Source organism: Protopterus annectens, chromosome 2.part0, assembly GCF_019279795.1.
Source record: "Protopterus annectens isolate FY-2018-M chromosome 2.part0, PAN1.0, whole genome shotgun sequence".
NCBI lineage: Eukaryota > Metazoa > Chordata > Ceratodontiformes > Protopteridae > Protopterus > Protopterus annectens.
This window is the reverse complement of record NC_056728.1, coordinates 1,607,594,220-1,607,666,308: the sequence shown is the minus strand read 5'-3', so window position 1 is coordinate 1,607,666,308 and position 72,089 is coordinate 1,607,594,220.

Below are 72,089 nucleotides of genomic sequence, written 5' to 3'. Positions count from 1 at the left end.
AGCTCAAGACAAATGCATGGCTGTTTCTGAAGGTCAGGAACAGTTGAGAGCTTTGTGTTGCTGATGTTCTACCATGAAAAACATAAGTATTCCCTTTGATTGTTTCTGCACCAGACTCAAAGTCTGGAATACAACTCTTGTCTTTCTTTCATCTCCTGGTTCAGGTGTCGTAGCTGCATGTATATTTCAATTTTTACCTCATAGTGTGATTTCTCCTTTGCATTCTTTTGTCATTTAATCTGGAAGTTCTAGTCATCTGTCTTTGTGACAAAGATGATCACAAGTAGCTTTTGCTACTTGCTCACTTATGAGCATGCCTCCTCTATGCTAATTTTATGGGCATCATCAGCATTAGCAGTATAGAACAAATTTCTTCCTGTAAAAAAAATTCACTTTTACTTGCTCTTTCTTTATAGCTGTCTTTTAGGGCAAAATGCAATAGAGTAGTAGTGACATTTTTTGCCTTTATACTAGTTAGCTGTAAAACATATTTTGTTTTGTAACATTTTTGTGTATCTGGAAATAGATTTCATATAACTGGTAATTAACCAGTGTTGTCATGAATCACTGTCATAATATGCAGCATGTATGTGTCTTTGTCACAGTCTAAATCCTTTCACGTGTCCTTCCTTTACTTTTGTGGCTGTGTGATTAAATCCACTGTTATGTTTCATTGAAGTAACATGTCTCATTGTTTTGCTATATGCCTAATGTGTGTATATCATTCCCTTTTGTTATTTCATATTACCTGTTTCAAAGTGCAGATTTGAAGTAGTTTACTTCATTTGGTCTTCAGCCTGTGGGTTACCGATCTGTATCGGATCCGAGCCGGTAACTTTTACTAGCATCTGCTCCGAGTGCCAAACTGCTCCCCTTAACCATAATACAACTCCACTGCCTTCCGTCCCCAGATCTCATTTGCCACAAATAGCTTTGTATTGTGTCTCTTGAGCTCTAAGTTAGTCAGTGGGTTAAAACTATTTGTGAGTATCTCTTTTTCTGTATTTTTTTGTTAGTTAGTGTTAGTATAGGTTCCCTTTCTCCTCCCCTTGCTTGGTGCATCGAGTGTTAGTGTTTTAGGATAGTTAGAGTAGTTTGTACTGTTGTGTAGATTGTAGCTTCCCCTCCCCCCTCAGTGTTTTCTCTGTATGAGTGTGGTGAGTGGGTGTGAGTGTACCAGTTTAGAAAGAAACTTTTACCTTTTTGTTCTCAAGTTCTTTCTACTCAGGCTGTATGGCTGAAAAGCTTGTTTTCAAGCGTTGCACAGAGTGTGGCCATAAGTTATCCCCAGCGGATGGCCACACTCTGTGTGTTTTGTGCTTGGGCATTGCCCTCCTGAGTGTGGACTGCAGTGTATGTGCGGGCTTCAACCCCCACGCCTTTAAAGATAGGAAGACCAAGTTGGCCCTCAAAGGCCTTCTTCCCCCTTCAGACTCTTGTTTCCTCATCTCCGGCTCCGGCCACAGCGGCTGCTGTGGCTGCCTCTCCCTCCTCTCTTCCTCTGGCTTCTCCTCCCTCCCAGGCTGGGACTCGACCTCCTGTACCAAAGCCTGTGGTAGTGGAACAGAAAAGAGGTAGAGAGAGTCAAAGGCGAGGGAAAAGAGAAAGAGGTCTCCGGACCTCACTTCACCTACTAAGACGCCACGGATCCGTGACTCCCCTCAGCTCCGATCTCTGACATTCTCCCTGGAGAGGGAGGAGACACACCCAGCCTCTCGGGCCTCAGTGCTTCCAACCCACCAGGTCGGAGTCCGTGATCTCTTCACCGTTCACTTGATCTTTTCCTGACATGGATCTGGATAAAATGATGAGGTGATTTATCCGTACACAGATAGGGGTCTTGCCAGCCCCCCTTTTTCCAACCTATATCTCCTTCTCTGATCCAACCTTCAGGTTCGGAGTATTCGAATCCGAGATTGGCTTTAGTCAGGAGGTCGGCGCCGACTGTACCTGCTTCCTCGACGCCAACAGCTGCCTGGAGCGTTTCGGATCCGACCAGTTCGGATCTGAGCTGCTCTCGGAGCCGGAGCATGGGTGTCTGATCCGAGGGAGTGGAACCTTTTTCTTTGGCTCCGAATTTTGTCGGGCCAGGTTTCCTCCCTTGGAGTTCCGTTCACCTCGGGCCTGGCTCCGATTCCCTCGTCGGATCCAGGGAGACCGGCCTCCTTATTGGTTTCTCAGGAGGTTTGCTCTCCTTCGGTGTTTGACATGGTAGAAAGAGTTCTCTCTGCTGGATTGAGATACCTGACTGCCCCCTCGGACTCCTCCCAGACCCCCTCGGCTCTGTCTACGGTCCCCATCATTTTACCAGAGGGACAGCCCGTGCTCGAAGAGACCCAGACGGTTCCCCCCGAGGAACAAGTGGCTTGAGAACTCCCCCCAGAGAGTTCAACTGGAGAGGTACCTCGCAAGCATACGTGTAAGAGGAGGCACTTGAACTCCCCCTAGTCCCTCACCGAGGACACAGACTTAGATGATGGAGAAGGTTCACCTAGGTCATCTCCCAAGGATGTCTCCTTTGGAGACATCATGGAAATCCTACACCAACAGGGAGGTTGGTCTGCCCCCAAACCTTCTTCTGATGAGTCAGTGTTCCTGGAGGCTTTCGGCACGAGCCCATCTACTTCCTGGGTGTCCCCTCCTGCAGATCCTTTGGTGGCTCTGGTCACCTTGTGGGCATGGAAGCAACCGGACACCATGGAACCTATCCCAGAAAGACCGGATAAGATCCTAAGCCCCCCCCCATAGGCAGGCCAGCATGGAACAAGGGCTCCCTCATAGATGCCATGGTGGTAGCAGCAGCCACTAAGAAGGAACTTGCTCAGGAGAGTTCCTCAGTCCATCCTCCTGACTGAGAGTCATGGATGATGAACCGCCTAGGGAAGTGGGTTTATGCTTCAGCTACCTTTTCGATTAGGGTGCTGAACTACCTGGCCCATGTCACCAGACTCCCAACACAACCTGGTAAAGGAGCTGGAGGGGTCTCCCGCTAAGTCCATGTCGCAGGAAGACAAGGCTTTGTTCTCTGCGAGGATGGCCACTTTAAAAGCAGTATCTAACACATTTATGCGACTCTTTTCACATGCTACGGAAGGAGTGGCTAGGGCGGCTGGGTCTAGCATGTCCATGAGGTGCAACGCCTGGCTCAAGTTATGTCAATTTTCTGAACCCTTCAAGGTATCCTTTGCCAATGCCCCTTATGACAGCTGTACACTCTTTGATGAGACTGTCAGAGAGACATTAGTCCAGAGTGAGAAGGATGGGAAGACATTGTCTGCCATCAGGATGCACTTCTCTAACCCTCAAAGGTCCTTTTCTCAGAGCCAGAGAGGGCAAAATAGGATGTGGTTCTGGAAGTCACAGTATTCCCGGAATACTCAGGGCTCTTCTTCCCCCAGAGGCAGAGGGGGACAGAATGGACGCTAGCACAGAGGCAGAGGGGATCCAAGGAATTTTGGGTCTCAAGAACCTTTCTCGGACATACGCGGCCAGCAACCCCTCAGGGTTGCCCGACTGCTCTATTCTGAAGGCAGTTGGGGGATGATTGTCCTTGCACCTAGTGGCATAGGAGTCCATAACAACGGACTGCTGGGTGCTTCAAATCATATCCAGAGGATACTCTGTCCCCTTCATGGGTTCCCCCAAATCTCCCAGACACCTTCCGGACGTACCACCCATGCAAAGGGAGGCAGCAGCACAGGAAATTTCCAAGATGCTTACTATCACATAAAAATGCACAGAAGCTCCAGGAGGTTCCTCCTCTTCTGGCTAGATGTCAATCATTACCAATTTCGAGCCCTACCCTTTGGTCTCACCACAGCCCCCAGGGTGTTTACCAAAGTGATGGCGGTGGTAGCGGCTCACCTGAGGCTTCAGGGGATTCCGGTCTATCCGTACTTGGACGATTGGCTCCTCACTGCTCCCACCAGGTGTCTACTCTCCCAAACCAGGGATTATTTCCTGAATCTTGCCCTGGGTTTGGGGATCACAATCAACGCATCCAAATCTCTACTAGATCCTGTACAGGTGATAGACTACATTGGTGCCAGGATAGATACTCTTCAGTGCAAAATCTTCCTGACCTTGGAGAGAGTTCAAAACCTGGGGATGCATGTCTCCCTGATCTACCATTCTCCTCTCCCAACAGCAGAATTGATGTTGAGGGCCTTAGGCTCAATGGCAGCAACCATAGCTCTTCTTCCGTGCGCCCAGTTACAAATGAGAATTCTACATATGACTCTAGCTGTACAATGGCCCCTGTTGAAACTGCCATTGGCATACCTATTCAAGAGCACAAAAAAAGTACAGCACCAGGGAGATAGGTAAAATGTAAGATTTAATGTGACAAAACAGCAAACCGGTTTCGGCAAAACTTACAGCCTTCTTCAGTGCATTAACTGACATTAATTCTCTACACATTTAAATAGTACAAAATTAGACCAGAGTCAAAGCTGATTGGTACATGCCAGAATTAGCTTAATTAATTAAGGGCGGGCTTAAACAGAGACCCCAGCCTGACAATTCAACCAGATTCTTTATTATTTAATATATAGAGTGCCATCCTATTTTATTAGATTTGTGTCCTTGGATTTTTTCAATAATTGTAAATTGAAATTTAGCAGTGGTATGGGTCATTGTATGTTTATACAGAGCATTTGATATTCTTTTGTTTCTTTTGTCACTAAGATGTTCACTAATCCTATGTTTTAATGGCTAAGATGTTTGACCTACATAAAAAGCAGAGCAAAAACAGGTGGCCAAATAAATGACCCAGTCACTGCTGTAGTTGCCAAAGCATCAGATTTCAAAAATATGTGGAGTATTACTGCTAGTAAATTCCTTTGTTTTGCAAATGTGTACAAGAACTGCAACGGCCATCAGGGTTACTACCCACTAGCTTATCCCCAAATAAAGTTACTTGTGTGGCCATGAGAGTGTGGGAATGGGCAATCTCCACCGGACGCTTTCTCATCGCAACACACATTCCAGGATGGTCCAACATCCTAGCGGTCAGCTCATAAAAACCAGGACACTTGTCGAATTAGGGCAATGTAACACAGTCCACAATCCAGGAATATATAAAAACACTGATTTATTCGGTATTCACCACAACAAAATGTTAAGCGCTTTCATCATGTCAAGCATGACTTCCTCAGAACAGTTTAAAATGCTGACTTCCTCTGTTTAAATACCCACTCCCACCAATCAATTTGCAATCAATTAAGTGTAATTAGTACATTATGACAAGGGTACATGAATTCAAATACATAAATACACCATAAAAACTCATTTTAACTACTAAATTTTCTTTAATTGGTTGGCTTGCAAACTACATTCTTGCCATTTACTAAAAGATGGCATTTGTGGCAAAATCTCTGTTGCTTTCCCAGGTTAACACTGTTTTTACTTGTTGCAGGGAAGGGAAAGGGAAGTGGCGGAATGAAAACAGCAAAGCTTTATGCATGGGTGGCACTTCAGTCACTGCCAGAAGAAATGGTCATCAGTCCATGCCTGCTTGATTTTCTAGAGAAAGCCCTTGAAACTATACCTTTAACTCCAATTGAACGGAACTACACCGGTAAGTTATATATGTTATAAGTATCACAATTTTTTGTAAGGATCATTTTTATCAAAGGATAATTTCTTAAAAATGTCAATGTCTGCGGAGGCAAACAGTCCTCAGCCAAAGTCCTTAGTATTTGAATATCCTTTAGCAACTGAAATTGCACTCTTGATTTTTAGTGAGCAGCCTAGATATAAAAGGGAACGATCTGCCAGCTCTATTAGCACAGAGGGATGAAGCTCTGACTACAACCCAAGTGATCCAAGTTGGAGTAGTGGTATGTGTACCTATTTAAGATGGCATGGGGGAGGAGAGGAATGATGTGGCTAAGGTACCTGTCCTGTCTTTGTGGGGGAAGAACTGAAACATGTACCTGGCACACCTACCATGGTAGAATCTCTGGTGGATGTTAGAAGTCACACAATGGTGTACAAGGAGAGCAAGGCCATTTGCATATATATGTATGGTGGCTTGTATGTTTGTTGTGATCGCTCATTGCACACCAAGCCCTCAGATGTCTCTGGTATACATAATGGTTTATGGTCTACAGCAGAAAAGCCCAGATGATTGAGTTCAGTTCTCTCTCATACAGGTTGTTGAGGGGATATCTATGCCTGGCAAACAAGGCATTGTCAGACCCCACTCTTATGGACTTCCTGCATATCCACAAAACAAACTGCACCAGAATTACCCATTCTAAAGACTTAAATCTTGCCTTTGATATAAATAGGACTTGCTGGAGAGAAAGGTTATGTATCCCAGAGACTACCCACTCTCTGGAACAGGCTCCCCATCCATGTGAAACCGAGTTCCTCTCTAACCCAATTCAAGTTCAACTTGGACAGCTGGATAGGGAGCAGGAAATTCCTCCCTGGTTTCGCACATATGTCTTTAATGGATGCAGCCAATCAGTAAATGGTTTATCTTCCAGGCCCCTGCTTATAAATGTTTCGTCTCTGAAGCCTCTGCTAACACTTATCAAGTGTACCAGAACTTGTCAGTGATTTGGGATGCATGGCTAGGCTTAAAAAGGCCCTTGTGGTCATTAGCCTAGTAAACACCTATGAACGTATTTAATGACTGCTTCTTTTTTGTTGGCCCTCTCTTTCCATTGAAGGAAAATATGATGGTCAGCAGGTGATGGGGGGGTGAAGAAAGACCCCCCCCTCACCAAATTACACACACAAAAAAAAAAACTGCTGCTCATTTAGTACTTTGTTTTACTTCAGGTTAACAATCATTCTGCTAGTTTCACAGAGTTGTTGCGCAACTTAAGTTTTATTATTCTTGGAAGTCTTGATAAAAAACACTGAATTCCCTTTTCCTGCTGTAAGTAGAGTTTATATAATTGGGTTTTGGATAAATGACATCCCTTGAGAACATTGACTGAAATGCTTTTGTAACCATCTAATCCCTTTTAATGATGCTCTTCTTCAATGCCTTGTTGCCTGTGGGCAGAGCATACTATTTAGTGTTGTACTTGGTGTTTTTCCTTTAGTAAAAAGACTTAACGAGGAGGGTTAAGTATCTAGTATCAATTACTAAATGACAGTTGCAGTAGATTTTTTTGTATTTTCTTCATGTCTGTCATTTATTTGTATATAAAACTATAAAGAAATAAGATTCAAAAAGAAAAGAGGTCTCAAGAAAAAAAAAGTTTAAAAAAATTAGGATTGTGGAACAATTTAAACATGGGCCTACTGATGCTAATTGTGTCTCCGAGTTCATTCCATTCCTCATGAATAAGTCAGCTGAAGTTCTCATATTGCTGCATTTGCTAGCCACATTAAGGGGAATATAAAATATCAGAGAGAGTTTTGATCCCCTGCTGTCTCTGGTGAAAAGAAAAAATCTTGAAAGATGCTGAAAAAAATTTAAGAAGTTGAAAAAAAATGACAAGAGAGTCTCATTCCCAGAAAGTGTGTTCCCATATGTCTGGGTCGATTCTTGGCATTTATTTATTTATTCATTTGCTCCAGCAACTTTGCCTGCAAGGCATTCCTGTCTCTTTTGCAACAAAATACTTTTTAGTGAATCTGGACATATGCTGATCACCTACTAGTTAAGCCCTGCAAGCAGTTTCTGGGATTCTTGTGGACATTGCTCATTTTAATGTTTTCTTTTTGCCTTTTAGCTTCTTGCAGATTTTTTTTTACAAAATGTATAACCCCATTATTTGCATTCCTGGGACTCTGTAGAGTTCAGATTTTTTCCTTAACTTGTTGGCTAAAAATTCAAGCTTGGTCTCTAAATGCATTGGTTATGTAACAATGATGACCATCCTTGATGGGTCCTATGGTTGGTGGCAGGGTTTATCTTCTGCACCAGTCAACATCTTTTTCCTGGAAGTTTCCACACTTGGGGGTAAACATTCACTTATGATGATGCACACAGTCGGTATGCATGTAAACTGAATAATCACAGTCATCCCCCACACCTGCCTGTTATGCAGTTTGGAACTTGATCCTTGCTGCAATCATCAAAGAGGTCCTGCGTTTATAGCATGTGATTTTTTTCCAGCTGCATTTCCATATTTGAGGAGAATAATGGCAGTAGTAGGCTTCTTACTGGTTGGTTAGTCTCTGTTGATGCTTGGTGCATGCATCTGTTTCACCTGAGGTATTGTTGGTGAACTGGTCGGGGCCTGTGCTACTTCAAAGAGGATGTGTCAAGAGCAGGGATCATTGTAAGGTAGCAGATGTATGCTTCTGCTGTGGTCCTTTGTCTTTACAGCAAGAAATTGGGGATTAGAAGATGTGCACCTTTCATTAACTTCTTGACATATGCACAGCCTTTTCTCCAGCCTAATTAGCCTTGGCCATTTCTCCAGTTAGTCCCATTATGAAGAGTGGCTGCTAGAGTCATACGGTGGTGAATCAGGGGTACGTGGGTCAATGCTTCTGCCACAGTCTAGCTGGACTGGTCAACCCTGTTATAGACAAAGACACAGAATGAGCATTTGTAGGGTTGTTCAGTACCTTTGGTAGAATGTAAAGCTTCAGATGAAGAACTTCACCAGTAAGATCATTGATAATGAAAAGGATGATCAAACTACGTGAGTTTTCAAGATGCTTGGAATTTAATAGTTTATGCATCCAAGCTGCAGTGGTTGCACCACAGACAGAGAGAGAGGACACACACACACCTACACACACAATCAGTTCCCAATCTAAACTGCCACCAAAAGACATACTCTTCATCACTGAGGCAGATGTTGCTGAAAAGCTTGAGGAAAAACTGTCAAAGCATGAGACAAAACATTGAAAGTTTCCCAGAAAACAAATGCTACTTTAAAAGTCTCAAACAAAGAAAGTAACTGCAGACTTAGTATCACCCCCTTTGTTTATATGGGGGGATAAAGCATAATTTATTTATTTATTGACATTTTATCACTGAGACAGTCTGACTGGGAAGTCTGACTGGGAAGAAGCTCATTTTCAGCAGAGGCCTGGTGAGAAAAGGTCCAAATTATTTAAAAAAAAACATTTTAAGAACAATTTTACAGTCTTCAAAAATAAAACAAGTACATCTTCAGTTTAAATAATTATAACAAATTAGACAATATAAAAACATTGGTTTATTGGTTTAAACATTGGTTAATTGATACAAGGTATATGACAATCGTTTAATATTTAGAGAAATTTTAGAAAGTTTACGTAAGTTAGTCTAATAAAATAGGAATTACAGTATTAAGTGAGGGAAAAACAGGCTTATGGTATATTTAGAAAGAAAGTCAGAGAAGAGAGTTAGCAGTAAGGAAGTAAGTGAAGAAGGGAGAGTAAGGAGGTATAAGGAAAGAAAAGGTACTTGTTCACATTTAGGGACATTGTTCTTGCTCATAACCATGATGGCCTTAAGCTGAATGCCAAAAAATGCATTATCATCCCCTTTGGAAAAAACTCAGTTATCACAAATTACCATGTTGATGGGAACCCATTGAACACTGAAGGGGCCATAAGAGATCTGGACACCCAGGTGACAGCCACCTCACCTCGACCACCACATTGCCACTGTGGTCAGAAAGTCCTTCTACGTGGCACATCTTATAATCAAAGGTTTCACATCCAGGAAGGAAGAAAGAGGTCATCATCCCTCTCTACTCATCCCTCATTAGACCAGTCATCAAATACAACTCCCTGTTTGCCAAGCTCCTTTAATAAAAGCTTTGCACAACTTGTTGGAACTGATTGTGTGTGTAGGTGTGTGTGTATGTCCTCTCTCTCTGTCTGTGGTGCAACCACTGCAGCTTGGATGCATAAACTATTAAATTCCAAGCATCTTGAAAACTCACGTAGTTTGATCATCCTTTTCATTATCAATGATCTTACTGGTGAAGTTCTTCATCTGAAGCTTTACATTCTACCAAAGGTACTGAACAACCCTACAAATGCTCATTCTGTGTCTTTGTCTGTAACAGGGTTGACCAGTCCAGCTAGACTGGGAGGGACTGTGGCAGAAGCATTGACCCACGTACCCCTGATTCACCACCGTATGACTCTAGCAGCCACTCTTCATAATGGGACTAACTGGAGAAATGGCCAAGGCTAATTAGGCTGGAGAAAAGGCTGTGCATATGTCAAGAAGTTAATGAAAGGTGCACATCTTCTAACATTGAAAGTTTCCCAGAAAACAAATGCTACTTTAAAAGTCTCAAACAAAGAAAGTAACTGCAGACTTAGTATCACCCCCTTTGTTTATATGGGGGGATAAAGCATAATTTATTTATTTATTGACATTTTATCACTGAGACAGTCTGACTGGGAAGAAGCTCATTTTCAGCAGAGGCCTGGTGAGAAAAGGTCCAAATTATTTAAAAAAAAACATTTTAAGAACAATTTTACAGTCTTCAAAAATAAAACAAGTACATCTTCAGTTTAAATAATTATAACAAATTAGACAATATAAAAACATTGGTTTATTGGTTTAAACATTGGTTAATTGATACAAGGTATATGACAATCGTTTAATATTTAGAAAATTTTAGAAAGTTTATGCAAGTTAGTCTAATAAAATAGGAATTACAGTATTAAGTGAGGGAAAAACAGGCTTATGGTATATTTAGAAAGAAAGTCAGAGAAGAGAGTTAGCAGTAAGGAAGTAAGTGAAAAAGGGAGAGTAAGGAGGTATAAGGAAAGAAAAGGTACTTGTTCACATTTAGGGACATTGTTCTTGCTCATAACCATGATGGCCTTAAGCTGAATGCCAAAAAATGCATTGTCATCCCCTTTGGAAAAAACTCAGTTATCACAAATTACCATGTTGATGGGAACCCATTGAACACTGAAGGGGCCATAAGAGATCTGGACACCCAGGTCGACAGCCACCTCACCTTCGACCACCACATTGCCACTGTGGTCAGAAAGTCCTTCTACGTGGCACATCTTATAATCAAAGGTTTCGCATCCAGGAAGGAAGAAAGAGGTCATCATCCCTCTCTACTCATCCCTCATTAGACCAGTCATCGAATACAACTCCCTGTTTGGCATGTACCTGACCGGACACCTACAATAGCTGGATAGGCCACAAACGTACCTCACAAAAAGGACTCAAGAAACTTCAGCTGTTCTCAGTCTCTTATAGTCTACTTAGATGTGATCTCTGCTTGACTTACAAAGCCATGTCCTACCCAGCCCTACTTGAAATGCTAAGCCTAAAGAAATCCCAATCCCCCGCGCCACACGCTCCAGAGATCACAACCGTATTACCACAATTAACAGAACATGATGGAGGGACAGGTTCATCTCCCAAAGACTGCCCATACTCTGGAATAAGCTTCCCATTCTTGTCAGCAGAGCACCTCGCTGGCCCTCTTCAAGAGAAATCTTTACGAGTGGATGGGTAACTGAAAGTTCACTGCGGGGATCATTCCAGTTGCCCTACTGGATAGGGGCACTGTGAACTAACATCGGGTGGCATGGTGATTGGGCATTTTTTTTTGGGCTAAGCTTGTAAAGGCTCCAGGGCCATTAGCCTAGTACACACCAATGAACCTATGATAAACTGAGACAGATTTTGTAGCTAGCAAGTGTTTCAGAGTGGTTTTGAAAAGTGGGAGGAAGGGTATAGACTTGATATATACAGGTAAGGAATTCCAGGCCTTAGCAACCTTGTACGAATACAGACAATACCAAGCAGACTTGTTAGGTTTGTAGACAGGAGTTTTTGGTCACTGGATCACAGTGACAACTAAAAAAATAGTTGTGTAGAATATTTTTTAGTGCTGGACAGGCAGATGGATGCTGGATAATTTTATAGGTGGTAAGAAGTTGTGTATATGTTAGTTGATGTGGCATTTCTAACCAGTAAAGGCTTTTTAGTGCTGTACAGTGGTGGGTTCTGAAAGGGGAACGTGCTGCAAATTTAGCAACTTTGTTAGAGCATTGTTCAAGTTTTAGTTTTTGTGACGCCTTTCGTAAGGATGGGAGCATCATAGAGAAGAGTGAAGAGCAGGTGAGTAGTTGCATCAGTGAACACGTTGTTGGCTCTGTAAAGTATCCATAGTTTTTCATGAGTTTTTCTCATGCAATTTTGTAAATGCAGGTCGAATGTAAGCTTTTCATTCAGTATCACCTCTAAAATTTTGCTATGAGAAGTGACTTCAGTGGTTCTATTATCAAGAGAGAGGACTTTTCATGAGAGAGGGATTTGGGGAAAAAAGTAGTAGCTTGGTCTTTTTTGAGTTGAGCATGAGTTGTGAGCTATGAAGCCATGTTTCAGTGGCTATTAAAGTTTCCTGAGTAATTTTTGGAGGTGTACTGTGTTGTCAGATGTGCAAATGAGAGTGGAATCATATGCATATTGTATTAGGGTGGCTGACCTGTTGTGTGGAAGTACAGAGGGTGTTGGTGAAAATGTTAGAGGAGGAGACCAAGGGTAGAGCCTTGTGGTACACTGATGGTGACTGAGGGGTAAGGAGAGAGAGTGTAGAGTGCTATTTTACGGACTGATACCTATTGGACAGGTAACTTTTGAACCACAGAAGGGTGAGCCAAGAGAGAGACCCAGTGAGGATATTCAAAGTAGAAGTGTGCTGTGACAAACTGTGTTGAAGGCTTTAGATAAGTCTAGAAATAAGAAAGAGACTAGCTTACCATTATCTCTAGCTTTATTGACAGTATCTGTTTAGGTTAGAAGGGCAGTGCTAGTAGTGTAGGAAGGACAGAAGCCATGTTGTGTAGGGGATAGGAGTTCTTCCTGCACGAGATAATCTAGCAATTGTTTTTAATACATTTTTCAAGTATTTTGATGAGGGGAGATGAGATTGCCATAGATCAAAAGATATGAAAGTCTGTTGAATTTTCCTCCTTTGTCCAGAGGGATAATGTGTGACTTTTTGCAGAGAGAGGGAACTGAAAATTCCCAAACTGACCTGTTTATAAGGATTGAGACAGGATTGGCAATGCTGTTGTCTGCTATTTTAAGATACTCACTTGGAAGGTCATCAGCTGAAGAATATGTTTTAAGTTTGTTTGAGTACTTTTATATAGGATGTGGGCACATGATTAAAGGTGTAAGTGGATGTGGTGATATGTGGCTGTTGGGCAGTGTTGGTATTGGATGTGGGATTAGATATTGAGGAATCCTTGCTTAGAGATGCTATACTATCTATAAAATAAGAGTTGAACTGTATTGCAATATTTTGAGGAAAGCAATAAGAAACTCTTCTGAACTGAATTTTGGTGTTGGTTTGCTGTAAGGGAAAATGTGGTAGGTACTGGGAAATATTAAACCAATACCACCACCTTTTTCTCATTATATGGTCATTATGGATGGTATTATAGCCATGAGGTATAACTTTGGAGTCATTTAACCTGGGTTTAAGACAAGTTTCAGTTACAGCATTAGGTTGGGTAATCTAGGCTTGTAATTCAGCAGTTTTATTTTTTATACTTCTGACATTTATTTCATCAAAAATTAGATCACCAGGGTTGGGGATTAGCTGTTGTTGGGTTACAGAAGTGTGTGGGAGAGAATTATCATTGTGTTCATTGTGGTAGGTGGGGCCAGCATTAGGATGTATATCTCCTCCTAGAAGGTTTTTAGTATTTTAGGGAATTATGGGTACTTGTGTTTTTTGGAGAGGATTCTTGTACTTAATTTTGTTTTGCATTCAGTTGAAATGCAAATTATCAGTCCATATTTGCAATAAAGGTGGGGAACGATATTAAACAAGTTTGGTGCAATGTGTGGAGAGAGTAAAGAGGAAGTATGCATAGGTGGATGGAACAGAGCTGGAAAAATGTTGCGGTATCTTATTAAGTCATGGTAGGTTGAAAGATGGCACAGTAGGCAGAGAACAATAGAGGATAAGCTGAAGAGTGGCATAAGTAATTACAGGGGTCTGTATTTTAAAAATGTCAGATGGTGCTAAAGTAGCAGTGAAGAAGGAGCCAAGAAGTTGCAGGACAGTAGGAGATTCAGTGATGGTGGATTCGGAAAGCTGGAAGATTTATAGGTAAGGCAAGAAGTATTGTCTATAAAAGGAGCAGTAGGTTGCCCTGGTATATCTTTTCTGGAATGTAAGGAATACAGGGGTTTTAAAAGCTAGAGTGTAATGTATTCAAAATAAGAACTTTTAACATTTTGCATAGACATTCAGTTGTCATTGTCATGATCTTTTTCAAGTGTCTGTTGAAGTTCAAGAGAAGAAGCCTCCTTCTTGGCAAGGCAGTCCTTTAGCTAGTTTTTTAAGTAGCTGACTAAAGGATACCGTGTTTTTTCTGAGTCTGAATGAATACTTTTATTTTACTGATTTCCAGGAGAAGTAGTGTTTCCCCGGTATGTGCAGAGTTTTTTCCTCAACCAAAGAATAGTTGTCTGTGACACGTGTAAAGGTTGGCGCACCAAAGATCACAAGTTGTGAGTTCAGTGTAGAGAGACTCATTCCTTTTCAGATAGTCTCAACAATGCATAATTTCTGATTATGCACAGGCAGTGCTGTTGATGCACACACACCCACACACACCACTTGTGCGTACAGACTTTCAGTCTAAACTGCTACAAAAGCACATATTAATTGCCACTGGGCAGACAGTACTGAAAAACTGTCATAAAGTAAGGTGTAACGCAGATGCTGCAATAAAATTCTCCAGTAAAGCATGCTGCTGTAAAATTCCAAAACACAGTTAAGTAACTGCAAACTTAACAATCGGATGCTGCCATTTGGCCTAGTATACATCTCTCTTTTCTAGTGAGCCTTCTTTAGTACACTCATTTTTCACTCTTGTGAGCCTTGAATTGACTTGTGTGGTGGTAGAATGTCAGGAACTGGAACACCTTTGGGGTGACTCTTTTTCTGAGATGGACAAAACATTGGAGCCCCTCAGTTTTTCTTGCTTCTTTTTAGAAGAAGCCTTGTTTAATGAGAAATTTGGCACTAAAGAACTTGTTTATACCAGGCCCTAGCTGGACCTATGGCATGTCTTTATCAAGTTTTTCCCCCAAAGGCAGCCTTTATAGTTATTGTAATGTAAACTGAAGCTTGAAGCCGCCTTCGTTCAAAAGCTGGTGACCCTCACCCATCCACTCACTCCTCGAGGGCTGATACCCTATATCATTCTGCAGCAGATTGGAATGAGAACTTATAATAACCTAATGCTGACCTCTGTCTGGTCTTGGTAGGTATTCATCATTCACCTAAAAGCACAGCCAATGTTTGCCTAGGTGGCAGATAAGGTTGGTCAGGAGAGGAATTGGGCAGACAAGAAGTTGCATTCCTGTGGCATTCTGGAGTTTAGGCTAATCATCTATGCTTCTCAGTTTCTAAGTTCCAGCCGCATCCTTGTGGAAGTGGTTTTGGCTACTTTGGAGACCTGTCCTGAGTTTTAAATTCAGGGGTGATCTTACCTTCACCTTATAAATTGCCAAGCTGGTGCATCCCCACCTATGCAGGTACTTATTGTCTGCAGTGAATTCCATGAAAAAGGACAGTGTTCATGCTGTGATCAGCTGGGCTGTGTTCACCTCTCCACCCTAGGAGATGACCTTGACAGCCTTTTGAGGGATTCTCCATTTTACAGAAGTAGATGGTTTTGGCACAGGCTGTAATCCCTGCGGAGTGAATTTCTTGGTATCAATAAGCAGAGCTCATCCTTGTTGGGGGGAGGGGGGTCCATTGCCTCACTGGCTGACTTCTGTCGGTTTTAGAAGGAAGGGGGTCTAGTTACAAGCTTAAGACTGCCTCACTTTTCCCTGGCTGCAAACCTTAAGTGCCTTATCCCTTTCCTCTGAGTAGCCATGTTCTCCATAACCACTGGACAGGGATGGAATGTGGCATCCTGTTACTGTTCTGGTAGATTCAGATATGAATAGTGGGAGAGGGTAGAAGCAGCACCTTCTTGGATGATTCCCGGTTCTGCTCCACCTTGTCTGAAATTCATTGTGATCTATTGAAGAGCAGGCCGAGACTTTTCTCCTAATGGAGGCTTTTTCTGTCTGCTGGGAGTAAGCAAATTTTGCTTCTCCCTCCTTTTGATCAGCAGTCACTGCTCCCAATCCCCAGGAACTGGAGGCCTTCTCCTTCCCTTGAGAGATGCTGGAGTCCCCTGGGATGCATGCCTTCCCTTCCCTTATTGAGAGTAGGGGCACTTCCATTCCTTAGCCCCAGAGCTGTCCAGGTGCTTGATGATAGTAGTTGCCTAAAGAGATTTGAACCCCTCTGGGTATTGTCCATGGGGTTCTGGCATTAAGTACTCTGCAGAGGATTCCCTGGGAGAGAGTCTGTATGGACCTCCTGAGTTCTGCATTGGCAGTCCTTTTTGGAGACCTTTGGCTACAGAGCATACTTGATGCCCTGCCTAATGCACCTTCTAAAACAGGTTTAGTGAGGCCTTTTGATCTTGGAGACAGTAACCCTTCCACAACTTTTGGGGTTCTTTATTGTTATCATCTATACAAATTATTTGCATCTATTTACATCTACACTTGTGTTTACCGGGGGGGGGGGGTGACAGTTTTCTCCCATTTGACTGATCTTTCCCATCACATTATTGTTTTGATTTAGGGCTTCTTTCTTACTGACACCCATCATGTCAGGACACTATTCTTTCTTCTGTTAGCCACTTGTTGGCTTCTCTAGACCGGGGTGCAAAGCAGATGGGATCTTGATATTTGCAACAGGAGTTACTAGGCCTCTCTTGTCATGTTATTTTTAGTCTGCATCTCCACTGTTTCTGTGACTCATTTGTAGATCAAGTATCTTTTTCCATAGCTTGTCTTGGAGATAAGGTAGTACCATAGAGACGATAGTACCATAGAGACGATCCTTGTGAGTAGCCACCCTGCAGTGTGTTTGCTTGGGATTCTGTCCTAGAGGTAGAGAATGATGGACCAATATGAAAACATGATGATGTGTATTTAGAACTAAATCCATCTTCCTCTGTCACCCCTTCTAAACCTGACTTTGGAATGTGAGATTGATTTCTTGTTTCTGAAATTTTTAGTTTCTCATCCATTTGGCTCCGTCTTCCATGGGCTAACAGAGACATGCAGAGGAATGTTCTTCTGCAGAAGATTATGGATAAAAGGGAGAAGAGTTCAGTGGCCTGGAATAGTTTCAGATGCCGAGTTGCTTGAATACTGCCAGCCTTAAATCCTAGAGGTAGAAGAAGAAGATGGAGCTAGTCCCACACATTTGTCATTATATGAAGTACACATCTTTGATTTAACCAATAGCAGTTGCACATTTCATTCTCCATTTCAGATTGGTCTGACACATCATAGCCAGCAGTCATTCAGGTAGTCTTGCAAAGGTTTAACAAGCTGGTGCACCCAATTATGTTCACCATATACATTCATTTACTGTAAACAGGCAAATTACCATGCATATCAAACTAACAGTGCTAGTAAATTTCACTGAATGTGGCTGAAATAAAAATGTAATGTATTAGCAGTAATGGCCAGATATCTGCAACAAAATACTATGGAATGAATTATCACTTTTTATTCAGAAAATTTGTAGTCATTAGTCAGAATATGATTAAAATATTAGCATTCATAGTGTAAAAAATGAAGTACCCTTATTTTAATTTATTGATATTTGATTATTGTCATTCAAAACTCCCAAAAGTTATCGCTACTTTGAATTTTAAGTACTTTCTTTCAACGTGCTTTATAGTACATCAGAAAAATCATTTTTACAGTCATACATATTCGTACAGATAGGAGTGCAAGTAATAAATTGACTCAATAAATTGTATTCTTTTTTTTTTTTTTAGTGGGGAGAGACCGTAATATTATGTCACATTTCTGGTGCATGCTGTTGAATCCTTTCTCCTTCAAGACCTAATAGTGCAAGCCCAATCCAGTGAACTGGCTCAACAAGTGCAGAAAAAAGCAATATGAGGGGAGTTTGCCTTTGCATTCTTGCATAATATAATTAGTTCTGAGGTCACATGGTCTCAGGGTAGTTTACATGTTCTGCACTTCCCAGCCCCATTCACTAGGTCAGATTTGCTTTGTCCGGTCTTGATGAAATAGGTCCTGTTGAATCAAGTAAGTGCATGTTTCTTGCTAATGAGTTTCAAAAGCAAATAACATCAGTGAACAGCAAAGTTACCTTTGCACTGTTGGGCAGTATTAACAGGTTGGGGGGGGGGCACATCTGCCTTAATTTAACTTGAGTTGTGGAGGCCACAGAGGAGTAAGTGGAATCAGCATAGCCAGATATCCATAGCAAGATTGTAGCTGTATGCTAACCTCCCTGCCCACAGATTAAAACCTAAACAGTGGTACCAAAATCAGATTTCAATGCAGGTTTAAAGGTGAGAATGCCAGCAGGATTAACAGAACTGAGGAGTCCATCAGGATTAACAAAGATGGACAGATGACCTGAAATTGGGACTCCAACCATGTACACAGGATCAGGGGTTGTCCCAGCAGAGTGATTCAGGGGGCCCACAACAACAGCAAAAGAGAAGAGACAAGGTACTAGAAGAAACTCCGAAGGCTACCTCAGAATTATTTATATTGTGTTTGTTGGTATGTTTAGACCCCTATGACTGTATCCTGTTTTTGGGGAACATGTGAGGCAGTATTTGTCTAGGTATTAGTAGAGTCAGTGCAGCTTTCAGAACAATTAATGGAACTAAGGATTCAGCAGTACTGTTAAACAAGTAAGGCTCACCAATGTCATTTTTTTTGTCCTGCGCCTGTAAAACTTCAGGGCCTCTCCTACCCATTATGCTCATGTCCATTCTTTCCCCTATGTACTAAGGCAAGAGTCTGTCACTGGTTGCGGAAGCAGTTATTTAGGCATCCCAGCATCTCTCATGGATTTTCATTTCCTGACCGTAACCCATCCTCTGTTGGCTGATGTTTACATTCATGGATGTGAGGGCCTGCTATGCCTTCCCTTCTGCTCTTGCACATTTCTGCACTTGCACATTGAGCACTACCTTGTGAACAAGGCTTGGAATTCTACATGCTTTGTGGCATATACATCTGTTTCTAGTAGGTGCTGGCATTGCATTGGACAAGACTGCCTCAAGCCTGTGTCATCTGCTAACTTCCTCCTCCTTTCTCTGGCTTGTCCCGTGAGTCACTAGTTGATGTCCTCCTGTTCCTATGTTGCAGTATTCTTTACATGAGGGTTTCCTTGCCACATAAGCGATCTTGACGTCTGCCCAGTATACAAAAGCCTCTTACCACTGCTGAGTACATAGGAAGTGGGTCATTTGGGATACACTCAGGTCTTTCTCCCTCAGAACCATGGAGATGGCTTCACCATCATCATTAACAGACTCAGATGTGCATAGAAGGTTTAGGGAAAGATAACGTCTTTCCAATAGATTAATTGACTCATTGGGCCAGTTTGAATTAACAGAACTGACTCACAGGAAATGTATTGATATGTTGAAGGTTGAAACCTTGCTTTCTGACTGAGTTTAACTTGTATAATAATGTGAATTTGTTTCTGAATACAGCCATAGATTTGTTTGAATGGTCTGAATGAATTAATTAAGTCGGGCTCTGCCAATAGCTAAGCAGTCAGTGGAATCACAGCATATTTACTGAAATCTTGAAGCACTTACTCATCCACATAATCATATTTGCTGTTTGTAGAGACAGTTCTGAATGTATTTTTCAAGATAACTAGGGATGTGTTTGAGATTTAAAAGAACAGAAGTAAGAGTATTATTTTGGAATTCATCAATGCGTTACAGTCCTTTTAGACGCCATTGCTCTCATCTGTCTCTGTTTGCTGTGCAGACCTGCTACCAAACTCTTGTTGCTTTGATAAACTTAATGAAATATTTTATTAAAGTAAATTACTATGGCTTCAGTTCCCCCCCCCCCCACCCTGAGCACGAGATTTCAGTGATCAAAAGGTTCTGTTTATAATCAGCTACAAATGTAAACCCAGTATTAGTGGGACTTTTTTGATTAGTTGGATTCAGAGCTTTAGTAAGGTCATCTGGTACCTGGGCAGTTCCCCAGACTGGTACCCCCAACCCAAAGAAGGTCTCACTGAGGAAAAAAGAATTTCTTTTCACTCTGCTCTGAACTGTATCTTTAGCAAGCATGTCACTAACACACAGAGCCAGTGAGCACAAATACAGCATTGGCATTCATTTAAAAAGTCACAATATTACCCGCAGTTTCTTAAATGAATGCTGGTTCTTCATTTGCACCTGATCATCAACAGATTGAGTCTCTTAGCAACTTGCATCTGGGGTAGTTGTCCCCTTTCATCTCTATATACTGGCAGTTCTGATTCCATAGTTCATGTATGTAGAGGTGCACATTCTTGATTCTTGTAGCATTTTGAGTGTGAGGTCTGTTGTGATTTCTTAGCTGCTTTGGACCTCCTTTATTATCTACCAGTGTAGACATCTGTTTTTTTAATTAACAATTTGCTCATAAGTAACATCTGACCAGCAGCATATGGACTTGTATTTTTAAAGTTAATAAGTGAAATGCATTTTCCATTAACAGCTATCAGCTCCCAAGATGATGATATTGGGCAGTTTGACCTGCAGGACCCCTTGGAAGAATCTACTACTTCACTAGTGTCATCTTCAACATCTGCATACTCTTCCTTTCCAGTGGATGTGGTAGTTTATGTGCGTGTTCAGGTAAGTGTGACAATTCAGTGCAATTTTGTAGCTTAGCAAACTGAGAGTAGCTTGTCTTAATTACTGCACATTTTCAAACGCAGGTCAAGCCCGTACATAGCTGAATGTTGTTTGACTTTCGGCTTTTCATGGTAAGGGGTCGCCACAGCGGAACTCCGGTCCGCTAATGATTGGCAGTAGATTTTTACGAAACGCCGAGGTGCCAGCTCGATGCTCAACCTTCAACGAAGGCACGCCCATTTACGCATGCATGTCTTTCAAACGCTACCCAACCGCGGGGAGGACATGCCGACTCCACACAGAAGGCACTCCCAAGCCCAGCCGAGAATCAAACGGGAGAACCTCTTGCTGTGAGGTAACAACGCTACCGCCGTACCACCGCGGCAGATGTGAAATACTAATAACTTGTCATGTTGTTGCAGATGTATTCCAGTTACCATTAACCCCCCCAATGGTTAACAGTATTGAAGAAACTAAAACAGCTGTATATCTTTAGTTGTCCTAATTAGTGTTTACAGTGAAAAGAAGTCTTTGTGACATATTAATTTAGTGTTCAGACATCTATTTTACATCTCGATAGCTGCTGCTTGATTGTCAAAGAAATATGCAGTACAGTATGGGCTGCCTGAGCACTTTTAGTATATCAACAGTGTCCCTGTCACAAGTGTTAATGTCAGCATATCCACCTCTGTGCCAGAAGGCTGTAGGTCCTAGTCCTATATGGGGACTAAAGTCATACCTAAAAAATAATGGTAGTGTGTGCCATCCTGTAGATGGGACATTGAACCAAAATGTCAACTATGATCCTTGATTATTTTTTGTTAAGTGTTGAAGTGGAAGAAAAGATCCAAAGACATTAGCTGTCTTGGCCAACAAGCCTTCCCCAGAAAAATGGTGCATGCATTTTCCAGGCTGTGGTATGGATGAAGTTGTACATTCTAGCTACTGTCATACATCAGGTCACTTCCCTACTAATCTTAGCCAAATGTTTGTAAAGGGCTTTGAGAAAAAAAGGTGTTGCATAAAAAATAATTTTTGTTCTACTCTGAACGTCTGTGGGCTGTTCTGTTATATACAGTAGAAAACTAATATATTGCATTGCTTATTGAGTCAACCTGCTGGGTTTCGTGATTGCAGCAGTTATGTGTAGTGCCTTTTTATCAGCTTTATATATGAGCCATAAGGTGGACTCTCTCATTGCTTACTTCATAGACATTTCACCCTCTTCTAATAATCTGAGGTATCTTGACTGGGACTGACCGCATGAATGTGATGTTTTTTGCTCCAACACAAAGTAAACAGGCAGGTTTTGTTCACTCCTTATACAGGGGATCTGTTTTGGACTTCCTCCTGGTGTACCATAAAGGTGCAGCAGCTCTATCTCAGTAAAGGAGCTGTCCTTTTCATGTTTATTATGGTGAAACTTCTTTGAATTTATTTTCTTCTTTGCGGCCACACACTGTTTTGTCTTAATTAATTCAAGTTCTGTTTTGTCTGTTAAGGAATAGCTCTTGCAAATATAAATCATTGTGCATTTATGTATGGCATTCACTATCAGAAATAATGAAAGTTTCTACCACATCCATAATGTTGACACTTTTCTTTATAGCTTTAAATGTTTTAAAATTCCTTTGTGTTAAGCAATTGGTTGTAGGCTGCACTGGCATGCTACGGAAATGGACATTTACATTTTTTCTATGAAGTAACAAAATTATTCTGAGTCAGTCCAGACCTGCTCATCAAGGAGTTTTGAAGTGTTTTAAACGTGGTTCCAAATAACAGTATGTATTCTTTAAAAAAAAAAAAAAAGACTATCGAGCTGGTGCTAGACGGAATGTTGGGATAACTGAGGGCATGCTCCTGGAAGAGTCTGCCAGAACCTAAAAAAAGAAAGATTGAACACTGGGGGAGTATTAGAGCAATTTAAAGAACACACTTCAAAACTCCTTGATGAGCAGGTCTAGACTGACCTCTCCCTCAAAACAAAAAAGGGGAACTCTATGGATTTTCACATGTATGGTGGTAGTTGTTGACTTTTACCTAGGCAGGTCGCATGCCCACAATCCCAAAAAAAAACGATCCATGTTAAGACTAACAGTTTACCAAACTATTAAATGTGAAGTTGTCCTATCTCTTCTTCATTCCATACTGATGAGTTCGGAACCGATCCTCGATTACGACTCGGCCGCTCACTAGAGCTCGAGGTCTCAAACTAGCTCATAGCTCCATCCCTATGTCATGATGAAACAGTGCCTACCCCTTATTTGCCGCCGAAACAGATCGGTCATGACTAGCTGTGGCTAAGTACAAAATTTCTTTATTTTTCTTTATAATTCTTAGAAAAAGTTAGAAAACTAGCTGTTATTGTTTATTGCTTACTTATAGGTATATCGCTATTTCAGACGTTCATTTAGTTACTTAGATTAGCACTAATTTAGTTTGTGTGTGTGCGTTTTTTGAGGCGTATTATTCAGGCCTCCATAGATAGACACTTCTGTTACTGGAAAGAAGATCATTTCTAGTATTTGCCTTCCTCAACTTGTTAAATTACTTTTTTTTCAATAGTTCGTGCAAATTTGTTCTGATTAAGAATCTACCTTGTGCTTTTTTTCAGGCAGTTGTATTTAGGCCTTTACAATCCCTATCCCTTTATAACTCATGTGCAGTGTTTTTACATATATATTTTGTATTGTTATCACTTCAACAGAGACATTTGAAAATTGTGGTGAGTGCTTATTCTATATATATATATATATATATATATATATATATATATGTATATATATATATATATATATATATATATATATATATATATATATATATTAGTATTTAGTGTATTGAGAGTACTTATTTCAGTCTTTACCTTCAACAAAGAGCTTGTTTAAGTTAGAAAGCTCTTTGTTTCTTTCTTGAATCCCGTTTAAATTATAGGGTGCCTTTGTGTGTGTGTGTGTGTGTGTGTGTGTGTGTGTGTGTGTGTGTGTATTTGTGTGTGTGATTAGAGTTGTTCATTATATCAAAGCAACAGAAAGAAGTGAAACCATCTGGTTTGAAAAAATGTCCAAAATGTTTACAGAAAATGTCCCTCACTGATGGACATATTGAGTATGTTTACTGTCTAGGGGCCGTCCATGTACAGGAGACCTGCTCCATTTGGCATTCGTTTAGTGCCAGAGTGTTACAGGAGGGTAAAAAACTCATCTTAAAAGTGTTACTTAAATCCCCTTTTGAAGAAGCCTTGGACAAGACTCAAAGTTCTCCAAAATCTCAAGAAAAAAACTTCAAAAAGACCATCTCCTTCTACTTCAACTGGATCGTCAGAGTCATCCGCTAAGCAACCCAGGATGTCTCCAACATCTTTGAAAAAAACTGAACAAGTCAGACCTACTGCCTCGGTTCCATGTGTGTCGGAACCGACGGCTTTGACAGTCCAGAGCCACTCACCAGTATTGCAGCTGGTCTCCCCAACTCTTAGGTCTCCATTGTTGCAATCTGTGGCATCCGCTCCTTCGTCCAGATCCTCCAGGAGCTTATCGGATTTTGACATGGATCGTGAGGTGCAGAGACTACTCAAGACACTATTGCTAGCTAAATTATCAGATCTGACTCTGGGAAGCTCGGAACCAACGGTAGCCGTCCCTTTACCTTCCATTCCTCCTCTAACTCCATCTCAAGTTTCAGAGCCAGAACACTTGGAGCCGACATTGATGGAGCCAATGGAACAGAGACCTACTGCAGACTTTTCAATTCCTATCACTCTGACTACCTTGGAGCCATTCAAGGTATCTAGGGGCCGACACTCACTAGTCTGGTCCGGGGGGGTTAGTCTGGTCGAGACCTTTTTGGCTCCAACCTTGCCTCTCAGTGCCTCGGCTCAGGTGAACTTGGCTTTGGAGCCAACCCCTATGGTTCCGGGGGGGGGGGGTCCTCCGATTCTTCGGAACCGAGGACTTCCATGGGAGAATGGCTTTCACAGCTATGAGGAGAGCCCTGTCCCCACAGACATCATCATTGTTGGACGCAAGTATTTCATCCCCGAGAGCACCGGTATCTGTCTTCACACACACTATCCCCCACTCAGGGTAGAGATCCTAAGCCTCAGGATGCCCCATCGGGCGAGACCCTGTCTTCCGAAACCTCTCCTTAATGTCCCACTGAAGAAGTCCCTTGGAAGAAGTTATGCAAGTGGAAGCATGTAGACTCCCCTGATGAGTCATTCACATCGGACATGGACCTCAAGGAAGTCAGAAGGGTCCCCAAGTTCACCCTCTGAGGATGTCTCATTTGCGGACATCCTGGAAATTCTTAAGAGAGGTGGCTGGAAGTCTATTTCTCCTTCTGATGAGTCTGTCTACCTGAAGGCTTTTGGGTCTCGATCTTCAACCACCTGGGTGTCTCTGTCTTTCGACGAACTGATGGACTTAGTTTGTCAAAAGGCGTGGGAGTCTCCAGATACAGTGGAGCCTGTCCCTTGGAGGCCTAACAAATTTATCACCTCCCCAGATGACAAAGCCTTTTTAACCAAAGGAATCCTTGTAGATGCTATGGTGGTGGCGGCAGCGGCCATGAAGAAGGAGCTATCTGAGACTTCCACATCTGTCCATCCCCCGAATAAGGCGTCGCGGGCAATGGACAGGTACGGAAAGCGCATGTTTTCTTCAGTGGCTTTCACTCTTGGGTCCCTGAATTACCTTATGCATTTTACAGGACTTCAGAAAGATCTCCTAAAAGTGCTTGGAGATACTCTATAGTGTACAGTAGCTGTGGGGGTAGCAGATAAGGAATCTTCACAGCTGGCCACCCTTAATTCAGTGGTTAACCCATCCATGAGGCTCGCCTTTTATGTAGCAGATGGAGTGAGCAGATCAGCAAGTTCCAGAATTGCCCTTAGGAGGCACTCCTGGATGCGCTTGTGCAATTTTGCGGAACCTTTCAAGTCATTCTTTGTCAATATCCCGTTTGATGTCTCGTCCTTGTTCGGGCCTAAAGTCAAGGAAACGCTTTCCTGGAGTGAACAAGAAGGAAAGACTCTCTCTGCCATCGGAGTCCATTTTTCCACACTTTCTAGACCCTATCCCAAGGGTCAAAAGGGAAGGAAAATGTGGTTCTGAAAATCCCAGAGAACTTTTCAGGACACACACGGTGAACCTTCCTCCAGGGGCAAAGGAGGAGGTAATAATGGAAGACGCTCCCCACGCAGCAGAGGAGATCTGCAAAACCAGGGTGACCGAGAATCTTTCTTCGGTAAACCCTTTCAGCACTCCTGAAAGAAGGCCCACCTGTCTGGCTCTGGAGACGATCGTGGGTCGCTTATCTCTGTACCCACAAGCCTGGCTAGACATAATGAAAGACAAGTGGGCACGAAGACTCATATCCAAAGGTTACTCGATCCCTTTTTCTATGCCACCTCCAAGGATCAAGAAAATCTTGGATGTTCCACCTCCAGTCACAGGGAGCAAGCAGCTTCAGAAATTCAAAAGTTGCTGAAAAAAGAGTCATCCAGTCAGTCCCCACAGATCAAATAGGATCTGGAACTTACTCAAGGTTCTTTTTAGTTCCAAAGAAAATAGGGGAATAGAAACCCATTCTAGATCTCAGCAGACTGAACAAGTCAATAAAGAAGACACAGTTCCAGATGGTCACGTTGCAGTCAATACTTCCCTTTCTAGGGGAAAACTATTGGATGTGCTCTGTAGATCTCCAGGATGCGTACTACCTCATAAAGAGGGACAGGGCATCCAGGCATTATCTACGCTTTCGGCTGAGTGACAGTCATTTCCATTTTCGAGCTCTGCCCTTTGGTCTCACTACAGCTCCCAGAGTGTTCAAATGCATGGCAGTAGTTACGGCTCACCTGAGACGCCTGGGATTCTGAGTGCTTCTGTACCTAGACGACTGACTCCTAACCACTGCCACTGAGCATCTACTTGTCCAAGCAAGAGACACTACCCTACAACTATGTGCCCAGTTAGGGATTTCAGTAAATTATGAAAAGTCTGCCTTATTGCCATCCCAACATATCATCTTTATAGGCATAGAATTAAATACAAAAACCATGGTGGCCAAGCTTCCAACAGACAGGATTCAAACTCTTTGCCTTCAAGTCCAGGACCTTCTATTCAAGACCAAGGTACCAGCAAGGATGCTCCTGAAAGTTCTGGGCACGATGGCAGCAGCAATAATTGTCATTCCCTTAGCAAGATTACACATGAGAATCCTACAGTGGATGCTTTTCTCACAGTGGTCCATGCAGGAGCTGCCTTTGTCCCATCCAATAATTCTGACAGAGACTTGCAAGAAAGACCTACGCTGGTGGCTGCACTCCGACCAGGTGAGGTTGGGTCAACTCATTTTTCCCCCTACTCCGATAGCCACAGTGACCACGGATGCTTCCCAGATTGGGGGGGGGGCATTATCAGGGAATAACAGCTCAAGGCACGTGGCAAGACCACGGGGCTCATTTGTACATAAATGTTCTAGAGACTAAAGTACATTGATGGCGTTGCAAGCATTCGAAGACTCTCTTCTGATAGGTACAATTGCAATACAAACAGACAATTTGTCAGTAGTGTAGTACATAAACAAACAAGGAGGAACCAGATCCGACACATTTTAATTTCTTCTCATAAGATGTTTGCTAGAAAACTTTATCATAGCAAATGGAAAAGATTCTCCATCTGGGCTTTACAGAACTCCATTGATCCCTATTCAGCACCCTTGACATTCCTATTTGAATTTTTGGCTAAACTTTTTAATGAGGGAGCAGCTGCAGCAACTATTCCGCATGCAAATGGCAGCAATCTCAGATTTTCATATTGGCAATGAAGGAATGAACATCATGTCTCAAACTTTCAAAAACCTTCCTGAGAGGCACTAAGTTGTTAAGACCATCCATACGACCATCCTTTCCACCATGGAATCTTAATTTTGTTCTATTACGCATAACTCGCCCACCGATTGAACCAGCATAATCTTGTAGCTTGAAATTTTTATTCTGGAAGACCATCTTTCTTATAGCAATCACATCAGCTAGAAGAGTCTCAGAATTACAAGTGTTGACAATCAAACCTCCATACATGGTATTCCATAATGATAGGGTTTCACTACGCACAAACCCTTCTTTTCTACCAAAAGTATGCTCAGAGTTCAATCTAAATCAATCTTTAGAACTACCATTTTTTCCCTAAATAGGGCAGTAAGACAGAATACATGCTTCATCAGCTTGATGTTCATAGACAACTGCGTTTTTACTTGCATAGAACAAAAGACCACAGAAAATCTGACCAACCTTTTGTCTCATTTTCAGAAAATAAAAAAGGCCTAGCAGTGACAAAATCAACCTTATCCAGGTGGTTAGCAGAATGTATTTCATTCATTTATCAATCAACAAACAATGAAATGGCAACCAAAGTAAAGGCGCATTCTACCAGATCTGTGTCAACTTCCCAGGCCTTTAAAGCAAGATTACCAATAGATGCTATATGTACAGCAGCAACGTGGTTGAGACCACATGCCTTTATCACTCATTACAAAGTAGACATGGCCTCCAGGGACAGGGCCTCATTTGGGTCCATTGTCCTGAAGAATATACTCCCGTGAGCCACCCAGGAAAGATGGTGTTAGGGACGCTGTCTCATCAATATAGAATGAAGTTATGTACAACTTTACATAACATTCCATGTGAGTTGTCTCTCTTGTCTTCATTTTTACATCCCACCCTCCTACCCCCCAGTCTTAATAAGCTCCTGGAGCATCTAGGATGTAACATTGTTAATATATTTCCTTTGCTTTGACCCTTGTCCAGGCTTAGGAATATGGTATATACCTTTGCATATATTGATGTAAATGTTTGATACAAGTTCATCAACAAACAAGATCTGAGGTAGGCACTATTGCATCATGGTTTAGGGATGGAGCCACGAGCTAGTGTGAGACCTCGAGCTTTAGTAAGCAGCCGAGTTGGAACCGAGGATCGTTTCCGAACCCATCAGTATAGAATGAAGACGAGAGGGACAACTCACATGGAACGTTATTCTGAGCACATAACTTCTTTTTCGTTGTTTCCTGGTAGATCTGATGAAGATTCCATGAAAGTGCCGCAGCACTTAGCTGACCAGCCTCCTTTTCTTCTTGGATTACATAAGATTTAATTTAAATAGTTTAGCTGTTTATGCTTTGTTTAAAGAGTTTGAATTACCTGAATTATAAATAGAAGTACAGGACATTTTTCTTCAGAATTTAAGCACAGAGATTATAAAGAAGAATGTTTTTCTTGCATAACATAAAAAGTGAAGCAATTTTAGATGATTTTGTAAATAGATTTTTTTTAAAAAAATTATTTTTAATTGGTTTTAATTTGGTATTTTCTTACTTATGCAAAGGCTTTGGATTGTTAGTTTGGAACCCACTCCCAAGCACACAAGGTCAGGCTCACCATGACATCATGGGTGTTTCAGTAAACTTAACCTTCCTCATACACCCCTATGATGTAATGGGAGGGAAATACCTTGGACCCACCTACAAGTAAACTAAAAAGCCCTGATGAAACTACTGCTAGTCTTCTAAGCAGTGCTCGTCTGCCAATAAAGGAATTTCTACTGGAACAGGAACTGAGTACTTGTTGTTTTTTCAACCTAAGGACTACTGAATTACCTCCCACAGGTACCTCGAACTGATGGGACACTGAGACAAGAAGCACCCCAGGGCTACAAGAGGAAAGACGCACCTGGTTAGCAACAGGTTTCCTCCCCTGAAGTATCTGCTCCAAGAGCAGCAAATGGATATCAGTTCTTAAGTTTTATCCCTCAGTGATTCCTGTAGTTGCTGAGGTTTCGCACTTGCTATAACTTTGACTAGGACTGGGCTATCACCTAGATGATTTGTTTTTCTGTATACTTAATAAGAAACTGTATCCCGTAATAATGTCTTGCTGCATTACATTGATGTTCTTCATTCCACATTGCTGCAGTCCTAACTATTGGGTAGTCCGCTGTCCAGTCGGCCCGAATACCAAAGTATATGGCTGACGTCGGTCAAGGCGCATTAAACTGGCGCCAGGGCGGCAGGGTACTAATGCGCATGCCCGACGCCATATCCTCAGTCTTTTTTGCCGCATGGTCCGATGCAGAAGCAGTTTTGCGAGTGCAGGTTGGCGTTCGGAGATTTTCTGGAGTCGGAGTTTCAGTCCGAATCAAAGTTGGCTAAGTACCCGTTGGGGAATATTTTGGTTTTTCTTGCCTCAGTATTTAACCGGATGTCAGAAAAAGTGAATAACTGTATTTCTTGTGGGAAACAGATACCACATAGGGATTACCATACTTTGTGTATACCTTGTTTAGGGCCTGAGCACGGCGTTGTTGGATGTCCCTCTTGTGCTAGGTTTAACAAACGCACTATTAAGAGGAGATTAGATTGTGCCAGGTTAGTTTTCGGAAGCGGTGTAATTATAAAATGCCGTCGGATGCTCCGGCGCCGCTTGTCGAAAAAGCGCAAGGACAAAGCAGCAAAGCCTAGGTGGAAGAACCGACAGTCCCGGACGTCGGTTCTTTAGAAGGCTCAGTGGAGCGGAGGTTCAAACAGGAGTTTCTTTGGAGTCCCAGGGAGAGACTTTATTATTACAGGATGTGTCCTCTCAGGAGGTAGGCCAGGCTGAAGGGGCTTCTCAGGTGGCTGTTCTTCCCTCACTGCCTAAAGTGGTTAGGGCCTCCCCTTCTGTTTCCAAGGCTTCTTCCAGAGGCAGGCCAGGTTTAGCTTCAACAGGTGTTTCTCCTAGTGTTTCAGGGTCTTTGCCCAAGAAGCATATGCTTAAAATGGCAGAAGATTTGATTACTATGATTAGAGGTTCTATGCCCCTCCTGACAAGAGGCCTAGGGTGGATCCTGAGTTTGAGAATTTTGAGCAATGTTCTGATACTTCTGAGTCTTGGCTGAAGATTTGCAGGAGTATCCTCCTTATTCTGATTCTGATGTGGAGGATTCTACTCCTTCAGCTTCTCCTCCTGAGGATTTTTCATTCTCAGAGACTCTGCATTCCATGAGGGAGCATTTTAAATGGGAAGGTCAAGATTTCTCTGATTCCAGGAAGAGACTTAGGGAATTTTTGTTTTACCCCAGCATAGGCCTTTAGCTATACCTCCTGTTCTTACTGTGGTGGAGGATGTTTTGCAGAGGCTTCTCTTAATCCTGATTCTTTGCCTCCTGCCCCTGTTAAACCGGACAGGTACTATAGGGTGCCTGAAGCTCATAAGTATCTTTTAAAAGCCCTAGGGCTGATCCAGAAACTGTTACTCAGGGACCTAAAGGTGTTAAGGCTTCTGTTGTTAAAAATCCTGTTCCTCCTGATAGAGGCAAGGGCTTTGGATAGATGGGGAAAGAAAGTTTATACTTCATCAACTTTAGCCATGAGGGCTTTGAATTGTCAGTTTCACATGCTGAGATATCAAAATTATCTCCTTTCACAATTAAAGTCTAAGGTGGATGCTCTGGCAGAAGGTATTGAGTGTAAGGAGTTACAGGATCTAGTACATGTTTCTGAACAGGTGGGTAAGCATTCCTTGCAATGTGGTTTTGATGCTGTACAGGCCTCCTTGAGGGTGGCTGCCACTGGTTCTGTTCTTCGAGGCACGCCTGGTTGAGGGATCAGAATTTAGCTGGGCATGTTAAGACAAGGATCTTGGATGCTCCGTTACAATCTGATGTGTTGTTTGGTTCTCCTGTTGAAGCATTTTTAAAGAAAATGGAAGACAAAGCTAAGTCTATGCAAACTGTTAAAGATTTTTACAGGTGCAGCCTCCAAAGTTTAGTAGAAATTGGCCTACTAAGGGATGGACATATCCTTCTTATGATTCCCAGTCTAGGGGTAGGTCTAGGCGTGGTAGGGGCAGAGCTCAGGGTTCTTTTAGATCCAGGACAGGAGTTCACCTGCACAGTCTTCTGGTGAGGGCAGGGGTCAGTCCTTTCGTAAACAGACCCAATGACCTACCTTTTCAGCTGCCAGAACCTTCCCGCCTGGCAGCACCTTTGGGAGGAAGACTGACACTTTTCAAGGAGAACTGGGATTTAATTACCCAAGACAGATGGGTTCTGGATATCATTCACCACGGTTACAGATTTTATTTCCATACCTTGCCACCTTTCAAAGGCATGCCAGACATTCCTCCTCTACACAGACTAGAGGCTCACAGACAAATTTCTCTGTTACTCCAGATAGGGGCCATACAACCAGTTCCTGTGGCAGAAAGGGGCCTAGGATTTTATTCTCGCCTATTCCTAGTGCCAAAAAGGGGAACACGTGGAGACCAATTTTGGATTTGTCTATCCTCAACACTTATCTGGACATTCCCAAGTTCAAGATGTTGACATTACAACAGCTTTTACCTCTGCTGGGCAAAGATCACTGGATGGTAACTTTGGATCTCAAGGAGGCTTACCTTCGTGTTCCTATCAGACTAAGTTGCAGGAAGAATCTGCGCTTTCGAGCTGGAAATTCTCATTATCAGTTCTCTGCATTGCCCTTTGGCTTATCTACTGCCCAGAGTATTCACAAAGGTTCTGGCTCCAGTGATAGCTTACTTCAGATTGAGAGGAATACAGATCTATCCTTATTTGGACGACTGCCTGATTCTGGCTCAAGAAAAGGAAGACCTTCTACAGCATTTAAAATATGTGATAGCAGTGCTAAGATGCCTAGGGTATTCTGTGAACGAAATAAAGTCCAGTCTAGTACCCTCTCAAGACATGTGCTTTCTGGGTGTGAGACTGAATACAGCAACCCAGATGGCCTTTTTAACCCCGGACAAACAAAAGAATCTTTCCCTTTACTTCCATCAACTATCTCATCAGTCCGGGCTGACTGCAAGGACAGTCCTTCAAGCCTTAGGGTTCATGGCATCTTGTATTCTGGTGCTTCCCAATGCCAAACTGCATATGAGGAAGCTACAATGGTATCTCAAGAATCTATGGACACAGCACTGCCAGGATCTGGACACTGTCATTCAAATAATACCTTGCATCCAAAAGGAATTTTTGTGGTGGGCTCAGCAATGTCACCTAAACAAGGGACTTTCTGTGACCCGGCCAGAGGTAAGTCAGTTAGAATCTAACAACAGATGCCTCGGACAAAGCTTGGGGAGCTCATCTCAATGGAAAGTGGATACAGGACAAGTGGCCTGCCAGACTACAGCATCTACATATCAACTTGAAGGAGATGTTAGCAGTCCAGTTTGCATTAATAGCTTTCAAGGAATTACTTCTTCCAGGGCAGGTGTTGATTCTAACAGACAACACAACTGTCATGTGGTACATCAACAAACAAGGGGAACACATTCTTACCCTCTATGCAGACAAGCAATGATTTTATGGGACACTGCTCTCAGTTTGCAACTAAATCTTCAGGCAAGGTTTCTGCCAGGAGTACAGAACTCCTTAGCAGATGTGTTAAGCAGACAAATCATGGATCCCCACGAGTGGAAACTGGATCTTCATGTATTTCAAAATTGACAGTGTCATGGGGAACTCCAGACATAGATCTGTTCGCTTCTCCACTAAACCACCAGCTGCCAAAGTTTTGCACAAAGAGGTTTCATCACACAGCTTGGAAAGTGGATGCTCTTTCTTTCAGTTGGAAAAATCTTCATGTGTATGCCTTTCCACCTCTGCCTCTTCTCCCAAAGGTGCTTCTAAAGGTCAGACAAGACAAACCAAGAATGATCCTGATAGCTCCAGATTGGCCTCGGCAGCACTGGTACCCATTACTGAGAAGTCTGGTAAGGAAACCTCCATGGCCTTTGCCTTTGATTCCACACCTGTTGTCCCAGAGGGACGGTCACCTGCTCAATATCAAGCTTCACTCTCTTCATCTAACAGCATGGCATATCCTGTTTTGAAACATAGCAGGTCTCACCTTCCTCAACAAGTTCTAAATGTGATTATGGAAGCTAGAAGACCTAGTACAAGGAAAGTGTATGCAGAAAAGTGGAAGAGATTTTTGTTTTGGAGTGCAGCAAAGGATTTGGAGATTTCTGAGCCTAATTTGAGTGTGGCTCTTCAATATCTTACTGAGTTATTGGACAAAGGTTTGTCCTTCTCTTCCATTAAGATTCATGCTGCAGCAATTTCAGCTCACTATGACTGTGATCCACCATTGTTTTCTCATCCTTTGTTCAAGCAATTTCTTAGAGGGGCAAAGAACATAAGACCCCCACGTAGAGCTCCTACTCCTGCTTGGGACCTCAATTTTGTGTTGGAGAAACTCACTCTACAACCTTTTGAGCCTGCAGCTACTGCTGAGTTGAAATATTTGTCATGGAAGACTGCTTTTTTGTTGGCCATTACTTCTGCAAGAAGGGTTTCTGAATTGCAGGCCCTTATGGCGGTTGAGCCTTTCTTGATTTTCCATAAGGATAGGGTATCTTTACGTACTAATCCTTCCTTTATGCCTAAGGTGGTTTCTAGTGCGTCTTTAAACCAAACTATTCATTTACCTACCTTTTATGCAGATCCCCAAAATAAGGGGGAAAAGATTTTGCATACTTTAGATGTACACAGGCAGTTACGCTATTATTTAAACAGGACTAAGGGTTTCAGGAAGTCTCAGCAGTTGTTTGTTTCTTTTGCTTTGAGTTCTCAGGGCAAGCCTGTGTCAAAACAAACTATTTCTAAGTGGATTGGGTTTTGCATTGCTTTTTGTTATTCCCATCATGGCAAGGAGATTCCAACAGGGATTAGACCTCATTCCACTAGGGCTACTGCCACTTCAACAGCATTTCTAAGGGGTGGCAACTAAGGATATTTTGGAGGCAGCTACTTGGAGTTCAGTGCATACTTTCTCTAAGCACTATCACCTTCCTCTCTACTCTAAATCTAGGGCTGGTTTTGCCACTGCTATTTTACAAGGCATTTTGTCAGCTCCTGCTTCTCTTTGATTTGCCATCCTCCCTTACCTCTGCTTTGGGATTCTACCCAATAGTTAGGACTGCAGCAATGTGAGATGAAGAACATAGTACAGATTTGTACCTACCATAAATGTAGATGTTCAAGATCCACATTGCTGCAGTCCAATTTACCCTCCCTCCTTCCCCTCTGTGTTTAGGGGTGGTTGTGTAGGTGAGGTTATATTATATATTTGTATATATTGTACATATTTTGGTGCAGGTATGTTTAGTGTTTGGTGGTTTTTGATTTTACCCTTTTAGGGTCTTCTGACATCTGGGGCAAGAAAAGACTGAGGATATGGCGTCGGTCATGCGCATTAGTACCCTGACGTACTGACGTCAGTCTAATGCGCCTTGACCGACGTCAGCCATATACTTTGGTATTCGGGCCGACTGGACAGCGGACTACCCAATAGTTAGGACTGCAGCAATGTGGATCCTCGAACATCTACATTTATGGTAGGTACAAAACTGTACTTTCCTTGCTGAGTTACAAACTTGACATAAAGCTGTTGTCCTGATTTCTACTGTCTTGATTTTTAAATACCTTTCACAGCAAACTGTGTTCTTCTATATTTTTAAATCCCATTGTCTAATATCACAGTTTTTTCTTTTACTATCACCTCTCTCATGTTTGTATATCATAAATTTAGGTGATATTCTTTGTTAAATTTTTTTACTTTACTTTTCCTTCCTATAAAACCTTTTCTTTCTTAAATTTTCAGAGCATTTCCCATGTCCAAGCATGTGTTTTAGAAAGATCTTATTGTCCAGATATTTAGTCCATAGCCTGTCCAAACCAGTCTTATATTAGTTACCAAATAGGCCAATACCCACTTTTTGTGCTTTGTTTTAATTGGAAATTTATCTATATTCACTATTAAAGTTAGATCCCAAAATTAAGTAAGTACCTTTCTACAGTTATATATTTTAATCTTTTATGAAACTGTAGTACAGTAGGCTTCCATGGCTTCATGCTCTTTAACATAAGTAGCTTATTTTTCTTCTATAGCAGTATGAACATGCTTTTCCTCCAAAGGGCACTATAACAACTTGGCCATTATTTACCATTACATCTTTTAGTGTTGCAGTTATAGTCCTACATAAAGACTTCTCTTTCATTACTTTAAACCACAGTTTAGTTTTGCCAGTTACCTTATTCCTTCTTTTAAAATCCACTGGCACATACGTACCTATTCACAGTTTTATAAAATGTTCCTTTATCATCTTCACAAGAAGTTTGCATACATCTGCCTTCTGAATTTCTCAAATATGTTTGTTTTTTCACTCATCTTTTACCCTGGAACCCTCTGGTATAGCACCCATATCCAGTATGGACTGGGAGTTAGCCATGTCCTCTGCGGCTGTTGGAATCTCCTCAGTGGGCAAGGGAGAGCCACTCTTATTAGTCTTCATTGAGGAAATATGGAAGATTTCCCTATTATGTGTCAGAATATTGCGTCTGTTCCTGGTGGAACAGTGTCAGCCATTAGTAACACATAACTATCAGAGAGAAAGTGAAAACCAAGCATGTAGCTACTTCTCGAATTACTGGCACTGGCTTGGTTTAATTCATGCTGTTGATCCTTCTTGTAGAGTAGTTACTGGTAAAAAAAAAAAAAAAGAGGGATGCCTCTTTTCCTGAAGAGATTCAGTATTCTGAAACGGAACAGGACGATGCAGGGATGGATCCAGGGTTTTGTCCTCATATTTCTGATTCAGATTCTGAGAAGAGCTCAGTTTCTAATTCTCCCTGTGGGGGGTTTCTCATTCTATTCCTAGTATGACTCAAGGTTTTTAGAGGGAAAATATTGAGATTTCTCTGTCCGTCAGAAAATACTATAAGTTGTTACAGAGGGATTTTCCAGAACCTACACCCAGCCTCCTGTCCTGTCTGCTTTAGATGTGTGCCTGCAATTTTCCTGATAGTCTGCTAGCTGTCGCTAAAAAGGCATATACGATATCTAAAGTTACTGAGTGTTTTAAATTTTTGATACACTATTCCTAAACCTAATCCAGCAGCTATAGCTTTAGTTGCCTCCACTGCTGCTAAGCACTTAGTTAATTCCAATCCTAGTTTTTGTAACAAGGGTGGGAAAATTATTGATACGTATGGGAAAAATGTAATATTCTCCAACTTTGATTTTTCAGAATTTTAAATGGTGAGGCTCATATGTTAAAGTGTGTTCTGACATTGTGTGAAAGTATGAGGAATGTTTTATCTACAGTTTCTTCCTGTGAAGAAAAATAATGTAGTTTCTAATACTGCACAGGTCATTACTCATTGTTTGCACAGTGTGTATAACGCTGATACTTCTTCCAGGGCTATGGCCATGGCACCATTTTATGGTTTGCTTGGCTGTGTACTTAGAACCTCCCTGGTGTAAAAAATGAGATTTTAATTTCTCCCATTGACACTGATTTAGTGTTTGGCCCCTCTGCTGCAGAAGTGATCAGAAAGTGTAATGAAAGGGCAAGCTGATCCACGGAATCTATAAGGTTTTTCAGCTTTCATTTTCCATAAATTGTTGAAGCGATTTTCTTTCTCCCCGTTTTTTTTTTTTTTTTTTTTTGCAAAAAACAGAATAAACCTTCTCAATACGATTTAGGTAAAATAAATGGAAAGGAGGTTCCAAAAAGAAGTATCAAACCTCCCAAAACCAAGGATAGTCCAACATGTCTGAAAGACTATTAAAGAGAACTTGTGACCCCCTCCAATCCTGGCCCTTTTTTCCTTCCCGAAGCCTGAATCTCCATTTTTCTGTTTGGCAATAGATTGTTTCAGGCAAATTGATTCTAAAAATCATTGATCGAGGTTACAGATTGCACTAGGAGGAAATTCCTCCTTTCCATGGAGTCATTTCTCATCCTGCAGATCATAGGAGGTTACTAGGCTAATGGGCATGAGGGCCCTTACAAACTTAGCCAAAAATGTATTCCCCAAAAAAGAAACCTCAGTCAGCAGCTGTTGCCCCTGTCAATGAAAGACAAAGGTGGAACCCCGGGACAAATTTTTGTTTTCTCATTCATTCATCAGGGTTGTGCTTGAAGAGGGTCAGCAAGGTACTCTGTTTGACATGTATGGGAAGTCTAGTCCAGAGGCTGGGCAGCCTCTGGGAGACAAACCTGTTTCTCCAGCAGGTTTTGTTGATGATGCATATTAGAGTTAGGACTATCGAGCGGGTAATTCTAAAGGAGTTAGACTTATGGATATGGAGCATCTCTAGTAGGGCAGGGTCCAATATTGCCTTGTAGGCGAGACACAGATCACCTCTGAGCAATCTGTATAATACAGAGTAAAGTGATAGTGATTTGAGCCTGTCAGCATAGGACAGGTGTTGGAGACCATTGATTCTCTTTTTGAGGTATTTCTGTGGCCTTTCCAGTTGGTGCAAGTGTTTGGAGAGGTACATACCAAACGGGGCTTTATACTCATTTATAGGTTTAATGAGGGAGGAGTACAGAGATAGTAATTTTTTTTGGATGCAATCCCTTTACTTATGAGATGAACCAGGTAAAAGTATTTTCTGACCACTGCCACCACATGATGGTCAAATGTGAGATTGTTGTCAACCTGAGCACCCAGGGCTCTCACCATGGGTTGTGTGCTTAGGGAGTTGCTGTTGATGTGGTAATCAGTAGGGGCCGTGTCTTTGACAAATGGTATGTTAATATATATTTTTGTGTTTAATTTAAGGCCATGACTTTGGCACCATTTATTTGTAGCTGTCAGACCCTCTTGCAGTATGTTAACATCATTTGGGGTGAGTCAGTGACAGCACCCAACTTACAGTCATCCGCATACTTGGTCAGCCACAGGCCCTTTATCTTTGCCTGGACCAATGAGAAGTAGATGCCAAATAGTAGGGGTCCCAGGACAGATCCCTGGGGAACACCACTAGTGACATGTCTGCTTTCAGAGGTGGTGGGACCTATTTTGACATTGTGGGTCCTGTCTGTGGGCCAGTTGGCCACCCATCTGATGAGATAGGGATAAACACCAAGTTGTGTTAGATTTTTGATGATTCCCGAGTAGGGGATTGTGTCAAAGGCCTTGGCCAGGTCAAAGTAAGCTGTATATACTGACTTTCCCTGATCCAGGGCCTTGGTGACAGTCTCAAAGAAATCAACTAGGTTCCAAAGGCAAGATCTGCCCCTGACAAATCCGAATTGGGTGGAGTCGAGTGTTTGGAAATTGCCTCTGTCCTTGTTTGAGATCCATAATAATACGCTCCATGGTTTTACAGATCAGACTTGTCAAGCTAATGGGGTGATAGTTTCCCGGGTCAGTAGAGACACCACCTTTGTTCAAGAGGATAACAATGGTGGCCCTCCACTCTGTTGGAATGAAGCCTGTAATTAGGATGTGGTTGAATAGGGTGCTCAAAGGCGAAGATAGTTCTTGCTGGAGATAGTGCAGAATACACCCTGGGATGTTATCAGGTCACATGGAAGCTGTGTTCTTTGCCTTGGATAGAGCCTTTAACACTTGATCTACCGAGATGTGAGGTGTGGGCCAAGTAACAGGGATGTCGACTGGGCCTTTGGGGGGTGATAAGGGAGTGAAGTGTGCGCTGAACCTATCAGCTAGCAGATTGGCTAAGTCGGCAGGATCAGTGTAAGTGGTACCATTAAGAACTAATTCGGAACAAACTTGGGCCTTGCCATGGAGTTTCCTTACTTAACTGAAGAAGGACCTGTGGTTTCCCTTTGTTTCAGAGGCTAGTTTCAACTTATAATTGGCTTTGGAGTTTTTCACTAGTGATCTAATTTGCTTGTTGAGGCAAGGGAGGGAGATTTTCTGATTTGGAATTTGTTCCTTTTTACCTTTGGACAACAGTTTCTTCCTTTTGTTGTAAAACCTGTTGATAGAGGATGTCCCACCAGACAGTTTTGTGTTTCCTTGAGGAGGAGATTTTAGTTCTGTTGGGTATGGCTGAGTCCATGCAGTTGTACAGGTGCTTGTATACTGCACTAGCTTACTGTTCAACATAGCTGTCTGCATCCTCTGAGGGGAGAGGTGGTGTGAAGTTGGTGGTACCTTCCCTCAGGAAGGTGTAGTCAGCTTTTGAGAAGTTTTTTAGCCTGGTTATGGCTGGGGAGGGGTTGGGTGGGATAGAAACTTTTAAAGTGAGACAGACTGATGATCTGATCTCACCTGGGAAGAACATACTATGGGAGTGGTGCAGTGGTTACCCATCTTGGTGAGAACTAAGTCCAATATGTTATCTCCCCTTGTGTGGGGATGAGACCAGCTGGTCTAGTGCATTAGAGTTGATGAAGTCAAGGAATTGGGTGAGTGCATTAGAGCAGGAATAGTTCACCCAGTCTATGGTGGGGTAGTTGAAGTCACCAAGGATCAGGGTGTTGGGGGGGGGGTACCTTGATGGAGTCAAGTAGGTCCCAGGTAGGAGGAGTTAGGTGTCTTGAGGCATGGAGGGGGGTCTATAGCTGGCTATAACTTGGATGGGTGTCTTGCCAACTCTCAGTTGCACCTGGAGTAATTCCACTGCTTCATGCTGGTGAACCAGTCTGGAGGTGTGCCTGTCTTTAATGAAGAGAGAGACTCCACCACCCTTAGTCTTTACAACCTCATTTTGGGTCAGAAAGTGTGGAATGAGGTATAACCTAGTAAAGCAGGGGTGCCCTCCGCAGCCCTGAACCAAGTTTCCATGACTCCACAGACGTTGGCATCTTTCAGTGTGAGTAGAGCTTTCAGTGAGTGCATTTTCAGATTAAGGCTCCTAGCACTGAGCAGCATGACATTAAATTTGCTTTTTGACAGATCTTTCATGTTGGAAGATTTGTCTTTGGGACATTGCCTAAAAAAGGCACAGTGGGGGAGGCAAGAGCCTTGGCCAAGATCCAGAACCCCAAGGGTGACAGGTGGAGGCCATCTCTGCCAAAGCATCAAGGCCTGTCAACCATGTCATCCCAGGCAGGCAGATACTGGATCCCCTTGGAAAGACACCAGAAACTAAGATTAGACTCTTTTGTTTCCACCTGATCTTCATCAGATGCTGATCCAAGGAGTGATCGAACCAATTCCTTCTCCTCAGTTGGGGAAGGGGTTTTATTCAAAGATGTTTTTAGTGCCAAAGAAATAAAGTGGTTGGAGACTAGTTTCAGATATTTCTTGCTTTCCTTCCTAACACTGTTTGTCATGGTGCCCAGATTCAAAATGATGTCACTTCACAAACCATTACCTCTTATTCCTCTTTCAAGTTTCCTGATTAACAGACTTAAAAGATGCTTATTACATCCTAATTAATCCAGAATTCAGGTGTTTCTTAAGACTTTGTGTGTCTGGATCATATTATCAGTTCTGTGCCTTACCCTTTGGACTATCCACTGCAGCAAGAGTGTTCACAAAGTGTCTGTCTCCAATTATTGCAAGCTACAGGGTATCCACTTATTTCCATATTTAGACAACTTGCTTGTCGTTGCAGTCTTTTTCAAAATGCCAGGAATCTCACCTTTGAGTAAGAGATCTCTTGCACAAGCTAGGATTCCAAGAGAGTGTTCAAAAGTCTTTCTTGACTCCGTCACACAGGTTTGTGTTTTTTTGGGATATCAACTAGACACCTCAGTTCAGAGAGCTTTTCTTCCACAGGAAAATATAGATATTTTTCTAAGGTTTTCCATTAGGAACTTCAGTCCCTGTGAGTGAATGCCTCCAGATTTTTGGTCTCATGACATCTGTGATTCTCATAATACCATTGGCAAGACTCCACATAAAAAGGATACAGTGGTATCTGAGGTATCTATGGTCCCAGCATCACCACCATTTATCTTTTCATTTCCAAGTATTGAGGTTTTCAAAAGAATTTTGTTTTGGTGGAGATGACATATATCATTAAATCCAGGTTTCCCCTTCTGTCTCTGCTCAAAAGCAGTCACCACAGATACTTCATATTTTACTTGGGGAGCAGTTTCAGGAGGGTTAAAATGCAGGGGCTGTGGGAAACTAAGGAGAGATGCAAGCACATAAGTGTCAAGAAAATGTTTGCCCTGATCGAGGCACTCAACTCCTTGAACCACCCTTGGTTCCCAGAACTTTTGCAAGTGGTTATAGACAATACCATAGTCATGTGGTACATCAACAAGCAAGTGGGGAACTGGTGTTTAGCCCCTTTGTAGATTAGCCATGTTAGCTTGGGATATAGCTTCACAGCGCAGTCTCACTCTACAGGCATCCTACATTCCATCAGAGCAAAATTGTGTGGCAGACAAGCTGAACAAGACCAGGGCAGACCCTCATGAATGGAAATTGGGGATTGGGGGATTTTGATTGATGATCCATCTGAGTTCCAAATAGAAGCTCTTTTTTGCCTCCTTTCTGAACAATCAACTGGCAACATTCTGTACAGGACTTCATCTATGAAGGCCTGGAAGACTGGAATCTTTTATTTTCTTTGGAAAAGAATGTTCCTGTATGCCTTTCCACTCTTACCATAAATATCCAGGGTACTTCTGAAGATTCAGAATGAATCCCCCAAGATCATTCTGATGACTTCCTTCTGGCCCAGGCAACTGTGGTTCTCCCTTCTTTTGGAAATGGCTAGAGACAATTACCACAAGCTTCCTCACAGAATGAATCTACTCATGCAAGAACAGGATGTTAGATACACCCCGACTTCAGTCATCCTGAATTGACTGGCTGGATGAGAGAGTCCTAATTCCTTTTAGGCACGTTTTCTTAGGATGTACAGTAGGTACAAATGGAGCCAAGAGTCTGCTACTAGAAAGTCATATATTAGCAAATGGAAAAAGTTTACTAGTTAGAGCCAACAACATAGCCAGCACCTGTTCAGACTAGTTGTTCTCTGGTTTTACAATATTTATGTGAGTTAATATCCTATAGCCTTTCTTATTCCTCTATCAAGGTTAATTTATCAGCTATTTCAGTATGTTTGCCCATTGATTCTCTTCTTTCAAGGAAGTGTCACGTCAAAATGTTCCTGATAAAGATTTTGCAAAAGAGGTCTCCAGCTAAACTGGTGGTCCTTCTTGGGATCTTAGATGTTCTTCTTGTTTCACTGTTGCAGTCATCACATTTGGGTTATCTGCTTGCAGTAGCCCTCAGTCGGCCTGATTTATCAAAGTCTTGGGCCCTGCGTTGGCGGTTGCTGTCTTATCTTCCATGACATCAGGTAGTCAGGGGTATAAAGCATGCAGCCGACACCATTACACCAGTCTTTCTAGCCATGCGGTGCCCGAAGCAGAAGCAGTTTGGCCGACTCCTGAAATTTTCGTTTTCGAGTTTCAGAACCAAAGTCTTCAACTAAAGCTAAGTACGTCTTTGGGGAAACTTTTTCTTGCTCTAAACCGAGGTCAGTAAAAGTCAATAATTGTATTTCTTGTGGAAAGCAAATACCTCATAAAGATTTTCATTTGTACTGTATTCCTTGCCTAGGCCCTGACCACGACATACCTCGCTGTCGGTTTTGTGCCTTATTTAAACAAAGAACTATTCATCGTCAGTATATTTACACTTCTAAATATTTTGGTACTCCGTTCAATTTTCCCAGATATGGCTTTGGTAAGCCACCCGACTACCGACATTCTGAAAAAACACAAAGATAAAGACAGAGACAGGCCGCCTAGGTCCAAAGCTGCCAACGATGCTTCTCCTAAGCTAGTCGCCAGTTCGCCGGTACTCAGTGAGGCACTTTCTCAGCCTCTGATGCCCGCTACTTCAGATTCGCAGGCCTCTACTGAGACCCATTCGGAGTCCGGTATGCCGCGAGATGCTTCAATTGTGGAACCTGCAGATGTCTCTACCTTGGATGGGTCCAGAGCCACTGTGCAGGCACCGGCTTCTGAGGATGTATTCAGGCCTACTGACTTGCATATTAAACCAACGACATCTTCTTCAAGGCCTAAAACTCAATCCATGCCTAGAAAACAGATGCCCAGACCGCATGATTAGGCCTCTATGCCTGAAAAACAGATGATAAGAATGGCTGAAGACCTTATTACTTTAATCAGGGGAAGCCAACCTTCCCCCTCTAAGAGACCTAAGACTGAATTTGCTTATGATTCTTCTGATCAGGATTTTGAAATTTCTGTTTCCTCTGATGACCAGGATTTACACTTATCTACCTATGAGGATTCTGATGCAGAGGACTCAATTCCCTCTGCTTCCCCTCCAGAGGATTTCTCTTTTGGTGAATCCTTACATACTCTTAGGGAGCATTTTCGCTGGGAAAGCCAGGATTACCCTGATTCTAAAAAGAGGCTTAGGGATTTCTTACTCCTGCCCCAACACAGGCCTTTAGCTATCCCCCCTGTACTAGACATTGTTGATGATGCCTTTTTGGAATCTAGCTTGACCCCTGACTCCTTGCCTCCTACTCCTAGAAAAACAGGTAGATATTACATGGTTCCTGACTCTCATAAGTTCCTCTTTAAAAATCCTACTGCAGATCCTGAGACCATTTCACAGGGACCCAAGGGCATTAAGGCTACTACTGCCAAAAATCCTACCCCTTCTGATAGAGATTCCAGGGCGCTGGATAGATGGGGTAAGAAGGTATACACTTCTGCAACCTTGGCCATTAGGGCCTCAAACTGCCACTTTCATATTTTAAAGTATCAGCAGCATATTACTGGATTGCTTAAACAGAAAATGATGTTGATTCCTGACTGTGCTGAAAAGGATTTACAGGATTTAATGCATTCTGCTGAACAAGTTGTTAAACATACTTTGCAATGTGGTTTTGATTCACTAGAGTAATCTTGCAGGGCTGCTGTCACTGGTTCTGTACTTAGAAGGCATGCTTGGCTTAAGGAGCAGTTTTTGCCAGATCATGCTAAAGCTAAATTGCTGGATACTCCCTTAAACTAGGACCACCTATTTGGCAACAAAGCAGAAGTAGTACTTAAAAAGATGGAGGAAAAAGCTAAATCTATGCAAACTGTTAAAGATTTTCTGCAAGTACAACTGCCAAGATTTAGTAGTTTTGGCCCTCTAAGAATTGGTTCTTTTCTGCCTCTTCCAGGCCTTCTCAGTCCAAACCCAGAACCAGCAGAACACCCAGGCTTCAGACCCAAGGTACGCACAGGACTAAGCAGTGGGGGGCTCCCACTTCCAAATCAGGGAGTACTAAGACTCCCCCTATGGTAAACTGTCTCAGTGACTTAACTTTAAAACTTTCAAGCCCTTTAGGGGGAAAGATTGCTGTGCAGGCAAAAAATTGGGAACTCGTTACCCAGGACAAATGGGTTTTAAATACAGTTTCTCAAGGATTACAGATTCCACTTCCATACTTTACCAACCCCAAACGGTTGGCCAGATCTACCCCCAAATCAGTGGGCAGAGGCTCAAAAGCAAGTTCTCTCTCTTAAGTATAAGGGCTATTCATACTGTCCCAGAAGAGGAAAGGGGACAAGGTTTCTACTCAAGACTTTTCCTGGTGCCCAGAAAAGACAACTCCTGGCGTCATATCCTGGATCTCTCTATCCCAAACACTTTTTTGGTGATCCCAAAATTCAGGATGCTAACTCTTCACCAGTTGCTTCCTATGCTAGGCAAGGATGCCTGGTTAGCAACACTGGATTTAAAGGAAGCCGACCTGCACATCCCAATCAGGGAATCTTGCAGAAGATACCTACGCTTCAAATCAGGCTTCATGCGCTATCAGTTCTCTGCACTGCCTTTTGGCTTATCTACTGCACCCAGGGTATTGACAAAGTGCCTAGCTCCAGTCATTGCATTTTGCAGGCAAAGAAATATTCATATGTACCCATACCTGGATGATTGTGTAATTCAGGCAGAAAGCCAGGACATACTTTTGAATCATCTGGCATTTGTACAAAAGGTGCTAACTTCTCTGGGGTACACCATAAACGAAAAGAAATCACATCTTGTACCCTGCCAACAAATTGTATTCCTGGTAGCAAGCTTGAACACAACTTCCCAGATGGCTTTCCTCACGCCAGAGAAACAAGTTCATTTGACAGCTTACTTCAAACTAATGGCCACAGAAACTCTGCTATCTGCAAGACAAATACGGCTTTGGGTTCATGGCCTCCTGCATTCTCCTAATTCCATATGCAAGACTGTGTATGAGGAAACTACATTGGTATCTAAAATGCCTATGGTGTCAACATTCTCAGGATCTAGAAGCAATGATTCCTATCATACCTTGCCTACAGTTAGAGTTCCTTTGGTGGGCAGAGGCCTGCCACCAAAACAAAGGACTGCCATTCACTCTACCCCCTGCTGCCCAAACCCTAACAGACGCATCAGACTATGCATGGGGTGCTCACTTGGCAGGGAAGTGCATTCAGGGCAAATGGAACCCAAGTCAAACGAACCTGCATATCAATCAAAAAGAAATGTTAGCTGTACAGAATGCTCTGACAGCCTTCAAGGACCACATTCTTCCAGGACAACACCACTGTTATGTGGTACATAAACAAGCAGGGGGAACCCACTTATACCCTCTCTGCAGACTAGCCATGGCTCTGTGGAACACAGCTTTGAACTACCAAGTGAACCTACAGGCTCAATTCCTGCCAGGAAAGCTAAATACACTGGCAGATGAACTAAGCAGAAATCTCATGGACCCTGAAACCAAAGACATTCAGCATGTTGATAAACAAATGGGGAAGCCCAGAGATAGACCTGTTTGCCTCCCCCCAGAATTACCAATTGGACAAATTCTGCACAAGGACTCCCCACAAACAAGCTTGGAAAGTGGATGCCCTGTCCTTCACCTGGAAATATCTATCAGTTTATGCCTTTCCTCCTCTGCCTCTCCTCTCCAAGGTACTACTAAAGATCAAACAGGACAAACCAAGGACGATACTGATAGCACCAGACTGGCCACACCAACACTGGTACCCCCTCTTGCACATTGTGTCACTGCTGGCACCATGGCACCTGCCTCTGAACCCTACCCTGCTGTCCCAGCAGGAGGGCCAGATTCTGCACCCTCAGCTTCAAACCCTGAACCTGGCAGCCTGGCTAATTACCTGATCTCTCCGTTACCATCCCTCAGTAAGCAAGTGATGGATGTCATTCTGGAGGCAAGGAGGCCTAGTACTAGAAAATCTATTGCTGAAAAATGGAAAAGATTCTGTTCCTGGAGCCAAACTCAGGGGATGGGCACAGCAACGCCCAATTTACCTCAGATTCTTCAATACTTAACTGAGATGCTTCACAAGGGTCTTTCCTTTTCCTCCATCAAAATTCATGCCTCTGCCATTTCAGCTCATTGCAACACAGAACCACCCCTCTTCTCTCACCCACTGCTCAAGCAGTTCCTCAGAGGGGCCAAAAACTTAAGACCACCCAGGAGAGCCCCATTTCCAGCCTGGGACCTTAACTTTGTATTAGAAAAACTCACTCTACCTCCTTTTGAGCCAGCTGCAAGTGCACAGTAGAAATTCCTTTCTTGGAAAACAGCCTTCCTTTTAGCCATCACTTCAGCAAGAAGGGTGCCAAAATTACAGGCCCTTATGGCAGTGGTGCCTTTCATCATCTTTCATGCGGACAGGGTGTCCCTCAGGACCAATCCCTCCTTCATACCCAAGGTAGTATCCAGTGTGACGCTTAATCAGTCCATTCATTTGCCAACCTTTTCTAATCCACAGAACAAAGGGAAACGTATACTGCACTCCTCAGATGTGCACAAACAACTTAGATTTTACTTGGACAGGACTAAACCTCTCAGGAAATCTGAACAACTGCTGGTGGCATTTGCTGCAGGGGCAGAGGGGAAGGCGATTTCAAAGCAAACCATTTCTAAATGGATAGGCCATTGCATTCATTTCTGCTATAAGCACCATGGAAAACCTATTACACAGGGGATAAGACCACATTCACCCAGGGCTGCATCTACCTCTACAGCCTTTTTCAGAGGTGTCCCTACCAGGGACATTGTAGAAGCTGCTACCTGGAGTTCTGTACATACTTTCACCAAGCATTGCCATTTGCCAGTTTTCTCTAAATCCGGAGCTGGCTTTGCCACTGCAGTCTTGCAGGGCCTTATAGCTGGTCCTAATGCTATCTAAATTCCTCCTCCCATCCTTAGCTTTGGGAATCTACCCAAATGTGATGATTGCAACAGTGAAACACAAAGAACATAATACAGTTGTGTACACTTACCATAAATGTAGATGTTCGAGTGTATTCACTGCAGTCCTGGTTACCCTCCCTCCAGCTCCCTGACTTATTTTGGCTATACCTCTATTCATTTTTACTATGCTTAAAGCTTTTTGGTGTATTTGCTTTTTTGTTGGAGGTGTAACCTTGTATATATATATATATATATATATATATATATATACACATTTGCTTTCCATTAGGGGGGCACCTGACATCTGGGGCAAGAAAAACTGATGTAATGGCGTCAGCTGCATGCTTTATACCTCCTTATTTTGAGGTTTCCAGGCGTGGAATCTTATTCAGTGCCAGTTTTTTTTTTCACATGCAGCTCCAAGTATGTGGTTTACCTTGTGTAATGTTCCTCTTGTGAGGTCTTTTTACATGGGAAAAACCAAAAGGGAATTAAAGAAGAGAATTTATGAACATCAGTATGCTATTAAAATCAAGGCTACAGGAAATGCACCAGCCAAACATGCATCTGAGTGTAAAACTTTTAAAAAAATGTATTTCTGTGTGATTGATCAGATCACCATGGATTTCAGTGGTGACAGAGAAGGGGAGCTAGAATTTAGAGAGTTGAAATGGCAGATAGAATTGTATGCATACAACACTCTTGGACTGAACAGTAGTGACAATTATAAAATGGTACTTAACAGAAGGCCGTATTATGACAGATGCAAATGACAGTTGTTAATTCATTGTATATTGAAATATTTTTTATGTAGTAGTATTTCTTTAAGAGTTAAGACTTATTTTATTGAGTGGTCGGATTTGATGTTCGTTTTTGTAGATGGCATTTAAATGGTTTTATTCACAACTTGCATTTTTTCTGAAAAAGACCTGTATGGATCTAAAGCACTAAATGATTAAAAATGTCAACTTTTCTTCCTTTGTTGTTCTTTTAAGTGGTGCTTTTCTATTAGTGTTTTTTGTTTCCCAACCCACTATCAAGACTTGTAGTTGTTTACTTTGTCACAAAAATAGACTTAGTCCCCAGGGAACTGATCATCCAGGAGCATAAGGATTTTCAAAAGATAAGGCTTCTAGTGTATATGCTACTAGTCTGCAAACTTAGCCTTTTTAACATCTTCAGTATCATAGAAAGACTCTAGGGAGCATCCTCACTACATATTTTGAAACACAGAAATTTTAGTAGATGCAGTTATACCCATAATACTCTTTAATCATGGATGTAGTGGCCTATCTTGGAGCAACAATAAGCAGGGTCCTTGAGTAATGAGAAGTAGGCTCACTGATCTCCCTGTTCTCCCAGCCCATCTCCAAGAAATCCCCCACTATGGCCATAGTTGCTCCATTGGCATGAAATAATTCCTTGAGTCTAATCAGTCATTGTCTGGATTCTGTCCTAAACTTTATCAAAGCAGGACACTATAAGTTGGAGAAAGCCTCCCAATGCCTCAATATATTAAGATCAAACCCAAAAGTCCAAAGGATTTGCTTAACTAAGACCAAGAATGAGCGGTGGCTCCAGCTACTTCTGTGCAGTATCATTATCGTACGTAGCCCTCCCCACTACAGCACTATTCATTACTGGGAAGCAAGAAGTCCCATTCCATATTTGGGATTACTAGACCTCCCGCTTTTCTAACGATACATAAAATAATTCCTTGTGGACACTCAGGAACACTCATCTACCCAAATGGATTGTGTAAGCCTAATTCATTGGGTTGGAATGCTAGAAGATGGGGTTGGGACAAATACATCTGTAAGAAGGGTCATTATGACTGTGGAAATTCTCAAGTGTGTTACCAAAGATAACTAGGCAGGGATGTCCTCTTTCATGCTTGTCATTTACTTTATATTTATAGCCATTAGCAAAAAAAAAAATTATGAGATTCACAAATTCAAGGATAAAACCTGTGTGGTAGTCAATAAACAGCCTTATTTGCAGATGATGATATTTTGTACTTGATAAACCTGTAAAGACATGTTGCTACTGTGGAATATTTTGAGTTAGTTTCATATCTTTTTGGATGTAAAAAAAATGAAGAGAAAACAAAAGCTCACCCACACATGAATTGGTTCAGCTGTACCCATTCTTATGGGAACATGATAAGATGAGTTGTTTGAGTGTATGGACTAAAACTGATTCTGTATGTCAGCTACGGATATATACGGAAAAAGAATAAACAAAATGTAATATGGAGTGTAGATACAAGCAGTAAAAACATTGTAGATCCTTTAGTCTTATATACAGGTCAGATGTATTTTTTTCATCCCAAGAAGTTTGATATGACAGTTTATATTAGGGTCTATATTATAAGAACAAAGTTTTACAACTTCGAACACCGTATGGGTGACACCATATGAGTGAAGTTGTAAAACATCAAAACCAAAATAAAAAATGCAACAATAAAAGAAAAACCTCTCTGATCGCTCTGAGTACGGGGGCAAGCACCCTTGCACCCCCCCAAACCCCCCGCTGCTTAAATATACCAACTCTGTGATTGAACTTTGTTGAAGTAAAGGGAAGAAATCCCTACTGCGATCTCCATTCACACTTGCGAGGTTTTAAATATTTGACCATTTAGTGTCGCCCATATGGTGTTCAAATATTTCGTTCTTATAATATAGACCCTTTATATTAAACAGTTTATACATTAAAGGAATTTGTTTGGAAGAGGAAGATAGTGAAAGATAAGTGGGATAAGTTGATTATCCCCATAGAACAAGGTGGTTTCAGGCTACCTGATGTGAAGGGGTATTTTAAAACTATGCAGTTAAAGTTCACATGCATATGTCAAGCAAACTGAAGTCAGAGTGGAGAAAAATGATAATGAAATTGGGGGAAGGAAGTTCCAAGGGATAAAGACTAATATTGGGTGCAAGCCCTTAGAAGCACAATGCAAACCAGTTGTAACAAAAGTTGCAAATGTTGTAAAGGAGATAAAAGAGCTAGAGGTGGGATCTTTAGAAAAGGGAAGGCGCAAAAGTCTTAGAAATGGAGTTTGTGGGAACAGTACATGCAGACTGGTATTTGGGAGTTGGAGGTGGGAGTGAATCTTAAGGAAAGGCAGGAACTGAATGATGGAGTGAATACATACATGCTGTCTTTTCAACAATTTTTATAATGTGCATTGATGTGAATGGAAACTGTTATGACTGCGAACTCAAGCTGCAGCTTAAAATGTGATCTGATGTTGTCGGTCTTTCTTCATTCTTGACAAATGGGTTATTGTTCCGATCCTCGGAACTGGCTTGGCCATTATACAGCTCACGCCAGCCAAAGACTTCAAGCTAAGACTCTACAAACAATGCCCCTTTCTTCATTATCTCAGATCTCATTTGCCGTTCATTCAGCAAGATGCATTAGCCGTTGCTCTCAGCTACGTTCTTTAACATTACTTTCTGTTAATATATAGTTAGATATTTTTTTCTACTTGATATTCTTTATAACTTGGCTACTGCGCGAGTGTCTGAATACTCTACCCTTTACCTTTATTTTATTATCAACCCCTGTCTGCCTTTCTTACCCCTTGGGATATTTCTTTGTGCCATCATTGGTACCTCCCATTTTCTCTTCTAATTACCATTCTTTGGTGTTCTTATCTACCATAGTTGGTAGATTTTCCAGTCTGTCCTAAGAGTGTGTGTGTGTGTGTGTGTGTGTGTGTGTGTGTGTGTGTGTGTGTGTGTGTGTGTGTGTGCATTGTTAACCTGTTCTCGTCAATGCAAAATGGCGGAAAAACAAAAAGGCATGACTAGGTTTAAACAGTGCCAAGACTGTGGAAGAAATCTGCCCAATTCAGATGGGCATCTTTCCTGTGTTTATTCTTTAGGAACCCCCCCGTCTGGATTTAAATTGTGACATCTGCCAGGCCTTCAGTCACTGGGCCTTGGCCGAGTGTTGCAACAAGCTCATTCTAAAGGGCTTATTAAAAACCTCATTCAGTGAAGCTTTGTTCAAGGCTGACGCATCTAAATCTGACTCTTCCAAAAAAAAAAAGCCACTCACTGCCTGCGTCTCTCACGGCACCGGTGTCCCAATAACATATGACTCCAACTACCTCGCAACCGAAAGCTAAGGTACCGAAGTTACAGGTTGAAGACTCCTCAGCACTGACTGCTACTACTGTGTTATAGACACCAGCATTGGCACTGGCATCTTTGGTTTCAGGTTCGGTGCTGACCTCTCCCATGGCACCTCAGCAGGCTTTATCCAGCCCCTCGGTGCCAAGACCAGAACTGACCTTTCCAAGGGCATCCATAGACCCCTCTGTGGGGCAGTAATCCAGTCCCTTTCTGGAGCAACCAGGGTCTCCTTCAGGATTGTCCGTTTGATCTTTAGGAGTCTCTCCAAGGTGGATGTCATGAGATTGGTGTATCAACTTTTGGCGGCCAGAGGTATTCCCACCCCTTCTCAGGCTCCTCTTCCATCCAGAGTTGGAGTTTCTTCTCTAAGGGCTCCTGCACTATTTCCTCCTGTGACTTCCACTGGAGCTTTGGAACCCAGCACTTCAATTCCCTTGGTACCGGCTGTTTCAGTGCCATTAGGCATTCCTACCTTGGCACCAGATGTTGCTCTGACTTCTGTTCCCTTCTTGGAACCGGTAGATTCTTGGGGCCATGATCCCTTTGCCGGTTCCGAGGGTATCAGATGAGCACCTGTTTTTTTTTTTATACATAGTCAACTCTGACTCTCTGGGCCTTGGCGGTTGCAGGTCCTTCCCCGGTTCCTGCTTCAGAGCATGTTCTCTTGGACCGGGATGTGACCTTGGTTCCGATGTTGTCTTTCTCTGTTGTGAGATCCCACTCCTCTTCAGGGGGGGTCCTGCCTTCCAGGTTATGGAGAGGGCTTTAGCCTCTTGCAGGTTCACAGCTGATCCATCCTGCATCAGTGTGTCATATTACTATACCCCCTGGTCCAGAGTTGACACCAATCTCCATGACAGGACAGGAACTCCAAAGCTTCAAGTTACCCCTGTACAGGGCCCCTCTTCTTCAGTGTCTTCCTCAGAGCCCCCCACTGAGGAACCTCCCCATAAGAAGACATGCAAGAGGAAGCAGCTAGATTCTCTGGAAGAATCTGTCAGTCAGGACATGGACTTCAGTGAAGGGGAAGGTTCCCCCTGGTCACCCCTGAAGATGTCTCCTTTGGAGACATCCTAGAGATACTAAAACAGAGGGGTAACTGGAAGCCCAAGACCCAACCTCTGAGGAATCCGTGTACTTGCAAGCATTCGGTGTTCGACCATCTACTTCCTGGGTGACCCCACCCGCTGACAGTATTATTAGGCTGATCGCACAGCGGGCTTGGAAGGATCCTGACTCCATAGAGTCTGTACCGTGGAGACTGGACAGAATTCTTTCCCCACCAGAGGACAACCAGTATTGAGCCAAGGGTTTAGCAGTGAATGTCATGGTGGTGGCAGCTGCCACCAAGAAGGAACTTGCTGATGAGAATCCTGCTGTCCATCCGCCTAACAGGGAGTCTAGGATGATAGACAGATTTAGAAAGCAGGTCATTGCTTCGTTGACCTTTGAACTCAGATCCTTGAACTTTATGGCACACTTTACTAGACTCTAGAGAGATCTGATCAGGGAGTTATCAGAAACTCTCACTGGAGCTGTAACAGATGAGGTGCAAGATAAGGTTGCCTCTCAGCTAGCCACCCTAGAGTCTATATCAAACTCATCCATGCGGCTTATTGCACACACAGCCGAAGGCATGACCAGGGCAACGGGTTCTGGAGTTGCCATAAGGTGACACACCTGGATGCGCTTGTGTGAATTCATGGAGCCCTTCACTTCTTCCTTAGTCAGTGCTCCTTTTGACTGATCATCTTTGTTCGGCCCCAAGGTAGTCAGGTGTGAAAAGAATGGAAAGACCCTGTCTGCTGTGAGCATTCATTTTTCTGCTCCTCAGCGATCCTATTCCAGGAATCAGAGGAGTGGAAAGATGTGGTTCAGGAAGTCCCAGGGACCTTTTCAGGATATACGTGGTGATGGCTTCCCTGGGGGTAGAAGAGGGTAATAGAGATTCCTTTCTTGGACAAACTCCATCAGTGCTCCTGAAAGTAGGCCCAATTGCTTACCTCTGGAAGCAGTTGGGGGAAAATTCTCACTGCACTCGACAGCCTGGTGACAAATAAACTCCGATGCTTGGGTGCAGAAAGTCATTGCCGTAGGCTACCACATTCCCTTCATGCTTTTCCCAAAGCTACTAAGAAAAATCTCTGATGTTCCCCCCAATCAGAGGGTTCAAGCAGCCATAGAAGTTCAAAAGCTGTTACAAAAAAGAGTCATCCAAGAAGTCCCACCAGACCATATAGGATCAAGGTTCTTTTTAGTGCCAAAGAAGACAGGGGACTGGAAGCCAATTTTGGACCTCAGCTTTCTGAAGAAATTTGTTCAGCAGACAAAATTCCGGATGGTCACAGTTCAGTCTTTTCTTCCCTTTCTAGGGAAAAATGATTGGATGTGCTCTATAGACCTTCAAGACACGTATTATGACATAAAAATGGACAAACGCTCAAGAAGGTATCTCTGCTTTCAGCTGGAGACCAGTCATTATCAGTTCAGAGAGCTGCCCTTTGGTCTCACTACAGCCCCCACAGTGTCCACCAAATGCATGGCAGCAGTTATGTCCCATGTGAGACTAAACAGATTCCAGGTGTTACCTTATCTAGATGACTGGCTCCTCACCACCCCTACCAGACATCTACAGCTTCAAGCCACGAACTTGATCATATGCATGTTCAGTGTTCTGGGCATAACAGTCAACAAAGAAAAGTCACAGCTATCTCCCACGCAGGACCTAGAATTTATTGGAGCCTGCTTCAACACAATTTCATGTTCTCTGCCCTTTCACAGATTCCAAAAGATAATGTCTCAGGTTCAGCACATCTTAGTGAAGAACAAAATGCCTGCTTTATTTGTCCTTCAAGCCTTGGGATCTATGGCGGCGGCCATAACCCTAGTTCCCTTGGCAAGATTTCACATGAGGATACTTCAGTGGCTTCTTTCATCTGAATGGCCCATTCTCTCTCACTCAGTCTTAATAACAGGTCGCTGCAAAAAGGATCTGTCCTGGTGGATGCAGTCTAAAGAAATTCTAATGGGTCGACCCTTTGTTCTCTCTCCACCCAAGGCCATAGTGACTACTGATGCCTCCCAGATGGGATGGGGGAGCATTATCTGGGGAGAGCAGTCCAAGGCACTTGGTCACCACAAGAGGCCAACTTGCACATCGATATTCTGGAAATGAGAGCAGTGCTCCTAGCATTGCAAGCCTTTCAATCTGCTCTTCCTCTAGGAACAGTTCTGATCCAATCAGACAACATGTCCGTGGTATGGTACATCAACAAGCAAGGTGGAACCAAATCCTACCCCCTTTGCCGGGAAGCCCTCAGAATGTGGCAGTGGGCGATAGCGTCCAGCCTCTTTCTTGTGGTACCACATATCCTGTAGCTTTCCAACTTGATAGCAGACAAGTTGAGCAGACAGATTCTACTGCCTCACGAGTGGTTTCTCAATCTCAAAGTGACAAAATAAAATTTTCGCTGCTGGGGTCAGCCTTGCTGCGACGTCGTTGCATCTCCAGTGAACAACAAGTACAGCAGCTACTTTGCCCAAATCCCCCCCCCCCCCGGGGGGAGTCCCCAAGAGAGATGCTACTTCTTGATTGGCCCTCGGGTCTTCTTTACGTCTTTCCCCTCTTCCTAAAGAAAGCCCAAAGATTGCGAAGCAAAGTGATTCTGATTGCTCCCTTTTGGCCCAGGCAAATTTGGTTCCCCTTTCTGTGGCCTCACTTGATTCGCCAACTGTTGATTTTGAACCTAGTTCCAGACCTGCTGTGTCATCCACAGGGATTGGTGCATTCCAGTCTACGACTCTCAGGCTTACAACTTGGTTCCTCCAATTCCTTTAGTTGCCAGGCAGAATAATAATACTTCCCCTGTACAAAAGATTCTTCTGGCTTCTCACAGACCTTCCACCAAGAGACTATATTCCAGCAAATGGAAGAGTTTATCTGTCTGGGCCTCTGAAAACAATTTAGACCCCTTCTCGGCACCCGGTGAAAAAGTTTTGGAATTTATAGCTACCCTTTTTGATCAAGGTGCTTCTGAGTCCACCATTAGAGTTCAGTTAGCAGCCATTTCTAATTTTCACATTGTGTTCAATGATCATTCCTTAAACTCTCATCACCTATGCAAGATTACACCTCAAACCTCCATTTAAAGACCCCTTAATCTCCTGGGATTTGACCTTCATTTTGCAGTCCTTAGTACTATCTCCCTTTGAACCAGCGGCCACTTGCCATCTCAAATTCCTGTCCTGGAAAACTCTTTTTTTCTAGTTGCCATCACTTCCGCCAGAAGAATCTCTGATATCCAGGCACTGTGTGTGAAACCCCCCTGTATAATTTTTCATAAGCACAGGGTCTTGTTGAGAACCAACCCTTCCTTTCTTCCTAAGGTAGTCTCTGAATCTAATATTAATCAAACTGTTGAGGTACCAGTTTTCTTCCCCAATTTCTCCAACAAAGGTGAATATTGCTTGCACTTACTAGACGTTCATAGACAACTAAGTTTTTACCTTGACAGGACTAAACAGTCTAGAAAATCAGATCAGTTGTTTATTTCCTTTTCTAGCCCAAAGATGGGAAAGCTGTGTCGAAAGTGTCTTTATCTAGATGGTTGAGAGATTGCATTACTTTCATTTATAACCATAACAACCAAAAGTTACCTGCGCCTTTTGGAGTGCATCCCACCAGATCAGTTGCCACTTCAGCTGTTTTCCATTCAAAAGCTTCCATGGATGAAATTTGTGCAGCTGCGACTTGGGCTACATGTCACACGTTTATCACTCATTACAAATTGGATATGGTCTCCAGGGAAAGAGCATCATTCGGCTCTATGGTTCTCAGAAATATCCTTCCATAAGGCCACTCAGGAAATAAAGTAGCTGGGGACTCTGTCCCATTCGTCAAGAATGAACGAAGATTGACAACATCAGATAAAGACGTTGTACACACCATAACATCCCATCTGTGTTGTCTATCTTAATTCTTTCTTGGCATCCCTCCCACCTTCCCCCCTCCTATAGAAATCCTGAAGGATCGAACTCTTGTCCTGGGATACCCTAGGGTTTTTACCTTGGACAGTGCTTTGATTACCTTTTTTTCTGTGTGCACTCTTCCTATAATCTGCAAACTTGATCTGAGGTAATGAAGAGAGGGGCACTGTGGGTAGAGTCTTAACTTGAGAGTTTTTGGCTGACACGAGCTGAGTAACGGCCGAGCCAGTTCCGAGGATCTGAACCAGAACCCATTCGTCAAGAATAAAAGAAGTTTGACAACACAGATGAAGTGTTATGGTGAGTACATAACTTCTTTATAATTTCATAAAGATGTTAAAAAAGGATGTCTCCAGAGTCATTACATCGCTTTGTTTAGCGAGACTGTTCACTTCCCCACCATCTCCTTAAAAGAAGAGTTAAGACTGATGGAGAGCTAGAGCTCAGGTGGACACAAAGTGCATTATTTCAGAGATGCCTGGTCTCTATTGATTGAATATATTCATACACAGAATACATTTTAACTTCATTCATAACAAGATAGAAGATAACCTTGGTCTTCACTGTTCTCAGAGAAAGGCTTCAAGTCCCTGTCAAGAGTCATGAGTTGCCAAATGGTCCATCTTCTGCTTATTCCTCTGTCCATTAATAGTCATCTTACAGCTTAACCATATTATGATTTGGGCTACTGGCTCTAAGAAGCTCACAAAAAAATAAGGGGAAGGGGCCAGCCCCGTATCATCCTCCAAGAACCAGAGAGTGAGACAAAGGCACCTCTCCCAGACCTGAGGTTGGGCCCCCTCCCCTTGTGTAGTGCACACAAGATGTCAGTAGGCACTTCTGAAAATATCCTACAATAAAGGAGAATCTCATTTGAAGAAGAACCAAGGGGTCACCATGTCTTTTTTTTTTTTTTTTGATTGTACTGGAGAATCTTTTGCAGCATTTTAAAAAATAAGTCTCTTAAGATCTCTGTTAAGTTCGGAGCTCGACCTACTGGTTCTATTAGCTTAAAGCTATTCGGACACACATCTAAATTGGTTTGGTGATATCAGTACAATATACAGGCAAGGGACAGCCTTGGGGTACTGCTCTGATCATAGGAGATTCCAGGTGTTAGGACAAGCATTTGCTCCACTAAGTCCAAAATGAAGTTTGCATGACTTTTCTGCAGTTTGGAAATTAGCTTACCTGGTATATCAGTCATTATTCGGAACTGCTCTGTTTGGAGATTGCATCAGAGGAAACCATGGATGGTCTTTTCCTGTCCCAACCCTTACAACGCTCTCATTCTCAAGATTGATAATCTGGCTCAGTTAATTGCCATGATGTTGGCTGACATGGCAGTGCTTAAACAAGAAAGCACACTTAAACAGGAAGCCATAGATAACTGTGTGGCCAAAACTATGTTTTTAGTAACTGATGTGAATGCAGTCTTCTCAGCTGAAAGAAACTGTGATGCTCGGTAGACAAGCATGAGGTAGAGGTAGCTGTATTAAACAGGAAGGTGAAAGACCTTGAAAATATGTGTTGGAGAAACAATTTATACCTACTTGGTGTAGCAGCACATCTTGAAGGGAACAATTGCTGTATGTTTTTGGAACAGCAGGTACCCAGATCAATGAGCCTTAGCTCTGAATATTCAATAACAGTGGAGAGGGCACATTGAGCCTTAACATATTTAGAACCAAAGTGATACCCTTCCATTGGCTAAATGAGGCTGATAAATTTTGACTTCTGATGCATGCTGGGGAAGGGAGACCTTTCTTGCTGCTGAAACACTGTGGTAGACTGTTTCAGGACTTTTCTGTGGAAGCCTTAAAAAAGAGGTGCACATTTGGGGAAGTCAGGTAGGCAGCTATGCTGTAAAAATGGAGTGGCTTCCTTCTTTAGCTACCTATCAATCTTTATTTTTTGGTAGGAACAGTCTAGTTGTACCTTTCACACACAAACAGAGGCTTGAAATTTCTTCAAGGCACATTGCAGCTGGGGAGAATACCTAATACAGCTAAAGGTTCTTACCCCAGCCAAGTCAAACAGTTTCAGGCCCAGGTAGCTCAAAATGCATTACAGGTCGAGGCACTTTCACAGCATTGCCATCTTCCTTGACATGTCTGCACTAATTAGTGCAGACAGCTTGGGTTTGATCACTGAACCAGGGACCAGTAGACCAAGGAAAGTTTCAACAAGACACCTGTTCAAGGAAGACCTCCTAATGATGCACAAGTTTGTGCTACTGGCCAATGATCCTAGTGAAGAAGTCAAGCTTTCTGTGAAAAACAGTGAAGAAATGGAAAGGAGGAGAGTTCAGATGATCCATGATCTTGGATTAGGCTCAGGCTGCAGTCTATTGACCATTTTGTAGTGTTGATGCATTCTAAAAAGAAAATGTCAAAGAGAAAAACAGAGTCCAGAAAGTGACATTTACTTGTTTGGTATTCAAAAACAAAGTTTTATCGAATAATTATGCAATATTAAGGTAAAGAGTTTTTGTTTTTGGCAAAAACTGATACAGTTCATTTATATTAATAATATGTGTGTTGTGGGGGGGGGGTCTGTATTTGTTAGGTTTTGGATGTAGTTATTTAAACCTGCTGACCTCGGAAAGTGTGGCATTTTTTTTTCATCCTAGTTTTGGGAAGTGAAAGCTAAGAATGCTGGCTTTTCTGCACTTGGTTTAACCAGCAGTAAACTTGTGTACAGGATGGGGCACTGGGAAGTCATATTTCCAGTTCTTATACTGTCGGAAGGTGCCATTTCTGTATTTCATTTCTTCCCCCATTGAATAGGTATTTTCTTTTCTTTATTCTTTTAAGGTTGAATAGGCAATTAAGAAGTTTTGAGTATTGGTGTTGGTTTATATTCAAAGGAATTTTTGTAAATGTTAGCATTAACTCATTGATTAAGAGAGGGTTAGTAAAAAATGTGTAAATAAATTGGGAACATATATTTTATGTATCCAGGAATGTAAATTGAAAAGGAAGTTCATGAATACTGTTTCAAGGTTCTGGGAGGTACAGTTTTAGTAAATCTAAAGCAGGTGTTGTAATAAAAGACAGACTCAAGATGGAACCCTCTGGGCTTTCAAGTGGAAGAAGACTGGTCAGTCAGGGTAAAGTTTAACACACCAGGCAGAGAGGTTATTATTGGCAAGATGTTAACAGGAATAATGCAGAGCTTTTCGTTAAACTGAGTAGTATGAACTTGGATAGAATTTACATGTTATTCTCCCAAGATACAGTAACTGGGCTAGACCAGATAGAAGTTATATTTCACAGGAACAAGTGCAGTTAAATTGAAAGCTTCAGCCCACATCCAGTAACTATTTCTGGTCATGCACCAATAAAAACTAAAATATAAATGTAGGATAAAAGTAAAAATAAGACACTGGTCCTTCCCCACCTACTTATTAAAAAGTGAGTTTAAGGAATAGGTAGTGGAAATTATTTGAGAATTTAATAGGGAACATAGAAATATCTTCAGAAGGTATAGCTAGTGACTGGAATAAAAATGAAACTGGAGTTTAAATATAGGGTTGAAATAAAAGAGAAATAGATATGGTTAAGAAGTAATAGGAATTACTTAGAGAGACTGACAAGGGTTAAAGTATTGCAGAATAAGGGGAATCTAACAGAACAAGAAGAGGAACAAATGCAGAGTGCTAAAGAGAAAATAAGAGAGTATCTGGGTAATATCCATTTTGATAACTTCAGTGCACAAAAACTTTTAGCAGAATGATTTAGGCAACAGTCTGCTAAGTTGCACGTGTGCTTTCTCTTTAGTAACGTCCACCTCTGTTAAATCTTAGAATGTATATGTATAAATGTAACTACTGTTTCTGTATAAATGTAAATAGAAATGCAACTGCCATTTGTGTGTAAAATGAAATGTAGCTCTGTGTTTGACTGGAACTTAGTGTAATGGAGTGTAAGCAAATGCAGCTTTTCTCCCCGGTCTCTGCTGGAAATGGGTATTACCCAATCAAACTTTCCCAGTAAACAAAGACAAATAAATCTGTAAAATCTTGTAAGGGTTGTCACCAGACTTAAAGAACCTGTAACAAGAAGAATAACCAGAGATCTTGTATAGGTTTTAGAGACAGTCTGGAAATTTTATGAAAATTTTTATAAAGCAGAGAAATATGGAAATCAAGGAAGAGGACAAATGGAAATATTTATGGAAGACTTGATTATTCAAAGTTACAGGGAGATGAAGTTCAACAACTAACAGTTAAGGTAGGAGGTGATGAGATAAAAGCAGTGATATGTAATCAACCTTTAGGAAAGTCTCTAGGAACAGATGATATTCCTGCAGAAGTTTGGAAAGTGGTAAACATGCAGAAGATTTTAACATTATTTTAAAAGGAAGGGAAGCACCAACATCTTGGAAGAAAGCTGTGGCGACTGTGTTATCTAAAGATGGCAAAGTCCTTTCAGAGCCAGCTTCATATACATCCATTTCAATTTTACATCACAATTATGAAGTGTTTATATCTGTATTAGCTAAAAGAATGGCAAATATGTTACCAAAATTTATAAATATGGATCAGTGTGGTTTTCTGGAGGGGAGACAAACAATTGACGATATTAATAGAACATGTTGATCCAGAGCGATGCAGAATGTGAGGAAATATCTCTGTTAGTGGTGGATTTTGATGCAGAGAAAGCATTTGACAGAGTAATTTGGGATGAGTAGGGCACTGGAAGCTTTTGCGTTTCCAAGTACAATAAATAATAAGGATAATTAGAAGGATATTTGAAGGATGAGAAACAAGAATTAAAGTGAGAGGGTTCCTCACAGATAAGCTGTGTTTGAACAGAGGAACCAGGCATGGGTGTCCTCTTTTCCCTTTATTTGCTTTATATTGAGAGCCATTGGCAAAGAAAATAAGGGACTCAGAAATAAAAAAATATAATTGGTACGTAGTTAAGAAAAGTTGGCTTTATTTGCAGATGATTATTATTTTATACCTGATAAATCCAGAAAAAGACATTGCAGTTTGTTCTGGAACAAACGTTTTTAGACAGATTAAAGTCTTTTCGGAATATAAAATTAATGAAGATAAAACAAAGGCTATAGCCATAAATTATGTACTCACACAAGAACTGATTCATCAATACTTATATTTATGGGGACACAATAAGATGAAGTGTTTAGAAGTATGGATTAAAAATGCTTCTGTCATGGCAGCTAATGATATGTGGGAAGAGACTTAAAAGATAATACAAAAATTGAGAAACTGGAAACTCTTATTTATGGATAAGGATAGTAAGATACAAGCAATGAAAATGGTTTTGGTCCCTTTAGTCTTGTATATGGGTTAGGCATACTTTTATCAACCTGAGGAGAAGTTGTGGACAACAATTAATAAAAAATTGATGGGCTTTATCTTGGAGGAAAGGAGGGCAAGAGTTAAATGGGATAAGTTGATCCTTTTAATAGAGCAAGGTGGTTTAGGTTTACCTGATGTTATAATTCAAAGTGGGAAGGAATGATGATGAAGCAAGGAGGAAATTCAAGAAGTAAGGAGAGAGTGGGATTTTGATCCTTAAGTAGAATGACAACCATACAGAGCATTATATTCATAAAGTATCAGAAAGTATTCTACGAACTAATCCAGTACGAGAATGGAGAAATGAGATTTTGCCAGTAGGGATGACTGCAAGTAGGGGGTACAGAAAATAGGCAAAAGGAGAGTGGAATTTACTGGAGGAATCTGGCAAATGAACCTAGATTTTGGGAGCAAATAACTCAAGCAGGAAAGGTAACAGAGTAGGATGAGACTAAGTAGACATTTGGATTGCAGGCTAGAGACTGTCTTCCCTACCAGGGCTTGATCTCAAGAGTACAGGCAACGAAAAAGGGAGAGGGGGAATTTTAAATGAAAGACCTCCTTTGATTGAGTTTTTAGTTGAATTTAGAAAAGAAGCAGCTGTTAGCAAAGGGATAATTAGTAGGGCATATAAAATGTTGATGGTATTGTAAGAATCAGTCAGAGGAGGTTAGAAAAGATTGGGAAGAAAGACTGGAAAAGCAATTTACAAGAAAACAATGGGAAGACATCTGTATGGTTCCCAAGTATGCAGCCAAGTCCAGAAGGGTTAATATTTTTGCTTGGAAGAATTTGCATAGGTATTTTTATACCCAAAGCAGACTTCAAATAATTTTTCTTCAGGTAGATAGCAAATGTTGGAGGTCTGATGGAGAAGAAAGACGTAACTGGGTATTTATGTTTTAGGAGTATAATGAGTTGGCAGATTTTAAAAATTCTCTTCAGAGTATTCTATCAGAATTTTTTTATTTATTTATTTTTTTATTCAACGTTTGTTTACCTGGAAAGTCCGACTGGGTCAGCAAAACCCGTTTTCAGCGAAGGCCCAGGGAGAAAAGCTCCAAATACAGATTCATCTAAAAGCAATAACATAACACTCGGTGCATTAGTTTCATCACATAAGTTCAATAAAGATATCACATCACTATATATAAACAGTGAGAAAAACTTTTGTTTGAAATGATGATTGTTAGCAGAGTAAGGGGAAAGTCTAAGAACAATTTGGTGTCAAGTTGTAGACAATGAACCAGTTTGAGGGAGCTAAGCATAACACATACAGGAAATTGACATTATCCTGGAGCAGTGCAGGTGCACAGCCATGTGTTGTTTAGATATTGTGTTAATGAAGTTTGAAGACTGCTAGGCTAGGAATTGGTATAATAGCTAGGGGAGAGAGAATTCCACACTCTTGTGTTAGAACAGGAGTAGAGACAGTTCTGTTTTTTTTTTGTTTTTGTTTTTTGAGGGTTTACAGATGGTTAGAAGTTTTTTGTCCTCAAATCTTGGGGTCCTGTTTGGTTGGTAGGGTTTGTCTAAGTTGCTCAGAACTGGGCAGGCAAATGGTTTATAGATTAAGTTGTGCACAGTTAATAGCTGGATGTAATGGAGGTTGTTTGGGAGTTCAAGCTAATTAAGGTCTTAAAGTGATCTACAGTGATGGGTGGTATTTAGAATTGGTGGCAAACTTTGTTGTAGCACTGTTGCAATTTGGATTTAATAGAGATCTGTAAGTTGATAAGAATAGTAGAACCATAGAACAGAGAGAGGAGCAGGAAGATTTTAGCCAGTGTGACTGTAGTTGTATTGCTTAGACAGTGTTTGTTTCTGTAGAGAAGTCCTCATTTCTGGTGGGTTTTCTTTATATTTTGCTGGATATGGACGTCAAATTTCACTTGACTATCAATAATGACTCCAAGCAGTTTGGCATGCTGGACTATTTCAGTAATTGTATTATCTGCTGAATGTATCTTGAATTGATCTATGTCAGAAGTGGGATTTTTGGGGGTGGAAGAGGAGAAGTTTATTTTATTTTAGTGTTAAGGAATAGTTGTGCATTAGTAATCTAGGTTTGAATGGCAGTAAAAGACTTTTGTGTGTTGGTGAGTAGTTCGGGAAGTGTGGAGGACATGCAGACAATAATGGAATCATCTGCATATTGTATGAGAGTTCCAGGGAATTATGAAGTATGTAGGTCGTTTGTGAATATATTAAACAATAGGGGGCCTAGGATGGAGCCACGTGGGACTCCTGTAGGGTTAGGGAGAAAGGGGGAAGTTCACATGACCATTTTATGGCTTGTTTCTGATCATATAAGTGACTTTGAAACCACTGAACTGTGGTATGAGAAAAGCCTAACTTGGAAAGAGTGTTCAGAAGTAGGGGGTGAGTAACAGTGTCAGATGCTTTAGAGAGGTCAAGAAATAATGCAAATACATAATTTCCTGCTTCTGTAGCCCTGTTCATGGTGTCACTAAAGGATATTAAAGCTGTGGATGTGCTGTGGGCCGGGCGGAAACCATACTGAGTCTGTGTGAGTAAATTATTTTGTAGTAGGTATTGCATTAGCCGTTGGTGGGTACATCTTTCTAGAATTTTAGAGGTAAGAGGACAGATATGAGGCTAAAATTGGCAGGTTCAATGGAGTTTCCTCTTTTGTGGATGGGGGTGATAGACATTTTTCTTATGCTAGGAACTAGTGATTCTGATATAGCTCTATTGATTAGGATACCAACTGAGTAGGCAATGGAGTCAGTAGATAGTTTAAGGTATTGGGGTGGGAGATTATCATCTGAGGTGGAGTGCGGTTTTAGTTTTTGCAATAGCCTTCGTATGATAGTTGTAGGTATGGGATGAAATACGAAAGTGGTTAGTTATTGGTGTGGAATTTATGGCTGTAATAATGATCAGGGTCGGATCTAGACGGAGAGATATTATAGGTGGTGGTTAAATTTGAGGTGGAGTAAGAGGGTCTGGTGTTGGAGGTGTTTGAGAGTAGGTTGGCTATAGATTTTAAAAAGTGCTTGTTGAAGTCTTCAGCTGCTTGGGATGTAGGGGTATCTAGTGTTGGGCAGTGTTTCTTGGTTGTACCTGGGTTGAGTAAGGTTGATGTAGAGGACCACAATTTGTGGGGGTTGGTTTTATGTTCAAATTGAAGGAGGGAGTAGTATGATTCTTATCTTTGTTCACTAAATTTTTCACGTTGTTGCAAAGTTGCCTGAAATGAATGAGATTTCCCACACTTTTATTTTGCTTCCAGGCATCCCTTTGTTTCATAAGGTTTTTGCATTCTTTGGTTAGCCATGGAGCAGTATTCCTTTTAATTATTTTATTACATATAGGGGCTAGAGTACCAAGTATATGTAGAAAGGTGGTATTGAAATACAGCACTGCTTCATTGAGAGGGAGAAGATTTAGGGGTGTCCCAATTTATTTTCTTAAGTAGGTCATTAAATTTCTCTTGACAGAAGTTAAGTTAGGTTTCAGACCAATTGTAGTGTGTGTGTGTGTTTTTTTTTTTTGAGTTCTTTTGTGTTGACTATAATGGCAAATGTGGGTAGATGGTCACTAAGGGAATTAGAAAGGCTGCCTGTGGAGGGAGAATTTGTTGGATGTGATCACCAGGATCCAGTCTAGTGCAGATTGGTGAGTAAAGTCTTTATTATACCTAGTGGGGCTTTAGATGAGTTGTAGAAAACCGTAGAGGTTAATAAGAGTGGGTCAGATGCAATATGCCAGTCTATGTTTACATTTCCTAGGATGATAGTCTCATGTTTATTTGTTTGGGAGGTCCAGGACAGTATTTCTTTGAGAAAGGTATATTATTTCCTGGGGGAATATATGTAACTATGATGCAGATTTTAGTTTTGTTGAGGTTTAGGGAGGATATGAGTAGTTCAGCATGAGAGACCGAAAGGATTATGCTAGTGTAAGGTATTATGCTAAGTGTGGTAGGATATAACAGGGCCACCCCTCTGCCTTTTTTTTTTTTTTTTTGAAGATCTGTGTAGTCTAGTTATAGCAAAGTTAGGGTTATTACTTCACAGTCTTTTATGTTGCAGTTTAACCAGGTTTTTGTTGCGGCTAGTATATTGTGTTTCTTTTGTACTATTTAGGCATTTAGTGGGGATATTTTATTACATAGATTTCTGAGATTAAGTGTTATATTTAGTTTCTTGGGACAGATTTTGGAGATAAGGTTAGTAGAAGGCCCTGGGTTCGGATGAATGTCTCCACTTTGTAGCAGAATTGAGATGAGATACGAGTATAGCATATTGTGTTTTTACATGAGGTGGATGAGAGAGGTATAATGTGGGGTTTATTGTGTGTTGTGGTAGAGAGTTTGGGAGCTGAGAGATAGGGAAGAGTGTAGAGAAATAATTGTGGGAGATGTTTGAAAAGTTGCAGTGGGTAACAGGTGATGGAGGTTTCTGATTTGTAATGTGCAGGAGCTTGAAAAGAAACTGTTGTAGCAAGAGTAAGAATTATTAATAAAGAGGTTAGACAGGATACAAGAAACATTGTTAGTTGTGAGAGTTAATATGAGAATTGTAATAAATGTATAGTGATAATGAAGTTTAGTGTGAGGTGGACTATAACAGTTGAGGAGGGTGAGATGTTGCAAGGGAATGTAGTGCTTCTAAGGGTGAGTGTTCTGAAAGCAGGTTAGAATAGTGGTAGTGGGTGAAAAATTAGAGTAAGGTAGGTGAGCGGAGTGAGCCGAGCGAAGCAGGCAAAACCTGGCCACAGCTAGGAGCAAAAAAAACTATCTGTAACAAAAAGACAGCAGCTGAGTGTCAGAAGGTTGCCAAAAATCAAATGTACTCTGCTGCAGTATTTAGAGGAGTTGCTCTACAGTATCTCTTTCAGCATGGTGTGTATAAAGATCATTACAGGTATTAGGAAAGCCATGGAGAGCAGTCTGGGATATACTTGACCTGTTCAGCTTACTTTGCTTGGTTTTTAAAGAAATACAACAAAATCTAGTGGCAGAAGGGTGGAATAACTGGAGAGAGAGAGTGAGGAGAGGGGAACTACTAGTTAACGTCCCTGCAAGTGTGCACGCCTCTTCAAAGTTTAAAAATAGCGCAGATAAATTACTGTGCATTAAGGGCAAGAGCTCCATAGGGAAAAACCTACATTTATCTGCTTGTGTGTTCTGTCACTTTCTCTTTGTCTTGTAGGTCACATAGATGTGCGTGGATGGAGATTTCAGCAATTTTGTTTAGACCAGTTTGAAGGAGGGGGAACATTCACGAAGTGAATCTAACTGCTATGGGTAATTTCTCTGCTTGTGTGTTCTGTCACTTTATCTAAGTCTTGTAGGTCCCGTAGATGCACAATTTCAGCAAACTTGTTTAGACCAATTTGAAGGAGAGGAACAGTCACAGTGTGAATCTAACTGCTAGGGGTAGTGGCTAGCACACAATGCAACGGGACACGGGGGGGGGGGGGCATCCACTATCTGTAGCATAATTTTAGATGAGCAAATGGCTGTAAGTAAGGAAGTTATTCTTTTGAGCTGGGATACACAGTCTGAATTGTCTAGACATAGTAAGGCCTTAAGTCTGTTTGCTGCCAAAAAATAAATTACTAGAAAATGGAAATGAAAGTCTGCACCAGCTGTATTTGTGGTATTGAATATTATAAAAGAATGGGAAGAGGGATCTTTAGAAAAGGGAAGGAGCAAATTACATAGAAGTGGGAACATTACTTGCTTAATAATGTTCAGGAGGATGAGTGAGGTTTAAGGGAAGACAGGAATTCAGCAATATTTGTAATGTTAGACTGATGATAGGAGCAAAGAAAATATGTGTGATGTATATTGTATTTAAATGGAAAAATGTTAAAATGGTTTGTTTTCTTTTCTGCTAATGTATGTTTGCATATGGCTTATGTGAAAATTTATTAAAGGTGTTTTAATGCAGAAATGTCCCTAAACTATTTTAGTAGTATGGCGCAGAGTGCATTGAAAAATGTACCAAGTTGTTAGCGGGAGATTTTAATCTGGTATTAGACCCTGCTAGGGATAGAACTAAACCAGAAGCAGAGGAGGGCTGGAGCAGCACTGCAGCAGGTTATAAAAGAGCAAGGGAGCTGAGATGTATAGAAGGTAATTCATCCAGAAATTGCTGACTACTCCTTTGTTGCCCCATTGTCTCTGCTTGTGAGCAGACTTGACTGTTGGCTGATTTCCGGAAATTGTGTAAGGGCTGTATATTAAAGATAGGATTAATAGAGCTCCCCTTTATAGACCATGCAGCTTTTTGGATTTCCTATGCATGCAGGTGAGATTATAGCATCTAGACCCCCAGATATTTTCCAAGGATATGTGTCAGACAGAAGTTAAGAAAGCAGTAACAGTACTGTTTGTCTTGACCTGTGTAACTCTATGCCAGGAAAAGTGTGGTGGGTATCCTTTAAGGGGTACATTAAAGGAGTTTGCATAGACCTTAAACCAAAACTTTACAGGGTCTTGAAGAAGAAATTGAGACCCTTGCTAGTGAAGTGGAAACTGCACCTGAAGCAGGGTAAGGAGGGGGCAGAAATTTAAATGACAGACATATTTATGTCAGAGTTTGACCTACCTAAACTGTCAGCTTAGGACCTTAGAAAATTGACTAGAGCTTACAAAAGTGAAAGTAATCATTACGGCTACCCAGGCAGGAAAAGCACTAGGAGCTGACAGTGCCTGAATGCCAAACTTAATCACTTTTTATAAGATATGGAGTCCCCATCTATTCCATCTCTTTAAATCCTTTGCTGAAGAAGGGGAGGATAAATTATTATCATTCTCTAGTATAATAATGCCTCCCAAACCTGTAAAAGATAACTATAAGCCTATTTCTTTACTGAATGTCAGTGTCAAAAATTGTGCTAGATTACTTACAGGTTGAATAAGATTTTTTCCTACCTTTTACCCAGTTGGTTAGGGTTCATAAAAGGCAGGACAAGTGCAGATTGTTTGAGCATCCTGCAAGTTTATATATCAGGTCCTAGGAATGCAGGAGAACCATTGACAGCTTATTTGATTTTGAAATGGATTTGACATTATGGGTTGGTATTACTTATGCGAGGAGGTTCAGTTTCACTGAAAACTTTTAGAGATCTATAAAAAGACCCCGTCTGTATGCATCCTGATAAATGGAGATCTCTCTAGCTCCATTAAGCTCCACTGAGGAACTAGTTAGGGATGCTTGTTAGCTTGTCTCTGCAAGCTATTGAACCTCTTAGTAGGAGAGTAAAATGTGCTGAGAACCTGTCTGGCTGGGAAGTACTGGGTGTTGAAACAAAATATTTTGTGTCCATGAATAACACAGAACCCAGAATGGGACACCTCTGTTAAACAGCCAATTATATCCTCTTTTGCCAAGTTTTGGGTAGGATGACAAGAAAGAGTCTCCTTATAGACTTAAAGGTTCACTGCTATAGAACAAGAAGAATTGTGTAATAAAGGTGAATTTTGAAGCTTACTTATTTTCTGCTGATAAGCAAGCTTGACGAATTATTTATGAAAACAGGTTGTACAACAGATTTCAGACTGTTCTGCTGGTGCATATTTTGTTTTAGAAACAAATATTCCATCAGTATTAACTTTCCCTAACAGATATTAAGGGTTAGAACAGCTTGTAAAGCAAATTTGTATTTACCAGACCTACAATATTTTATATGACGGCTAACATCATTCATTTATAATGCATTGTGTTGTTCTTTGGGATTAGATACAGTAAATTCATTACATCTTGTTGGCATTTCTCCCTAGTTGTGTAAGTATAGCTGGATGTACTGTAAAACTTCACCTTATTTTTCACTTAATATTGTTAAAGCTGAACTGTAATGAAATAACTAAGAAATAACAGTATCCCATTGCCATTGACTTCTTTCCCTAGCAAGGTATGGTTAGAGCTACGAGGACTCATTTTCTTGAACTAACTCTCTCTCTGCACTTTGCAGCCCTCACAGATTAAGTTCAGCTGCTTGCCTGTGTCTCGAGTGGAGTGTATGCTGAAGCTGCCCTCACTGGACCTGGTATTTTCATCAAATCGAGGAGAGCTGGAGGCTTTATCTGCTTACACGGGAGAAGGTGCCCATACTGCTGCTGCTGCCACCTCCACGGTAACTCATAGTGCACTCAAGCCTGTCCCTAGCAAAGCATCACTGCAAGGTAATTTGCAAACCTGGTTACTGCATGATAGAACAATTACACTGAGCACTTTGCAGGAGAACAAATTGTGAACTTCATTATAGACACGAGACCTTTTACATCTTCAGCATCACATGACATGAGTTCACAGTAACATTTACATTCATGAGTAGTAATTGGTATGTCACTTTACAGCTTCTTTATATGCTGTTTTGGTTACTGCATGTTGTAGTACTCCTTTTCTTGATGAAAACCTTTGGCAGTGTAACTGAAGAACTTGAAAACGTGAAAGCTTGCCTGAATTGTTAGAAAGCTGTAAATGACAGGAGTACTTATTTCACTAAATGAAGGAGTATATTTTGGATTTAATGCCGTATGCTGCCCAGCGTGGAGCTCATTTTAAATTTGGTTGGAGAAGGAGGGGTGGTCTGGAGTGCTGTAGATTATATGATAGGTAATTCTACAGCTACTTCTCTCATTCATGTAGAAAATGTAAAAGCTTCTTCTTACTACAGGATAATGCAGCAGTAAGTCCTGCATGATGGGTACTTTGAGCTTCATGAAGTATTACACATACACACTTGATTTTACTGCAGTAGGATTTGTATTGTCTTGTATTTATTCTTGAGAGTTAAGTTTTGTGAGGTTGCTAGTGACTAATCTTAGTAGGCAGAAACTCTACTTTAGCAGTCTAATCTCACAAGCAAATTATAATCCTGGAAGTTAAATTCCACAGGCATTGATTTTCCAGCTAATTTAAGTAGTCAAATTTAGTTGGATAATAAATGTATTTTGAATATGATGCAAATAAATGAATATCAGAATGGATATAGACAGATCATTAGTTGTAAGGTTTTGTCTTCCAAGGAAGTTTAGCAGAACTTGTTCTATTGCATGACTGATGTATAATGTAAAAGGTGGTATGCATGTATTTAAAATGATACATCTGTACTTGAAAGGTATAACTGTCAGTGAAGTACTGTAGTTTTTCCATTAAAATAGTATAGTTTAAACAAAGTGTGATATTGTTTATAGGGTCAGTGTCCTTGTGCGTTTTTTGCAGTTATCCTGCTGTAGTTGTATGACTATCACCGGACTCATTTCTTTGCTCATCGATCGGTCATGTAACGTGATCACTTTTCGCAAGTCAAAGTTTTAACTGTGCATTTTTTGTGTGTTGTATTTAACGAGTGATAAAATTCTGAAGCAACTAGGAATCTGATTTATACAGAAACACTGATTTGTAGACTAATCATAAATTAAAAGATACAGTTAAAGAAATTCTATGCCTTTTTAAATTATTTTTATGAATGTAAGCAAATACTTTTTGTACACGGGAACAACTAGTTGATCTGGTCCTAAAAACCCCAATCATATCTAGTCAGCATCACCTTTTAGCATATATGGAGGAACTAGAGTGTTGACACTCAGGCATATTAGGGTTGTTGTTTGTGTGAAACCACTATATGCTTTAATGGGGAGTGTCACTCGTCTCTCTCTGCAATAGATGATGAACAGGCCGGGTAGTTCGTTTATATGATTTATTACATGAAAACACACCGGGATGGATAGCAGCATTACAAAATATAAACAAACTGATTAACAGACAGACTATATAGACATACATGCTTACTTCTCAACAGCTTACTACAAAATGGCAGGCTCGTATGTGCTCCATATTTATACACTTGTGCAAGCCCCTGGAAAGCTTCTTAAATGCATACATACGTATTGATCTACATACTTCCTCTTAAATAGATTGCCCTGAAATGAAATGACATTGGAGTAAGACATGCAATAATATAGATATTAGAAACACAATGTTGATGTCCAAGTTGCCCTATATCTGTAACATGGTCTGAAAATGCGACCTGCTCTAGTAATATAGTAA